The sequence below is a fragment of the Argiope bruennichi genome, chromosome 6 (assembly GCF_947563725.1).
Source record: "Argiope bruennichi chromosome 6, qqArgBrue1.1, whole genome shotgun sequence".
Lineage (NCBI taxonomy): Eukaryota > Metazoa > Arthropoda > Arachnida > Araneae > Araneidae > Argiope > Argiope bruennichi.
The window spans coordinates 108,115,206-108,187,294 of record NC_079156.1 but is presented as its reverse complement, the minus strand read 5'-3'; the positions used below and the strand labels follow the sequence as shown (position 1 = coordinate 108,187,294).

Below are 72,089 nucleotides of genomic sequence, written 5' to 3'. Positions count from 1 at the left end.
TATATTTATGACTTATATTAGCTGATAATAATACTCCCAGATAAGTTAACATATCTATTCAATTAAAAAAAAACTGAAGAAATGCCGAAATCTGTTGAACATTATCTGCGTAGCAGAAGACAATACATACACTTTAGAACGGGAAAAAATTGCTTTTTATTTCTAAATTACTTTTGTTACTTTGTTTACTTTTTGTATGTTAAGTATATCCTCCCCTGCAATCTTAAGTGAAGATTTTTATTTGACTGAAAATTTAGAACTGTAGATTGTTTTATCTAAAAAAAAAAGAAAAAAAAACCTTACTTTTTATAAGATGCTTTATCTTATAAAAATTTATTATTTATTATTACTTTTTATTTATTACTATTTTTTTATTACTTATTATTTTATAATACTTTAGATATCAATTATACTTTCTATTTTGAAGCATTATAGCACTACGTTTTTAAAGTATTTTATACAGTTTATTTCTTAAAATTTCTTACTAATTTTTAAAATTAATATTTAACATCATAACATTTTTATTATTAATCATTAATAATATAAAAATTAAAATTATTTACCATTTACTTATTAAATGTATATTAAATATAAAAAAATTAAAGAAATCTTTACTACCAATTATAGTTTTAAAATTATCAATCTCTCTTGCACTCATTTTTAAATTCAGTTTTCCTTAATTAGAATTTTTAGATAAATAAAAATTTTAATATGATTCTTTCAGTTTCAAAATAAGCTGAATTAGGTGGTTATTATTGATAATCATCTAGAATCTAGGTTATAGAGTCAATCATCTAGAATCTAGGTTATAGAGTTAAACTTCTAGAATCTAGGTTATAGAATTAATCATCTAGATCATCATGTAGGAAGAAGAAAGCTGTAACCCTTTGTTAATACACGATAAAGTATTCTTAAATGTATATTTTTACCTCATTTTATTTGATCTTGAACAGCTTATTAATTTATAAACTAATTAACATGATGCATTTTTGACTTAAATCAAGAAAATTCATTAAATCTTAATCAAGTAATTATAGCATCTAATTTTTAAACTTAATAAGTAATTAATCTTTTACTATTAATTGTTCATTATGATGCATTAATCTTTTCCCTTACTGTTTGACAATGGATTGTAAAACCCTCCGCGCCTTTGCGCATGCGTTAGGATGGGTTTAATTCGACAAAATAGGGGTGAGAGGAAAGATGAAAGGAGGAGATATTTACATTTAACAACGAAGACTCGCTGTTTTATGAGGCGTAAACATTATAGATAATTAGTAATACAGAAGGAAAAAGGCACCAATGCACAGTAAAATATTTCAGAGCAATTTTTATTTAATGTAAGGGGCATAAACATTAAATCTGGAAGAATAAATGAAAAATCTCTGTTCTTAAAATTTGGTAATTACTTTTTTACAAAATAATAATGACTTTTTTTTAATAATAAAATGCTTCTTTTTTATATGTTATTAAATTTTTTCGGCAATAATTTAATTCTCCGTTTTCTGCTTCTTGGTCACAATATTTAATGATATGTAAAATTTTCTTCATACCATTCCTGAAAGCTTTTTTACCACTTTTGGCTACCCATATCAATACGAAATTTTGAGTTAAAATAAAATGCTGTCAGAAGTAACACAGCACTCACATACACGTCAAAAAAAAAAAAAAAGAACTAAAAAGTATCAAATGGGGGAAATCGAAGGTCAAAGGTCATTACCGGAAATGCGCTTATCGTTCCGCTTCTCACCCTTTAATGAGATGGAGTCATCGAAATGTAGTCAATTCTTAATCCGTTGACGAATAGTATTTACATAACCGAGGCCGAAAAATAAATAATGCATCCGACAGGTGTTAATACTGAATGAGTTAAGTTCTATACAGAATTATCACACGATATTAAAATGGTAGTCGTAGGAAAGCCCATAGCACAGCTGATTCAACATTACAGTCGTTTTAAATGAACCCTAGCCAGATGCCCAATGACCAGTAGTGTAGGGTGGACTTTGCATTCCTTCTAAACATAAAATAAATAAAAAGAGTAAGCTCGGGAGAAGGGGAGTAATGCGCCGATAAATTCAAGGTCAAATAAACCCACAGAAGGATTTGGAACAAAGTCGATGGGCCTTTTGTGAAGTCAGATTAAAATGCCGTGCGCAACATTATTTTGGTATTTATTTTGATAGGTTCATAATGTAGTTTGAGTAACCATACCGTTTGTGGGGGGACATGAAGTGGTGCTTGAAAGTTAAGTCAGTAATGGTGGTAAGTTCAAAGTAAAAGGGGTTAAAAAATGTGAAGCGAAATAAAAAAAAATGAAGGATAAGCAATATTATATTTTTATACATTCAGTTATATTGTATTAAAGAGTAGCAGTATTTTAAAATGGATTCACTTTTTAAAAATTTCAATATTGCTTACTTTAATTGTATAAGCATAAGTAATTTCAAAAAGTGTATTTTAGATAGAAATAGTTATGGAAAAATAAGCCGTAACACCACACTTTCAACATCAGAATAAGGGGAAAAAATGCCAAAGATGAAATATTAGCAGCACAATGAACATGATTTGAGTTCCACTTTAACAATGAAATATATCTTTTTGAAATATATTAAAAATGAATATTTTTTAAAACAGGAAAACAGAATTATAAAGCAAAAAATTGTTATTTTTAGAAAGATAATTTCTTAAATTTAAAAAAAAAAAAAAAAAAAAAAAAAAACTACTTTTGTGTTGTAATATTTTCAGAAGTTATTGAGGTAAACCGCCGAAATTTTGTTTAATTTTAATTAATTAAAATTTCTAAAAAATAGTTACGAGGTACACATTCTGGCATTCTAAGGTATTTAAGTACCTAGTTTCAAAGGCAGTTCTAGGTTAACTCTAGGTCAAACGGTCTAGGTCTAGTTTGTAGTGCCAAGACACCACACACACACACACATCTTTTCTTCTTTACTTTATTATGAAGTAATATATAAGAAGGTATCATAGAGTTTAAAAATTTAATGATTAGTTCATCATCTCTAACTTTCATGATACTGTATATTTATTTAATCGCAATATAAACTTCATGAGATATTAAATAGACATCTCTTACTTGGCTTTCAAGAATGGAAGAAAAACACGAAATTAAATATTTGATGAAACTATGAAAATGGTTGGAACTTCAAAGCAGCAATAAAATGTATTGTTGAAAATAAGGCAAAAAGATATTTTTCAAAAAATTGCTAAAAGCCAAGAAAAATCTACATAATTATTGAATTGTTATAGTTAAATTTTTTAAACTTTATTATGATGTAAAGATTGTTTAGTGCTGTGACATTTTTGGGAGTTATCGCGGAAAAACACCAAAATTTCATTTAATTTTTTATTAATAAAAATTCCGAAAATATCGGTCAGAGGTGCATATTCCCAGCCTCCAAAGTATATTTGTGCTAAATTTCGCAGCTATAGGTCAAATAATTTCTCCTGCAGCGTGTGTCGAAAATACATTCCTCGTTGTTATCAGTCGACACAGAAATTTACAGCCTAAATTGTAATGATGATGATGATGACGTCGTGTTCAAGTTACCACGGAAAGGGGCAGCAGTAACTTCTCAGGGTAAAGACCCCTGAGCACCCAAGGGTTGAAGTCTGACTTCTAGCTCATTTGAAGATGACACACACACATTCGCTTGCCCAACCCCTTTTTACAGGGGGGGGGGGCATTCACACACCTCACAGATAGAACGCAGATGAAGAACAACCATGTCCGAACCGGTATTCGAACCCGGGACGCCCAGATCACGGGGAAGATGCGCTACCCCTATGCCAGGACGCCAGCCTTAAATTGTAATGCAATCTCATTTAAAAATTCTAAATATCATTACTTGTTGAAACCAAGCTAAATTATTTAGCATTTTTACAAATACACATCAATTAAACTTCGCCATTATATAAACGAGTAGACTATCTAGTTACTATCTGTGTAATACGAACCTGGTAACTCAACAACAAGAATTCGGAAACTGAAATAAATCAAACTTGTTTAATGCTGATATTTCATATCTAAAGATACTAAAATTTTCTAATTTTTATTATCAATCAGAAAATTTGTTATTTTTAAAGATTTGTTGCCAATATTTAATATTTTCATGTCCTCGGAGAGTACAGGTAACAAAGAAATCTAATTAAATTTTCTCCCCGCAGAACGAAAATGATAAAATATGGAAGAAAACAAACATTCAAAATAATTTCGAAAAATTTAATATTCTTTGATATTTTTTATTGTATCGAGAGAATAGAATAGAATATATCTGTTAAATTTTTTTTATTAGCATATGTCCCTATTCTAGCTCGCATAATTAAGCAGGAAGCCGATCTAAATGTCAAGTTCTAGATTATTATTATTATTATTGAGAAATCCGCTTTAATGAAAGACTGTCTTTGGACTCAATATGCATAAATAAATATTTGAGGCTGATTGAAAATTACAGTTTAGAGAATGGAGAATGTGTATCTGTGAAAAACATTTTTACCCAAATTACATTAATAAAATAGAAGAATGGTTTAAATAGTTGGTGTACATATTTTTATTTTTCTCTTATAAAGTATACACAAAAATCTGAAAGAAAAATCTTCATATATATATCAAAAAAATCAAATAAAAATTAAACAAAAAAATTATAAAAAATATAAAAAAGGATCCGGCCTGAAGACTTTTTCAAGGGTCACCCTCAGGCAGGGATTCAAAGAAAGGGATTTTTTCTGTGAGGAAATGCAGACATTTGTCTAATAATGATTCCCCGTGACCCGAAAATCCCCTGAAATTATGCCCAAGAGATATACCATTTTAACAGAAAGGAAAATACAAAACAAGAAATTAGAAGAAAATAACCACTACAAAGTAAAAATACAATTACAAAAATAACAATAAAAACAAAAAATAGCACTAAAGGAAAAAAACGAAAAGGCCAGAACATACCATCAACAGTCAAGGAAATTTTAAGCTATCTATTGTGATTCCCGCTTTTTAAATTTATTTATTTGTATGTATTTTCCTTTCTGTTAAAATGGTATATCTCTTGGGCATAATTTCAGGGGATTTTCGGGTTACGGGGAATCATTATTAGACAAATGTCTGCATTTCCTCACAGAAAAAATCTCTTTCTTTGAATTCCTGCCTGAGGGTGACTCTTGAAAAAGTCTTCAGGCCGGATTCTTTTTTTATATTTTTTTTATATATATTTTTTATAATTTTTTTGGTTTAATTTTTATTTGATTTTTTTTATTTTCCTATTAACTTGATTCTAATACGTTTGTATCAATTCATTTGTGTTTTAGAAGTAGCTGCAATTGTGCTTTCTAAATACTATGAAGTTCTTTTTTGGTTTTAGTTTGAATAGGTAATAAATTTTAGTTGCGATTTCGAAACTGTTTTGTTTCGTTTTCATTTTAGTTTCGTTTTCAAACTATTTCTTACTTTAGATTGGTTACTTATATATATATATATATATATATATATATATATATATATATATATATATATATATATATATATATATATATATATATATATGATTTTGTGATTGTGATAAATCTCCATATTCGAAATCTCTTTGAATTTCGCCTCATTTTTTGGAACTTTGCTTGTCTGGGAACATTTATAACTCAGAAAAGGAGTAGTTAGACTAATGGCCATTTGCATCAAGATAGTAGATATGAATAAAATGTTGGGCATATTCCACTTAGAACGTGCTAGCAACGTGCTAGATAAATGAATTTTTGATATGGGAATTTTTCTCTCTAGCATTGTAAATCTTAGTTAAATTTTGGACCAAGTTCATGAACGGGTTATCTATTTATTCTTGAGCGTAAGGATGTTATGTCAGAACTATAAACAGTGCACCTTTAGATGGGTTATTATCCTGCTAGAAAGTCAGATGTACTTTGGCAGAAATGCTTGAAAAACGAACAACAAACACAAATGGTAATATGTATTGCACTTCAGATGAAAAAAATATATTCAATGAGCTAAGAAAAATTTTGAGAGCACTCAAATCAAAAGTAATAATTAAAAACTGATTGAAACAACAGATAGTCATTTACAAATTAAAAAAAATGTACTGCCAAATACAAAATAAAAAAGAAACTGCAGAAAGAAAATAATAGTAATAACCCACAGTTGTCTTGTGAAGTGGGAGAATATAATGAATCAGAGTAATAAAAATTGCAGATCACAACTCATTGATCTTTGTTACAATCTAGCATAAAAAATGTAAATAAAACAATGATTTTTACGATTCTAAAAATTTTTTTTCTCATGCTTTGTTTTATTTGCACACAACTAAAATACAAATTTGACTGCGTTGCTAGACGCTAAATTAAAAGTTGGGATTTTGATCAGCGGTGATGTGTTAAAACGCAGCCCAACATTACAGATAGCACTCTGCAATTATATTGTTAGGAACCTGCGATGCTGCTTCCCAGCATAGTTGGTTCCATAGGAGGTCCCGGAGCTTGGCGAAATTTGGCGACTTTGGCACCAAAATAGATTATACCCGAAACATCGAGAATTTTCTTGATCCGTCCAGTAGGAACGGAGATACGCCTTGAGCGTTCTGTTATGCTGTTTTGTATGCTGCTGTGTATGCTGTTGTATGCTGCACGTCTCGGCTGAAGATAATCGTCTTCTGTGCTGTATATAGTTGTCGTCTTTGTGCTGTTCTGTGTGTCTTCGTATAAATAAACGTCGTTGTTTTATTTCCTACTGTCGCCTGGTGATTGAGCGATCTTCAGACCATATAACTTCCACTATCCAAACGAAACCCGGAAATTTCGTAACAATATATATATATATGGATTGTAGATCTATGTCGAGGCTTGGATTTAATCTGCTAGAAGATAAACTGTCTGCTCTTTTTATTGCGTACACGATTGCTAAAAAAAAGGGTCAGGAGCTGGATCAGTGAAATTTTGTATGTGAATTTAACATCAAAAATGTAGATTTCTCTCAAATATTACATACAATCTGTCAACAGATGTAAGCATATGAACACGATAATTCAAAACTGCGACGAGCTAGATTAATGAAATTTTTCTTTGTTTTCTTTAAAATCTGGAATTATGACAAATTTTTTACTAAATCCATTCGTGGAAATATCTAGTTATCGATTCTAGCAAAGCAAAAACTCAACAGTGCAACGAGTTAAAAGGGGGAAATTCATTATGCGGTCTTTATACCAAATGTTGCAGATCTGTATCACAGCTTGATCTAAATCTATCAAAAAGTAGAACGTTTATCTTTTTTTTTATATACAAGCTTTTCCACTTTTTCTATAATACAAGCGCTATGAGTAGGAGATCCAACAAGATTGTTGAATAAAATGTGTTATGGAATTTCTGGTCAAAATAGTAAACATGTATCTAAATCTGGAAATAATCTATTGAGATATTTAAGAGATAATGAATAGTAATTCGAATAAAGCAAGTTTCGCATACATTCAACATATGACATCTTTTTGTGTTTAACCTTTTCCAGTAGAAAAGAGACTCGAGTATAAATTTTTGATTTTCGACGATCGGATCTTTTATTTGATATAGGTCTCCAATTATAGTGTAAAGACCACAAACCAAATTTGATTCATCTAGCTCACCCTGTTTTTGATTAGTCTTATTCATATATGGGAAAGTAGGCAATCAGACTTCTTTTCAATAGTCAAATTACGGTGCAAAAATGCATGTGAAATTTCATCTATCTAGCTTGCTGTGCTTTTGAGTTATCACGCTCACTAACAAGTGATTTGATAAATCAACAAACATTTCCCTGGTGGACAGATTTTGTCCAAAGTAGAATATATATCTAAAACTAAAAGATTTGCCACTTAGACAGGATGTTATTTTGTTAAGAAATCTCAGATATGATTGTCACAGATTAATTAATGAAAATTATAATAGAAAATCTCATGCACATAGTAGAGTGATTAAGAAATAAAAGAAATGCTATTTATAGTACATTTTAGATTTAAATATATAATTACATTACAGGTTTTATTTATTTGTAATGGAATCTTCTTTATCCATAATGTTTATGAATATCCAAATCAAAACTAATCACTGAAATCGGATTGAAAAAGAAATAGAAAAAAAAAATGGTTGACTAAATACAAAATTAAAGCGAATGTGGAAAGAAAATATTGGCAATAACCTTCAGTGAATCAGTATAAATACAAAATTACGAAGATTGCAGACCTCAGCTAATTTACCTTCGCTACAATCCGACATAACAATGTAATTAAAATCTGAAGTTCATGATCCCGTATTTAATTTTTATTCATGTTTATATTTATTAATGTACCAAAAAAGCAGCCAATTTAAACATTAAAAAAAAATAAGAATTGTCTGAGTTCTTTGTTATCAATACAGAAATTGGGATTTGCCTGTCCGATTATAAGGAAAACAAAAGAGGTGCAGATATTTTTAATTCCGTTTTGCCTTACAGATTCCGCTAGATAATTTTATTATGGATTATGATTCTAAAAATCAAACATCAAATTTCATTTATAAAAGTTGTCTTATTTTTGAGCTACTGTGTTTCAGTGTTTCTAACACACCAACATATAAACACAATTCGGATTCATAGAAGTGTCTCATTTCTTTATGATTTAGCTTAATAATTAAATGCCTTTTTTTACAAAAAAGGAAATCATTAAATGCTTCATTTTTATAATTTTTTTCTATTGTGTGTGTATATATATATATGTAATAATTTTAACTTTAATTTCAATTTAAATAATTTCCAAGGTTTTATCTTAATTTAACCCATCGTAACTTCATTCTAAAATATTCTCTTATTTCGTGATCCAATTCCACTTTCTCTACTTAATTAATTCAAGAGAGTTTTGTAAAATTGCTGAATCGGCTAAAAGCCTAACTTTCCCAGACTCCGCGTGAAGAGACAAAATATCGCTAACGAGACAAATTCTTTTTTAAAAGATCCCTGTGTTTCCCTTATTTGTGATTGACATGAGTCAGAAATCCCCATCAGAATATTATTAATATAGTAGCACAATGAAGAAATATTTTCCCTATCAAAATCTCAGGTTATATAAGACTAGTGATCATTTGTTTCGTTCCTTTTCTTACTTCTGCTTTTGTGCCGCGCTGTGGTGGACGTGCCTTGTCCGCGTCTCCGCTTGTAAATAATTATGCTTTCCCGATGGATTAAAATGAATTTAAAAATATAAAATGTCTCATCTATTCTTAAAACCTGCCTTCTGCTTCAAACAAAATAATGCTTACACACACACACACACACACACACACACACACACACACACACACACACACACACACACACACACATATATATATATATATTAAAAATGAATATATCGAAAATATGTATATTCACACAGTTATTAATATAAACTAGAAGGAGTTGTCTCCCCAAAACTTTCTCGCATCCTCTCTAATAAACTTGTCATGGCAGAGAACGATTTGCATGACATTGGTGTATAAAAGTTACGAAATATTAACTTTTGGTGTGAATTTATCATTTTTACCTTGTATATCATCTCATCCTTGGTGAGCGTTTTGGCGATTAACTCCTGGCATACGGTTAATAGTATACAAGAATCGAATTTCTGCATTAGATACGTTTTTCATATCCGATTGAAGACACAAAACTGCAAACTCTCTCATATATATCTTCACTCCCATATTTGATATAATTAAGTCATTGCATTTTTGAATTATCTCATTTACATGCTTCAGAAAATGCTGACCGACAGATGGTCAACCTATTGTTGGTTTTAGCTCAAACTTTGAAATCTGTCTACTCTGTCGATGTTACATCTGTGTACCTAATCTTACCTATCTAGCTCTCTTATATTCGAACAGCCAGACTTTCTCTGATCAGATTTTCATTAACTTTTAATACAAATACAAATTTAGTGTACAGACCGTATATCAAATTTCAGTTGTCTAGCTCAAAGCGGTTTTGAATAATCTTTGTCACAGACCGATAGAGAGACAGACGGATATTTTACAAAAATGTGTTTTTCGAATTCAAGAATTTCTAAAACATGGACATGCCTCAAAATCTCGAGTTTGAATTTTTTGACGATTATTATACTTTCTCTATGCTACATATACGAAAAAGTAAATATCGAACTAAAATAAATCATTAACATATTGATTAAATTAAAACCCTAAGTTTACGATTTAATTGCCCTAAGTGAGCTTGGTTCATTTGATTTGTTCATTGATATTTATCAGCCAAATTAAAAATTTTCTCAGAAATCCAGAAAAAAAAAACTTCCAGCCAATAAATCCGTATTTCCACCTTCTATAAATTTTAGTTTATTGCCTCTTATTTTAATCATAATATTTTCTCTACCTTTCGGAAAATGGCGGCACAAAGCATTCTCTTACTTTTTCCAGAGCATGCGCAAACCGATTGGCTTGAAATACCTTAAAAGCCTTTAAGAGCTTAGAGGTCTGTAGGTCATTCGATGCTTTCCCAGATTGAGCTATAAATAACTTCGAGTTTCTGCGTTGCTATGGTGATGCTCAGTTTCACTTAAAGTTTTCGAATATTTTTATTCAAGGCATTTGATAGTTAATATTCAATGGAATGTTGATAAGATTACTTGCATGGATGAATATTTTAAAGAAATTATTCATATATAAAATTTTTAATGGATGATTTGATTATAAAAATCAATAAAACATTATTATTTGATTAGATACAGTTTGTAACTCTTTTCCTTGTGGATAGAGCTTTTCCTGTATCCGTGACATTTTCTCCTCTGCATGTGAGCGGACAATGCTATCATTCAACTGAGTGGTTTGGATTTTATTTTGTTTAACCCTTTCTAGGGCCGTGGGAAGTATGCTTCCCACCAAATTTATCAATATTTGTATGAAATTATGTAGGTTGGCTTAAGTTCTGACAAATTTTTTTAGAAAGACAGAAACTTAGATGTTTCAGTTCTTTATCTCACACAAAATGATGCGTCTTGGTTTGTCACTTAATTATTAATTAACCAAATTAATTAATTAATCAAATTAAATTTATCTAATAAGCTAAATGAATCCCTTTTCTTATTCTAATTTCAAGCCTAAAACTATTTTAACATAATATGACTAGAAAAAAAATCGCCCCTTAAAGGGTTAAGTAACCAATCTGCATACTCTTTAATCAACCTGTTAATAATTTTATTCTCCTGTCTTATTTTGTAACGTCATGTATAATGGATGGATGCAATGTTATAAAAAGAAGAGGAGAATTTTCAACATTATACAGAATGTGCAATCGAAAAGAAAAAAATATCTGATTGTTCAATAATCTTTGCTCTTGAAAGACTGCAGTTATTTATGATAATATATGGATTGCTTCTAATGCTATATGTATACTATTATTTAGGAAAATATTACTACTGTGAAACTCATCCATTATTCTTGCTAGCTATCTTGTTTTTGCATATTATATAATTTTGTTGTATTGCACTGTTGTATGTTGTTGTATGTAGCACTGTTGTTATATAATTTTGTTGTATTGTTGTTTTTTCTAAGGTTCATTGCCTGTTTTCTTCCTTTTTTTCATTTATTATTATTGTTTAGAATTTCCATATTGTTTTGTTATTAATAAATAACTGTGTTTTTGAAAGTGAAAATCAAATATTAGCTTTAGGATTTTCCTTATCAAGATTGCTTAATTTTGACATATCTAATAACTTTAAAGGAGCAATCCTTGTACATATAGTACATAAATTTATTCCGTGTATCTCGGAAACGGGTCGAACGTTTTGGATCAAATTTTATATTTAGATAAGGTTTTGCGTTTTAAGTTTATCTATATAGGTGACTTTAATAAAAAAAAAACACTTTACTCCCCCCCCTCTCTTTTTATAACTATCTATTAGAGCCTATTTCTATCTGCTCTCATGCTGACATGTCATATAGCGCTATTTCCTAAACTTTTGTGGTATTTGAAGCGTTGCCATGGGATAATAACCTATTGGTACCTCAAAATATTGTAAGATGGCGCTGGTGGATGCGAGGGGAGGTAAGATTGTGAAATATTCATATGTAATCAGTATGTGATTCGTATCTAAATATTAAAAAAAACAAACTATTGAGCGAAGTTTGGTTTCCCACATATTTTCTTTATTATAACTCTAAATGAAATTTATTAAGTCATACGTGGGAATAAACAAGAAATTCGGGGGTAGACCTCCCCCCCTCCCCCTTGTTCTGAGATCGAAAATGAAAGAATGTAGGGAGAAAATTATTAAACTTTAGATTGGCGACACCATGATGTTTCGCTTTCTTCTTTCCTAGAATGAATTCCGAACTGGCATTTCTTTTACTTTACGAGTAATAATTTACAAATGATACCTTTACGCAACTTTCATTAAAATAAACAAACAATAGTAATCCATTAAATGACAATTTAGTTTGTAAGTTTAATTTGAAGTTCTTCTGATTTGACGGTTGCAAATTTTACTTCAATGTTTTGGAACTTGATAATATCACTTCACAATCTTACTTGCTTCTGAAATGAAGCAAACAAAGATAAGTAAAATTATCGTTAAATGAGTGGATTTCAAGATTTCGTAGTATCTCCTTTTACACATCTTTGAGAACGAAAAAAACACTCACTGTTTTCTTTTTAAATATTCGATATAAGTTCCAATTAATGCAAATATTATATTCGATTTTAATTATTACGCCTATTTGTTATATCTGACATCATAAAACGACAAATTAAGAACGCTCGAACTCCTATCCGAGCACATTGTCGTACTTTGATAATGCTTTAGATTTGATAGCAATAAAATCTTAAAAAATTTACATTAATTATTTACAGTCTGGCTTTTTCATAGCATATTGTATACAAGACTAAAAGCATTATTATAAGATTTTATTAAAAAGAATGTATTGAAAAATTTATTAAAACGAATATAAAAACACCTAGATATAACTAAAAAATTATTATTATTATTATTTTCATTTCTAATAGGTTCAAAGATAAATTTAGCTCAGTAATTAAAGAAAATGTTTAGGTTTTATAGAATTCTTAATTAATCTATTAAAATTTTAATAACTTTTTCTTTGTTAGCTTTTACTACTCAAAAGATAACTATGCACTAATTCCTGTAATTTTAGTTCTGGCAGTCTATTCTATGGAATGTTTAAAACTTTTTTTCTTACTTTGTCACAAATGACAAATCCCACAATTTACATATAAACAGTCAACTAATAAACATTATAATTGAAATTTTTTTTGTATAAGTAAAAATTTCTTTTTTTGAATAAGATTTCTAGAAGTATCGTCCAAACGCATTAAATTATAAAATAATTATAACAAATAAAAAAATTAGCGAAAAACTATAGAAGGAAAATATAATTTTGGATAATTTTAATGAAAGAAGTCGAAGACATTAAGTGGAGTCGCTTAGGCACTAAGTTTTGTCAGAAAACGAAACTAAAATGAAAACGAAACAAAAACAGTTTCTAAATCGCAACTAAAATTTATAACCTATTTAAACTAAAACCAAAAAAGAACTTCATAGTATTTAGAGAGCACAATTGCAGCTACTTCTAAAACACAGATGAATTGATACAAAAGTATTAGAATCAAGTTAATAGAAAAAACAAAAAATCAAATAAAAATTAAACCAAAAAAATTATAAAAAATATAAAAAAAGAATCCGGCCTGAAGACTTTTTCAAGGGTCACCCTCAGGCAGGGATTCAAAGTAAGGGATTTTTTCTGTGAGGAAATACAGACATTGTCTAATAATGATTCCTCGTGACCCGAAAATCCCCTGAAATTATGCTCAAGAGATACACCATTTTAACAGAAAGGAAATATAAAACAGCAAATTAGAAGAAATTAACCACAACAAAGTAAAAATACAATAACAAAAATAACAATAAAAACAAAAAATAGCACTAAAATTAAAAAATAAAAACGAAAAGGCCAGTACATACCATCAATAGTCAAGGCAACTTTAAACTATCGATTGTGATTCCCTGTTTTTAAAAAACTAGCGGTAAATTATGTAAACAGATGTGGACTCCCAGCGCCATCTATTGAGTGATCCAATATGCAAGGAAAGTTCTATTTTTATTTAAGCCAAAGGATTAATCCCAAACCATACCTTGTTTAATTAAAAAATTGACATTACAGTAATTTCTAGGAAATTCATTTTTAATTAAATTTTTAAGGAGGTTGTTTGATGCTTCAATATAAGAATTTTTATTATTGCAAACCCTTTTGATCCTGTTAACTTGTGAGAAAATTTGATTTTTGAAAATTTTAGAGTTTAGATTGGAATGGTAGTTACATAGTTTTGTTATTTTAAAGTTGAAATCATCCCTTTTATCATATATACCAACTATTGTTTTATCATTAGCAATTTCGATTTTTAAATCCAGAAAGGTAGCCTCAAGTTGATTTTTATTTGTATCTTTTAGAATTAAATCTTTTGGATAGCAATTAGTAATAATATTAGTATTGTCGAAGTTAATCAAAAGTAGGTCATCAATATATCTCCACCCGTTTATTAAATTATATTTAATTATTTTTTTCTCATAGTAATGCAGGAAAATATTAGCTAAAGCACTTGAGAAAGCTGTTCCCATTGGAATGCCCTTGACTTGTTTATAAAAATTAATACCATTAGACACGTAATTTTCAGTAATATTAAAATTACATAACTGAAGCCAGTTATTTATATATATATATATATATATATATATATATATATATATATATATATATATATATATATATATATATATATATATATATATATATATATATATATATATATATATATATATATATATATATATATATATATATATAAGAAGTTGATTCTTGCATTCTTATTTCTAAAAGGAGAAGGAGAAAAGGTTTAGAGAAAATATTATTAGTAGAAAAATATAGATAAAATTAAAAATATTTAAAGATAAAATATACGCATTAATAATTAATCTTATAAGTCGAAAAGAGTGAATATAAGTAATATTTCATTGAGAAGTTTAGTTTAGTTACATTAACGTCCCGTAAAGCAACACTAGGGCTATTTTGGGACGGACCTCGTAATTTTGGACCGCGGTCAGATGACGAGGACGGCACCTGAGTTGGCACCCCCCTCTCCACACCACGCCACACCAGCGGGAGGACGTTTGGCCAAGACGTTTAACGTGCACCAGACCCGCCTACACGACTGTTCTTCGGTGGAATCGGGTCTCTGGTTCTGAAGCCGAAATCTTAACACCAGGCCACCGCGGCCCATTTCATTGAGAAATTGCATGAATAACATAGAACATAACATTGCATGCATTTCATAGAAATTGCATGAACACACATTACATAAAGAAAAATCGCATGTATAACATGAATCATTGCACAAAGATTATTTTTCATTTGCACATTAAGATATGGAAAGATTATATCTTATTTAGGTGTTAGTCTAATAAGAATCTGCAAATGGAACATTTGGTGATTTGCTGTAACCTTCTGGTTAGGTTTGTTCTAAAATAATTAAAGAATTCTCTCATGCGAGCTTTTTTATATACTAATTATATAAAGAGGAAGAATTGTCAAAAATTAAAAACTCAAAATATTGAAGAATGCTGTATGTTTGACCGCTTTGCAAGGTTAACCTTAGGAAGTGCGAGGCATAAATGCAAACATTTTGGTTAACATTTTCTTATTTTTTTTCTTATACGAAATATATAAAGAGAAAGTATTGTATTTGCCAAATAATTCCACCTCCTTATTTCTTACGAACCTCCATGTTTCAGATCACCCAGAGGCCGAAAAACATATTTTTGGAGTTAAGTCTGTCTGTAAACACAACGCTTTGAGTTAGAAAGAGGAAATTTGGTACATATACTTCAAATCTAATTTGTAGATTTCAGTCAAATTTTGAAAGAAATCCATTCTCAGGAAATTTGGCTGTCCGACTGTCCGGTACAAGTGAATACGATAACAGGAAAACATAAAAAGCTAGATAATAAAAATTTGGTGCACAGGTTTAGCTATATATTAGCTACAATAGAGTTACTTATCATATTTGAAATTAAATCCATCAAGTATTGGAACGTCTTTCTGAACTTTTACATTCATGTAACTGCTATGATTATTTGTGACCTATAGGAGAAGTATTGGGGCTGCTGTCGCGCAGAGAGATCTACATATCTAGATGGATTATGAAAAATTCCTAATGCGTGCATAACAGCAACGCTATGCATATCTTGTAAAAAAAGAAAAAGGGAAAAGCAAAATCTTGTAAAAAGTAAAGAACAAACGATCTATTAACAGTTTGTTCTTCTTTAATGGTGCGTTCTTGACTGTTGATGTGTGCTTAATATGGGCTCTGGCTTACCTCAGCATGCTTTCCAGGTGAAACTGTTCTGCATTAGACAGTGTAATGCCGTGGCTGCTTTTAAGCAAACCTGCAAGGCCGCGGTGGCCTGGTGGTAAGGTCTCGGCTTGTGAGCTACAGGGTTTCAAGTTCGAGACCCGATTCCACCGAAGAACCGTCGTACAAGGGGATCTGTTGCACGTTAAATCCGTCATGCCAAACGTCGTCCCGCTGGTGTGGTGCGGAGAGGGGGTGACAGCTCAGGTGTCGTCCTCGTCATCTGACCACGGTCCAAAAATAGCCGTGGTGTTGCTTTACAACGGGACGTTAATATAACTAAACTAAAAAACTTTAAGCAAACCTGCATGTCTTGAAACAGAATATAAGACGGGCTGTTATGAACATGGAAACTGATAATTAACACGTAGCAGCGGAGAACGTTATACACAGTATACAGGGGACTTTAATATTGATGAATAAAACATTATTTTCAGAGTTTCATGAATTTGTTATAACTGTACTCTCACATCGCTAGTATTTCTCCTGAAAATAACTTTTGGCACTACGATTTTTTCTCTGCAATTCATCTTTTATGCCTAGGTTACAAATTAATTTAAATTAACAAACACAACTTTTCAAGGCATAGTTTAAAAGATGCTTATTTTATTATGATAGTTTTTTAAAAATAAAAATTCCAAAAGCATTGAGGAAATTATATCCAGATTAAACAAATGACATTGATAAACATAATTTAATTTTTTCATATTCAGATATGTCTAAAACCTCAAAATCCATTTAAATCACGAGACCGAATTATTTGACGATGACAATACTTGCCCTGTTACAAGAGAAAGCATAAGATTAAGAAATAATTGTTTATTCATTTTCTGAAGATATTCGAAGCCAAACTAAAATCATTCATTGATAAAAATAAAAGAATGCGACGATAAGGAGATCGCGTGAACTTTTTTGAGTGTCACACCTGTGAAGTATCACAACTTTTTCCACTCATAATGTAACTTTTATCACTTATCAATTCAATGGATAGCACATGGTTTTGCTTGTGATTAGCCGTTGCAGGTGAAAGTGAGACCCAAAACGTCATCAACTGATTGATTATAAATAGTGACTTGCCGCTGAATTGCGCTACAAAAAGTTTATTTTCTTCACATTTGACTTTTGAGTAGTTCAGTTACCTCTGAGAAAAAATGAATTTCTCAAGAATTTCATCGATTCTTCTTCTTGCATTTGCTGTTACGATTGATTGTCTTCCTAGGTATCTAGAGACACCGGAAAATGGAAACTTATGGGCTGTCCTTATTGCTGGATCGGACACTTGGGATAATTACCGTCATCAGGTATGTCTATTTACGAATTATTATTAATAATAATAATCACAAACTAACTATTCCAACCCACCGGAAGGCAAACGAAAAACTTGAATGACCAGACAACCACAACAGCAACACTGGTGGAAACTGTGGTTGAGTCCTAAGGGCCATCACCGGTCACGGTACAATCCTTCCCGAAGGAAGTACGTCCCGTCATCGAAGGGAGGTCGTGTACATTAGTATAGAGAAAGTATAGTAATCGTCAATTCTATACTTTCGTCAATAGAGACAGTTTGGGGAAAGTTAATCCCGCTTGTTATATTGATATGATGATCGGTATTTTACGACAATGAGCGTAACATTTTGCCGTTCAAATGTATTCGGCTCTGCTTTAGCCAAGAATCATTCGGATTTTTGCTAAGAAATTGAAGTTTAGATCTATAAGTGTCAAGCAAATTATTACGTTAATATCTAAATATTAATGAAAAAAATCAATAAAGTATAAATCTGAACCTGGGTATTATGTAGTCTTTGCTAAAATAATTACTCAGTTCATTTAAATAAATTACTTTTTTTAATTAAATTTACGATATGTATTTACAATTAATTTATGCTCAATGTCAAGAGGAAATTAGTTGATCTGATTTAGAAATTAATTTGAATATCGGTGTCAATGTTCTTTTCCTTTATCTGAGTGCATTTACTTTTCGTTCCAGTATTCTGAGGTTACCACTTTTCGACGATTTTATCTCATTAAGAGGGGAGACATGGAACGATGACCGTATTTCTTGAATACTTCGTCATTTTTTGACCTCGATTTCGTCTTATTAGATATTTTTTAGCTCAATTTTTTTCATATGTATGCGAGTGTTGTGTCGTTTCTTACCGTATTATTTTATTTTAATTCAAAATTGCTATATTGATTGCTTATATGGCTAATTCAAGTGGCAAAAATATGCCTTTTAAAACAAAATTTATAAGAAAAAATCATTAATTGTTATATTTTTAAAAAGTATTAAATTATATATATATTTAAAATATAATATTTTAAAGATGTTCTGTATTTTCGGTAATTCCTTAAACGAAAAGAAAATGTTTTAAAATCGAATAAACTCTTAATTATTCACCGTTGTTAATCTCAAAATATTGTCAGAAAATTTAATAACATATAAAACGAAGCCTTTTAACATTAAAAAAAAAAACATTATTATTTTGCAAAAACGTCAGCTGCCAAATTCTAAGAACATAAGTCTTCCATTTATTCGTCGTAGTTTAATGTTTATGTCCCTTGCAATAAATAATAATTGTTTTGAAATATTTTATTGTGAATTAGCATCTTTTTCTGACAGTATTACGATTTCCCTGCAGTGCTTACGTCTCATAAGTCTGAGAATAATCCGAGATTACTTTATTGTTAAATGTAAACATCTCCTTCTTTCATTTTCCCTATCACTCCTATTTTGACGAATTAAATCCATCCTAACGTTTTATGGTTTTAGAATCCATTGACAAAAAATAAATTAGAACTTTTTTGAAAATCTTGGCTTAATTCATTTATATTAACGTTTCTTTTTGAAGCTACAAGAAGTCTATTTCGAGAAGGATTTCGTAATTTTGATTCTTGGTTAGATAAAAATGTGAATCTTTTGAAAATTTAATTGCAAGAGCATTTAATATCTAGTTACAGAAGACATCTTGGAATAAGATTTAGAAGTGAGTTGGAAAAGATTTTATTCATTTTGAAATTGCAGTAAATGACTATAAACAAAAGAATTTGATTCATTTTGAGATTGCAGTAAATAACTTTAAATAAAGGAATTTGATTATTTTTAGATTGCAGTAAATGACTTTAAACAAAAGAATTTAATTCATTGCAGTAAATGACTTTAAATAAGGGAATCAGATTATTTTTAGATTGCAGTAAATGACTTTTAACAAAAGAATTTGATTCATTTTGAAATTGTAGTAAATGATTTTAAACAAAAGAATTTGATTCATTTTGAGATTGCAGTAAATAACTTTAAATAAAGGAATTTGATTCATTGCAGTAAATGACTTTAAATAAAGGAATCAGATTATTTTTAGATTGCAGTAAATGACTTTTAACAAAAGAATTTGATTCATTTTGAAATTGCAGTAAATGACTATAAACAAAAGAATTTGATTCATTTTGAGATTGCAGTAAATAACTTTAAATAAAGGAATTTGATTATTTTTAGATTGCAGTAAATGACTTTAAACAAAAGAATTTAATTCATTGCAGTAAATGACTTTAAATAAGGGAATCAGATTATTTTTAGATTGCAGTAAATGACTTTTAACAAAAGAATTTGATTCATTTTGAAATTGTAGTAAATGATTTTAAACAAAAGAATTTGATTCATTTTGAGATTGCAGTAAATAACTTTAAATAAAGGAATTTGATTCATTGCAGTAAATGACTTTAAATAAAGGAATCAGATTATTTTTAGATTGCAGTAAATGACTTTTAACAAAAGAATTTGATTCATTTTGAAATTGCAGTAAATGATTTTAAACAAAAGAATTTGATTCATTTTGAGATTGCAGTAAATAACTTTAAATAAAGGAATCAGATTATTTTTAGATTGCAGTAAATGACTTTAAACAAAAGAATTTAATTCATTGCAGTAAATGACTTTAAATAAGGGAATCAGATTATTTTTAGATTGCAGTAAATGACTTTTAACAAAAGAATTTGATTCATTTTGAAATTGTAGTAAATGATTTTAAACAAAAGAACTTGATTTATTTTAAGATTGTAGTAAATGACTTTAATAATAAATAAAAAGAATTTGATTATTTTAAGATTGCAGTAAAGGACTTTTAACAGAAGAATTTGATTCATTTTGAGCTTGCAGTAAATGACTTTAAACAAATGAATTTGACTCATACTCTCTCAAGTTAGGATATTTTAAAGGAAAGAAGCCACTTGATTATAGCATATGGGTTTGGATGTTTTACTTTTTTTTTACAAGAAGAATATTTGCCAATTGATGATAGGGTTTCAATGACTCTTGATTTGTTTAAAGAAGTTTCTAGACAGCTTCTAGAAGTAATGTCGTTGTGAACCGCACTCCTATTCGTGCACTATGATGCACTTGTCATGACATGAATAATTTTGAATTAATGGATTAGGCTATCATCTTGTAGTACAAATTCAACTTGGTTGAGCCTTCATAAATAATTATCTAAGCTCTCTTCTGCCTGATTTCTTTTTACTTGATTTCTGTTTAATTTGCCGGTTGAAGATATCATTTTCCAATGGTGCTTCTGTTGGTGTCCCATGAATAAAAATAAATCAGATATTAGCTCAGAAAGCATATGAATTTTTACTTTCATACTTTCTTTTGCTAACATATAACTTTTAAGTATGTGACTACGTTGGGAAGGTATTAAAAAAAACTTCCAAAAATAGTTATATTTTTCAATATTTGCATTAAAAAGATCGAAAAATATCTATGAAACCAAAATGTACCAATAAAGTGGCAAAAGTTTTAAAAAAATGAAAGAAAGGGCTTTTTTTTGCTATAAAGAGATATAAAATAAAAATCTTCTAGTTTAGAGGTTTATCAAATTGCTTCAAATTTTGCAGATACCTTAAGAAATATATTATCTAATTCCTGAACTAAAAAATAAACTGTATTTCTATCCATTCTTTGAGTATTGGTGTTCGGCTGATAAATAACACGAAATTTCCAGTTTTTTTTCTTTGTGAAGTACTAAATCAACTATAAAATATTCTGAAATGAATAGATTATTTATTCTCTAAACGGGTTCTACAGAACATACTAAGAAATTATTATACCAAATTTGAAAAAAATATGTATTAGATTTTAATTTATGTGGTTTTTCGCAAGAAAATTGTATCAGAAACTATAATTTGAGAAAATTGCATCTAAACGTGAAATAGCATTAAAACGAGTTTGAATGCAACTATAAAAATCAGCGTAACTTCCCAGAAATAGACTTAAAAAATTGACTTTTAATTTGACGCAAAATATTGACTTTTTATTGTAGTCATCTACCTTAATATATTGTGACCAAAAAGACAAAACTCTACGAACTAAATTTCAAAACTCAAATACATCAGGAATTCAATGAAAATTGCTGGACAGATTCCATCATAATAAAGAAACGTAGAATCATAACTATCCATCATAACATAGAAATAACAAATAAAATAAAAAAAAGAAGAGTTATAAAAATTCTTTATTTACAAAGAATATATTAACAGAAGCGTTGCCATTAGTGACAATTATTTTATATTTTTTAAAATATTATGTTTATTTTTAGGCTGATGTTTGTCATGCTTACCAGATTTTGAAAAAACACGGAATTCCTGACGAAAGGATAATTGTTTTCATGAAGGATGATATTGCCAATAATGAAGCGTATGTATACATTTATTCATATTCATAATTTATTTCTAAAGAATTCTCTTTATATATTCTACCCATTTTCTTGTTATGCACAAAAATCTCGAGAGAAATAATTTGAAACATTTTATAGGAATCCAACTCCCGGAATTATCATCAACCATCCTGAAGGAAACGATGTGTATAAAGGTGTTCCAAAAGATTACACAGGACTGGTAAGGAACATCAATTTATTTTAAGAAAAGATTTCTCAGATTGTGTAACATTTGCCAATAATGTTACATTACATTATTTTGGGAAAAGCGATTTCTACACAAACAATTTAAATAAATGGCTAAAATAAACAAAGATGTCAAGCATCTTAAAATATCTTTTAATTTTTATTATTTATATGCATATATTTTTTTTTCTGCATTTGGAGCTTTACATAAAATCATTTCTACAGCACCGGCCACTTAAGTTATATGCCAGTTAAGTTATATTACCACTCTAGGTGTATTGTAATTAAAATCTTTTTAAAATGTAATTTCCAGATGCTACATATTATGACATCTTTCTCCTAGGCCTTTTCCCTAACTTACAATTCAACAGTTAATCGCCTTGAACTCTTGATGAGGGATCATATATATTTTTGATGACGATATGATGATGATTCATATATTTTTGATGATGATGTTTCATATATTTTTGATGATGATGATATGATGATGCTTCATATATTTTTGATGATGATGATATGATGATGCTTCATATATTTTTGATGATGATATGATGATGATTCATATATTTTTGATGATGATATGATGATGATTCATATATTTTTGATGATGATATGATGATGATTCATATATTTTTGATGATGATATGATGATGATTCATATATTTTTGATGATGATATGAGGATATTTCACATTTTATGGTGGGAAGTATCATTATGGCCCATTTTGAAGATGGTATTATAATGACACATATATTTTTGATAATGGTACATATATTTTGAATTTAAAGAAACCAGTACTAAGTTTTAAAAGGTACAGAATCTATGTTTTAACACTATATATTGCATCGTGTAGCCGTTTAAACGCATGTTTTTATTTTCGTTTGGAATTTTTACATAACTGTTTTAAAGGGCTTCAATAAGTGGTGTTTGGAAATCCTTTTTAAATGCTTTTTTATAAACATTTGTAGAAAAGACGGATACATAGTAATAGTGGTACTGGAAATAGATTTAAACTGAAAGCTTGGGAAAATATCAAGACAGCTATTGTATAAATAATTCTAACATTAAAAAAAATATCAAAATATTTTTTCCATTATAAAAATATATTGCAAAATAATATTAAAAGGGACTTTTAATTTCAATGCAGAATTGCTATAATGTTTCTTATGTCGCCGCGATATTATTTAATTCATAATATAGCCATTGGCACTCACACAAATTTTATTTTTTAATTTCATGAAAAAAATACTTAAAATTTTTAAAAATAATTTTTCAGTATTATATGCAGCTATTCAAATCACGTTTTTTCCCTTTGCAAAAAGAAAAAAAAAGTCTTGCATTCTAGAGTTAAGACATGCTTATTGCATTGTTCGATATTACGAATCCAGAAACGTAGATTAAACATTTGTTAAACAAATTTAAAATTACATAATTTTTAGTATGTTTATTGAAATTGTATAGAGAAAAGAAAGAAGATTCATCAAAACACAATTATCTGCAGAATTTTTATAACATTTAGTTTTTAATGATTCTTAAACTTCCATTGACATAAAATGTCTACAAATGAAATAAATTTGAAAACAATGAATGAATTAATAATATTTTAATGAAATAATTTTGCGTATTGTGTTTTTTTTTTAGGCTGTGACTCCCAAAAATTTTATGGCTGTCCTCAGAGGTGACAAGAAGGCAGTGGCTAATTTTGGAAGTGGAAAAGTGCTGGAAAGGTTTGTTTTAAATATTCATTGAGAATTTATGTTTATCTTTGATATATTTGGTTTTTGGAATAGAAATGATGAAAAGTTTTTGGAATTTATATTGTTACAAACTTCCAACCTAAGCAATCCACAAATCTACTTGGTTGGAATATCGAGGGGAAAGATCCAATTAGTTCTGACTTTTGTACGAAAGCATCTGTAATTAGGTGTGATTCCGAACAAAATCCTATTAGTTCTGATTCTCATACAAAAGGAGTCTCTTGTTATCATGTACAAACATGATGTTGTTTTGGTTTGAGGTTTTCGAAGCCACAAAGTGCACGGGCCAAAAAATTGGTAATTTATTGCTTTTGAGTCATCATTTTTCTTTTTTACGGTTATTAAAAAACGATAGAGAAAATTGTCACATTTGGCGACTTATCACCAAATTGGCACGAATGTCCGCCACGTACACGATTCTCCTGTCTGCCCTATAAAGGACAGGGTCTTAAGAAGTTATCGCCCGAAGAAGCACAAAGCACAAAGAAGAAAATGAGAATGAACGCCAAACAACGAGAAGAGGTATCTCTCTTTATATATATATATATATATATATATATATATATATATATATATATATATATATATATATATATATATATATATATATATATATATATATATATATATATATATATATATATATATATATATATAATTAGCTGGCAAAAAAAAGTTTCTGGGCTCAAACGTTTTCAAAATGCAAAATGCAAAAAAAAAAAAAAAAAAAAAAAAAAAAGACGACAGTTGACGATTCCGCAATGCAATAATAACGTGATCCCTCCAAATCAGTTTAAACCGGTTTTTCGAATAAATAAATAAATTTTGGTCTTTAGAAAAAGGTTGTAGCTTGAGCGATTTTGAGATGAAAAAATACATTCATTTTCTAAATATCGCATGCGTAATCTACTAGTCACGTGGTTGTTTAAAAAATGTTAACACGTGCCTTGAGAAAAAAAAAAATGTTAGAACTGGATTGGTTTTGAGATGGTTAAGAAATACCCATCACTTTTCTAAATATAATGATTGCAAAATTTGAGTCATGAACACGATGTTTTTCTATCGGATCGATACCACGTGACTTAAAAAATACTATTCAGACATGATAAATTGAAATTCACGATAGCAGATTTCAATTATTTTGTTTTATTCTTTTATTATTAGTTTCTTAGTGGATTAATTTCCTTGAAAGCCACAATAGCATTACTGTGCAGTTCTAGTAAGAAATAATATTCAGTCGATGTTAAAATATCAAGAGCGATAACAAAGCAATCATAATGAATAATTTCGTAAGAAGATGTTTTGATTTTAAATATTCCTTCAAGATTACAAAAGAAATGAATAATTGTTTTTTCAGAGTTGAACCAAAATGTGAGAAACAATGTCAAAAAGATAATTTCAGATAAAGCAATGACAATGTGAAAATTGTCAATGGAGTTTATTACCCCAAAAATTCAAATGGTAAACCGGAAATTGAGTGTTTTCCTTTATATCCTCTATATCCATTAAAAAGCAATAATGAAAAAAATGTCAAATTTGTTTAACTGTTTAATAATTAAAATTCTAATTCGAACTTTTAGAAAAAGAAGAATTGCTTAAAGAATTGTACCTAAAAAAATAAAACTGAACTGATATAAACTAAAATGGTACGTCCAAAATTTATGAAGATATCACCGCTCATTGCTGAATGGCTTTAGATTTTTAACATTTGAGATTCCATTATTTTAAAGCAGAAGTGTTATTTTGGTTCAATTCGGTTAGCCAAATTATAAAAAAATATACTCAAAAATTGAATCACATGCTATATAGTTTAATGATTGAAATCGCCAAATTGGCGAATTTTTTTCTTGGCGCTTTTTGGTCGCCGTTAAAATCTACAAGTACCAGTTATGTTTTTATAAATTTTTTTTTGAAATGAAATATTCTTCATATTAAATGATAAAATAACTAAGTAAAATAATTATTTTTATTTTTTTGATTGCTGAATATAAATTACTTGAGATTACTGTCTTATAGTATTACTAAGTCAAATATTTTCATGGACTGTTACAGTTATTTCACTTATTCCCAAGCGTTTTAATCCAGTACTGTATCTAATCAGTAGTTCATTTAGTAAATTTCTAGATAATTTTACTCCTTTAGTTAATTGTTTCACTACATGCATGATGACTGAGCTTGTTGATAATCAAAATAGGCAATAGCAAATGTGTTCGAAAGAAAGTTAAATTTATCCTTTGAATAGTTGAAAAAAAAAAAGAGTTGCATCTTTGTATCTGTGACGAAATTCCGATAATGAAAGACTACTGAAGAATTCACATATTTCATCATCTAAAGGATTCTATAGCATTTATAATATTTAAGAAATTAAATTTTCTTTCAATATTGCTTTTGCATGTAATATTGAAACTGAAGCATTTTAAAGTTTTGGAGAAATTTTTTTTAGAAAATGGATAAAAATTATTTTGAAATTTCTTACCTTTTTTTAAAAAGAAAATGCGAGAATATTAGCAATAATAAAAAAGAAAAAATATGCTATTATGCTCAAATTTTACCGATGAAATTACGAATATTCAGATTAATATAATATTGCATAAAAATTGAATTTCATACAAAGGATTTTATTTTCTAGTGGTCCAACTGATCATGTGTTCGTATATTTTGCGGATCATGGAGCTCCAGGACTCATAGAATTCCCAGAAGGAGTAAGTGAAAAAGATATTTGCTTATTTTCACAGCCCTCGACTTTACTTAGAAATTTCAGATACGCCAAGATTGCCAAGTTTCATTATATGTAAGATAACAAGAATTCGCCAAACTCCATTATACTTACCAAGATGCCAAGAGGTTGCATTTCCGGGTTTTTTTATGATGTTTAGATGAGCTAAGATCGCCAGTACATTAGATGATAGCTCCCAGATTTCTCTAAGATGGTTGCATTTGGTTTTTTTGTCTCGCAATTTTCAGAAATCACTAAGCTTCATAATACATAAGATGTTAAATTTTTCTCAAAATGATTGGCGATATTTTACATTTATTATCGATTTATTCGTGGAAACCGTAAAAATAAGCATGTGCCAAGAATTATTTTCTTCCCATTAATTACTTCAAATTAATTAATTATATTTTCAATTGAAAATTTATTTATCTTTTACATCTTGTACTTCTAAAAAAACAACATTTTGTGTTTGAAATAAATTGTTAAAACAAATAATTTAAACTTTTCTTTTGATTTTAAGATTTATTTTGGTAAAAAACAATATTTAATTAAAAAAAATTAAAGGGCATTTAAACAACTAATTTCTAACATTCATAAGCTTTTAGGAATATTTCATCCATCTTTATATTGTTTTTAAAATTTAAGAGGAATTTAAAAATTCATGGAAGCTATGTTTTATTTTATTTGCTATGATATCATATTTCTTCATTTATCCAAATGCAAGAGAAAGAAGGTAATACAAAATGAAATTGGCGCAGTGTGTTTTATATTGTATCACTCTTGCACGAATTAAACCGTATAGAGAATATTTCGTCATCTTTTCCTTTTCTTTTTCAGGAACTCTCAGCAAAAGATTTAAATAAGACAATAAATTACATGCACGAGAAGAATATGTATGGCAAAGTAAGAATTCTTTCTTTTACATTTTTATAAAATTTAATGATAATTAATAAACGGAATATTTAACTGGGAATTCATAATCCAATGAACTGCATGACGCTTAGACCAGTAATATATATTTACACAGAAAGTAATTTAGCCAACAATCCTTCTTAGTCAATTAATTAATCCTTTCTTATCTTAAAAGTGCGAATATAATAGAACATCATTTTCAAATTTTATTATTATTATCGTTATTTAATTCTTATTATATAATATTTAAATTAATGTTATGACCAGCAATTTTTAAATGTTTCCAAATCTGATTGCAAAAAAATTTACAAAATCAAGACAAACAGAGTTCTTTTAAACAGTAGCTTTTAAAGTGGAATTTCAGTCAGTTTTCTCCATTAGCATAAAATTAAACGCTGACTTCTTATTTCTCATTATTGACTATCTGACATATAATATTATTATTAAAATTCATTTAAACCATTTATATATCAGTAATAGTTAGGTAATTGTAATTATTACCATAAATCAGGGTTAGCTGGATTCACTTTTTCTAGATTTTCTATGCATTTCCTTTTAAGATTAATAAAGCATATACTGGCCCTGTTATCCGATTTTCCCTTTATCATAACAGTTTTATGGTAGTTGTTACAATATAATCATATTTAATAATTCATAAAAAATAATTATTATTGGATTAAAATAGCCCTTAGATTAGGTTACTTGAATTTCCTAATGCACTATAAATCTTTGTTGGGTTCAAGTAAAACATGAAATGCAGGGAGGCACGTTGCAGGACGTTACTCCAATGAACTCTGGTGATATCTCATAAAACAACGAGAATTGAACCAAAACATGCTACCTTACGGACAAACTAAGAATTACGTTCATTACTTCACCAAACCAGTGCCAGGAACGGATTTAGTCATTTTATCATTTTGGATACAAGTAAGCCAAACGATAAAATTAAATTCTGGGGTTCAAATAATACTATCTTTCGGCATAGTGGATGAATTTAAAATGTATTAAATTTGCTTAAGTTCTTAAAGAATAGTATATGTAGTATTTAAAGCGTTTGGAACTTTTTGTACTATAAAAAATAGAATTTTTAATTTTAATCTCACATAAAAGAGGTATATATACTATGCATAAGATGAAAAAAAGTCGAAATCTCTAGAAATTGAATTTTAAAATTGCAAAGAATAGGAATGCTCATGTGATAAAAATGCACAGTTTTTGTTCACTTTCCTCAAAACTTAAAAAAAAAATTAATTTAAATATATAAAAATAAAATTCTTTAGACGCAAAAAAAATGAAATTATCTACTATAATATTTATAAATAACATAAAACTTACTTTTATTTAAATTAAAATAAATAAAAAAAATGAAAAATAAATAAATAAATTTTTGAGATGATATAATGAAAATTGTAGTGATTTTTTTTTCTGATCTTTCAAAGTTATATAATATTCACTATTTTTTTTTTAAATTTTTATTTCAAATATATTTAATTGCAAATACATTCATTAGAATTTTAAAACATTTCCTGACATATTACGATACTTTTGATTTTATTCTGAATTGTATTTGTTACATGTAAAGATTTATTATTATGGACTTGATCATACTATAACTTATTCTGATTTGTTGCGAAAGAACACATTTTCAAAGAAGTAGCTACTCCTTTATAATGAAACATCACATTTTCCTTTATGCATTATTATTTACATAAGAGAAATTCTTTTTTTTGAAAACAATCTTTTTTATTTACAACTCAAATATCTGCAATTCTCCACAGAAACGACGAAATTGCCGTAAAATCGCCTCGGTGTAATGTGCTTTAAGGCCAACTGTTTATCAGAGCAATTCTATTGATTTCCATTATCCGCTGAAATATGTTCTCTATTTCATTGCAGAAACATTAATGTTTAAACATTAATTACATCTGCGATATTGTTGAACATTAATGCTATTAAAACGTCAAAGTTATTGAAGTACAGTTTATAAACGATTTTACAGCAATTTCAAATTCGAGAGTTTAATCTAACTCTTGAGAAAATAAAATAATGCTGGAAAAATATAAATAATTTCATAATAAATTTACCAAAAAAAATCTTTTTAATTTGCATATAAATCGATAAACTTTTATATATACGGTTGAAATCACCTTTTACTACTTTCAGATGGTAATATACATAGAGGCTTGTGAATCTGGATCAATGTTCGAAGGAATATTATCACCGAATATAAAGGGTATTTAAATTCTATTTTTGATAATCTTATAAAGTGAAATATGTTTTGACTAAAATTAAGCTTAAGTCAGGATTTTTGAAAATATGTCCATATGAAATGCACTATAACACGTTAAAGTTTACTATAAACTATAAGATTTAAGAAAATAAAAGTATAAATTCTGACTTATACAGAAATTAAAATGACCTTTGCCATTTCATACTTCAGTCTGATAGCAAGTACGATTCCTGTTCGTAATGTTAAAAAGAAACCGTCATTTTGTCATTTAATATTTATGTTCATTTTGCTTTCCTTTGATAAAGTTTTTATGGTTCATTCTGCTTCTGTTTGCATGAGAATTATTTATTGGGTGATTATAAAAAAAACTATCCCTATATATGAGACAGTGACTATCATACTGTTCATATGAACTGAATAAAACTTTGGTTCAAAATATTTTGAGATATGCGCTCAAGAATCATATGAAAAACCACAGTTCAATAGTTACAGTTACAGTGATTATATTTTAAAATGGCAACACCAACTTTTTTTATTGTTCTCCATAGCAAAAAACAATAAATAGCGTTGTAATGGTATAGGAACACGAAAATCACGAGCACTTGAGAGACTAAGAAGGAATGAGAAAACAACTAATAACAGATTTGAAGCAACAGAAAATGAAATATTTTAGAGAAAACAACTAATAACAGCAGAGAAGCAACAGAAAATGAAATATTTTATTTTATGAATATTTTAAATGAAAATGAAATATTTTATTTCATTTCACAAATTTTCTGCTTGACCTACTTCAACCACGATGACATTTTTCATGCGGCAGATGGTGCCTAGAACCAAAGCACGTACCATATCGAAAGGAATCTCTTTTCTTCTAAGCCTATCTACGCTGGTGATTTTCGTGCTACATGTACCTTCCTGCGTTATTTATTATTTTTTTCTATAGATAACACATTCCAATAAAAAAAAGTTGATTCTGCCATATGAAAATTTTGAAATTTTTTCACTACAACCGTAATTGTTAGAGTTTAACTTTGTTTTTCATATGATTCTTGAGCGCATATCTCAAAATACTTTGAACCAAAATTTTATTCCGTTACTGTGGAAGCTATGATAGTTACGATCTCATAGATGTGGTCCCATTTTCATAATCACCCAGTATTTCATCTTCATTAGCATTATTAGAAAAAGTCTGATATTTATTTAGAATTTGAAATATACTTAGTTCATTTTTTTAGAATTATTTTTTCGATTATCTTTCAATTTTTTGTTAGTTTTGTAATTTATATATCATTATGTTGATTAATGTTGTTAGTGTAACCATTAAAACAATATGGCAATCAAGCCCACAGAGGAATAGGTGAATACTTTGAAATTTTCATAGTATGTACTTTTAACAATTTAGGATTGTCAGGTTGAACGCCTTCTTTCAACAATATTGCCTACAGCTGAACAACAGCTTAAAGCTGAACTTCAATATTTTTATTAAAAAAAAATTTAACATATTTTAAGTGAACTGCATTATATATAAAGTATTATATATAATTGACTCACACATCCTCATTAATTGCTAATGTATGTCTTGATGACGTATGCTATTACGTTTGTTGTATGACTCTGCCATGCCATTAAAATTCTCTCTCGTTGAAAACCACTAAAACAACAGCAATTTTACTAATATGTTTTTTTGATTTGGTTTCTTTGTGCGTCTATTGGTTTGTCTGTTCGGTATACACTTTGTAATCGATTTTAGACTAACTTCCCGATGAGCTTGAGAATTTAAAGTTTTAAATATAACTCAGAACTGGATAATAATGCAATATTAACTTGCTTTCTTCTTTTATTTTGTCATCGAGTGTCTCAGCTGGAAATTAGCTTAAAATTCATTGCATAATTTTACACAAAGATGACTATAAACCAAAAAATAATTATCTAAATAATCTTTTTAACTGCATCACATTTTTTAAATGGAATAAAAGGCACAAAATAATTTTGGCCTCAAACGGTTTTATAACCCCATAAAGGTTATCCTGAAAATTTGTGACAGTAAATTTTTAAAATGCACAGTTACAAATCTGTCAGCCTCAAATAGATTTATGACGTGAAAGAGTTTATCCTGAAAATTTGTGATTGTAAATTTTTAAAATGCACAATCACAAATCTGTCAGCCTCAAATAGATTTATGACCCGAAAGAGTTTATCCTGAAAATTTGTGATTGTAAATTTTTAAAATGCACAATCACAAATCTGTCAGCCTCAAATAGATTTATGACCTGAAAGAGTTTATCCTGAAAATTTGTGATTGTAAATTTTTAAAATGCACAATCACAAATCTGTCAGCCTCAAATAGATTTATGACCTGAAAGAGTTTATCCTGAAAATTTGTGATTGTAAATTTTTAAAATGCACAATCACAAATCTGTCAGCCTTAAATAGATTTATGACCTGAAAGAGTTTATCCTGAAAATTTGTGACTGTAAAGTTTTAAAATGCCAATCACAAATCTTCAGCTCCATAGTTATCCTGAAAATTTGTGGTTGCAAATTTTTAAAATGTACAATCACACATTTTCAGGACAATTTGTATGGAGCTAGGAGGGATTATTTGATACTTTTAAATCCTTTTTAAAAATGTGGTGTAAATTTTTTTATTTAAAAAAATTGTTTCTGTTATTCTGACTGCTGTTCATATGCAAAATGTCACTTCTAACTGCATTTTGGAATATTCATACATTTTCCCCTAAAATGTGATCAAGTGTGAGCACCGAGATTTAACTTCATAGTTGAGAAAAATCTTATTTTTGCCAAGCATGATTGTTACATTTCGCATATTTCCTGCATACCTTTGCAACAAACCAAAAAATATCCGGAAGTAATCTTAAAATAAACCCTAAAAACTAAATTACAATGAGAATTTTTTTATTTTTTATTGTTTATTAATAGTTGAATATTTGAGAAATTTTTTAATATTTTTATTTATATTGCAAAATAGTTTATGCAACGACTGCTTCCAATCCAACCGAACCTTCCACCGCCTGCTATTACGACGAAAAAAGAGAAACATACCTTGGAGATTCTTACAGTGTACATTGGATGGAGGATTCTGACAAGGTATTCTAATTACAGTTTCTATGCTTTTTATTATTTCTCACATACAGTTGAATATTTTTATACTACTTCCTGTTGTTGTTGTTGTTTCTTATGGCACTTGCCATGGACAAGCCCGCTGTTCGAAGACAGCGATTTTAAGCTGGTGGGGGAAGAGTCTCTTGTTTTAATAGTAGCGCCAACTAGTGCCAAGAGTACGACTTTGCTACTCACGCATCACTCATTCGCTTGCACAGCCCCTTTTTACAGGGGGGCACATTCACACGTCTCACAGATAGCACAACGGAAGAACAACCATGCCCAAACCGGGACTCGAATCCAGGACGCCCAGATCATGGGGAAGACGCGCTACCCCTATGCCAGGACGCCGGCATACTACTTCCTAAAAATAGTAAATCATTATGGAATCCTGCCTTAAATCATGTTTAAAGTCATAGCAAACATCATCATCACCCTCATGATTCTAAATGAAACGTCTTTCCCTTATTCCATCCCTTATTATTTTGCATTATATTGGTCGTCAGAATACTTGCATGTATTGCTGTAGTGTTCTGATTTTCAACCATTTTCGTGTAAAGTTAACTTTTATATCATACTAACTATTAATTAATACTTTTCTGTTCGTTTATGGTGAACTCCTATCAGATGGGTCAAATTAAATGATACACCAACCTGAATGTAAAGCTTGAAGAGAAAAATTTTAGAAACTATTTTAAACAATTGTGACAAGATTAGTGTTTTAAATGATGAATTGCAATTTACATTTTTTTTCTGCTTGCAATAAGAGTTGGATGGTAAATGTTATTACGAATCTGTAATGTTGCTTAACAGCAGAGTTAGTTCCATCGTAGGAAAGATAGTTTTACAGACAGCTCTATTGGATGTTGATAGAATGCCGGATCAATGACCCCCAGGCTTGACGGCAAATCAGAGGATATTAGAATCTTCACGAATTTTGGCAATTGGACTATTAGGAGGTGAATGATGTTTGATTCTTCAGAACCTTCTTTGCCTTGCACCAGAAGTTATAAAAGGCCGTCTGTCCAAGCCGTAGTCAGTTGTAAAATGAGTCATATAGTTAGTCATCGACGAGTAGTTGGATTAGTCCAGTGAAGCGCAAGAGTTGAGTGGAGCTCAAGCGATTAGTGGATTGAGCAGTGCGCCGAGTCTTGGAGACAAATATTGAAGCAGCATTGAGTCTTATGTAGAGTAGGCAGTCGTATAATAGTGAGATGGCAGTTCGGTACATCTAAAGGGAAGAAACATTGGAGAATAGCAGGCGTTAGTGAGCTGAGACTTTAGTGAAAAACTACGCGGATTCCTTCTTCCTGCTGAGTTCTGCCTCGCCGCTTTGTGTGCTGTTATGGTTGCTTACTACCGATTAGCACCTTGGGTTAGGCTGCTACGTATAGCTAGGGCACGTCTTGTCTGTGTATTTGTTGTCGGTGTATTCGTGTCTTTATGTTAATAAAAGTCGTTATTTGTTTATTGAGGTCTGTTGATTTTGTCACCATATACCCACTACTGACTAATACGTTCGAGTTTTAATGGAATTTCTTTCTAGAACAATATTATAACAAATGAAATAGCTTACAAATACAAAATAAAATTGAGATGATTGTTGCTCAATCCTTGATTACAGCTTTAAAGTTAATTTCATTTCAAAAGCGATATATGAAGTTTTATTAAATTACCTAAATTAATTCTGGCAGCTTAAAATTGGCAGCGTGAAATAACGAAATCGGAAAATATAAGCTTGATAGTGAAAGTGACATCCAGCTTCCGACTATATATGTAGATAAGTCATTAATAAACTTTTCCTCGCCTATAATTCGTATTAATACTTCTTTGATATATTCTTTTTTTATAAATAGCAGGGTGCATCATTGGTAAATATGATTCTTTGAGATATTCTTCATACAACAAAATAAATCAAACACGTGTTTTGAAGAATTGTGGATTCATCGAAGAGGGTGGCCCATCTAACTGAACTTATTTATTACTATTTTAATTTTATATTGACTGATAATATTATTAATTTTATTAAAACGTATTCTTAGGGATAGTTTTAATATCTTTAATAAATCAATTTTTTCATGGATATCTAAATTTGCCTTTAAATATAAATTTGTTTATATAAATCAAATTTTTCATGTATTTCTAAATTTACCTGTAAATATAAATTTGTTAATATATAAATTTCTGGGCAGTTTCTCAAGAGTTTGGTACTGGAATTTGCTTCTATAGTATTTTTTTTGTGCACTTTTACTAAAAATACGTTTTTATGTTGTTTTTTAGGAAGTGTTGACAAAAGAAACACTTCAACAGCAGTATGAGATTGTTAAAAGAGAAACACAAGAAAGTAGTGCGCAAGAAGTGAAACAGTATGGAGATCTGGTAAATCATTTTAACATTTTCACTAAAATTTACTAAAATTACACTTACATATAGAAAAAAAATTCATTTTTTAAGTCTGTGTCGGGATGCATATATACTAAATTATAAATTTTTAAACAATGATCAGGATTCAGTTTGGATGTAAACAAAAGAATATAAGGATCATGAAATATTTAAAGACTCATTTTTTAGCCTTTTAACATATCTGTTGAAAATTAACTAAGAAATATAATTAAGGATTACAAATAAGAAAATAATTAGGGAAAATAAACTAAATAAATCTGATAAATATAACAAAAGAAATCGTTATTCTTTTACATACAATCTTTCTTTATCTCAATCCCAATGGAGATAATTTTATTCAAATATTTTGTTTAATACCCTATATGTGATACATTCCTATTAGGAAACACTTAAAGTATAATTATAATTCCAAGAGAAAATTGTTGGAAAATTACAATTTCTGTAACTCGGAAAATCTATAGCTTTGTAGGCTATGTTGCTTTGCAAATTGTCGGGAAATTCCCAGCTCTGTAAGTTGAAAAGCTAGAGTTTTGCAAAATATTTTTTTTAATTGTTGGAAAATTCCAATCTCTGTAACTTGGAAAATCTATAGCTTTCTTTAGGCTATTTTGTCTTGCAAATTGTTGGGAAATTCCAAGCTCTGTAACGCGAAAAGCTATAACTTTGTAGGATATTTGGTTTTGCAGATTGTTAGAATATTCCCAAATCTCTAACTCGGAACGTTATAGCTTTGTGAGATATTTTGCTTTGCGAATTGTTGGAAAATTCAATGTTATACGACTCGAAAAGCTAAATAGCTTTGTAGGATATATTTTTGAGTATAAATTATTATTTACAATAAAATATATGTGCATTTTATAAGAAATTTATCTAAACCTGTGCTCATTCTTTATAGTAAAATGATTACTATTATTTTACTATCAAAATGATATATTTATTTTACTTTTTTGTTTTCGAAATTTGCAAAGACAGAATATTGTGATCGTTCAAATATTCGATCTTTAAACTATGACGAATCTCTATATTTCAGACATTACTGAGCCAGAAAAACACATATTTGGAATTATGTTTCACGAATGCGATAATTCAAAAGTGCATTAAAATCGAGAAGTGAAATTTTTTATCTAATTTCATAGCATATATCAAAATTTTGATGCAATCTGTCTGGCTGTCAGTCCGAATGCATATAATTATGATAACTGAAAAATATAATGAGCTATATAAATGAAACCAATTATTGAAACAGATTTCAGTTGTAAATCTGTATTACATTTCAAATATAAATCATTTTATATATATATTTGTAATGCAGATCTGCCGGATTTTCTTAATACATCTGTGGAAGAGATTGCCATTTGTTGGCCTATGTATTCGCGTGTATGTTATGCCATAATTCCCAAAAGAAAGACCTACATAAATGAATTTTGGTGTGCTGTTCTTGTAGGCAAAGTTGTAGATCTCTGTCCATTTCTGAATCCAATAGTTGAAAGCAAGGTTTAAAAATTTACATTCGATTTTGTTCAATATTGTTACGAAATTTCCGGGTTCGTTTGGATAGTGAAAGTGATATGGTGTGGAGAACGCTCAATCAGCAGGCGGCAGTAGAAAAAAAAATACGACGTTTATTTACACGAAGACAAGATAGCACAAAGACGACGAGTACACAGACGACAACTATGTATAGCTGAGACGAACACAGTAGACGACAGTAGCACACTTCAGTAGATAGACAGAATCCAGCAGGAGAGGGGTTACTGGGAGCTTCGCCCTACCGTCTCTCCAACGGCTGAACTTCTCGCTTTAGCTGCCGACTCGCTACTTCTCATACGACTTTACTTACACCACCTTTTTCGCAGCTTGAGAGTGCCTGTCTTTTATATTTGCCGGGGGCGGGTCTAGAAACTTCCAGAACAATCAGGACGTCTCTGGGTGTATCTCGGTTCCTACTGGATGGATTGTGAAACTTCTCGAACTTTCCAGTATGATCCATTTTGTCGCTAAAGTCGCCAAATTCATCACCAAGTCGACAAATGGTCGCCAAGTTAGTCGCCAAGCTCTGACTTCATTGACGCTCAGCACGCACAGGACAGATCGTACATCCTGTCTTTCTTACGATGACACTTGTCGTACTGGGAAGCAAAATTACAGGTTTGTAACAATATATTACGAAGCATAAACTATGTCATATTGCATCACTATGCATGGAAATCTGTTTAGTTTAGTTTAGTTATATTAACGTCCCGTTGTAAAGCAACACTAGGACTATTTTGGGACGGACCTCGTAATTTTGAACCGCGGTCAGATGACGAGGACGACACCTGAGCTGGCACCCTTCTCTCCACACCACACCATACCAGCGGGAGGACGTTTGGCATGACGGATTTTGCGTGCAACAGACCCCCTTACACGACGGTTCTTCGGGTCTAGAACCTGAAACTTTACGTCTCACAAGCCGAGACCTTACCACCAGGCCACCGCGGCCCTGCATGGAAATCTGAGGGGAGCGTTCGAATTTGAGGACTGATATGACTTCGAGGATTTACCACATCACTTCATACGCTGCCTAAAGTCCTTTATATATTCAGGGGATATAGAGGAGGATAGAATCATAACATAGAAAATAAGGTGCTATATTGTTTAAGTATACTAGGAAGTAGGAAGGAGAAAGCTTCGTCTTGATAAAATTAACAACTGTATATAAAATTAATATGCTTCCATGCATTATATTGATAAAATTACAAAACGTTTATATGAATCATAATGCTTATTTCAATCGAAACAATGTGAAGAATATGAGATACTAAAGATTATCATCTGTTGCAATTCTGGCAATACATTCTGTATTTTCTTGTTACAGACTATTGCTCAGTTTCACGTGAGTGAGTTCCAAGGCAGAAAAGATTCCGAAGCAACCACTTTACCAAAAGTTGAGGTAAGTCTTAAGAAATATATTGAAAACCGTCAACTAAGTATATTTTGGATGTATATAGAGTCACAAATATTGATTATCTATTTCAAAAAAAGTGCTTCCATTCAGAAGTTATTCGCATCATCCGGCCATAGTTCAAAATTATATGGACCAAATAGATTTCGCATTGCTTTAAAATGGGATATAGGCAAAACTGAGATAAAAAAAAACAATTTCAATCAATCAATCAAATTTTACAAGTTTTGCAAAAAATAGCATCTGGGTGTCAGTAATAAAAAAAAACCCAACTTTTCATTTAACTTACTAAACATTTCAATGTTACTTATGTGTTGGGATTGAACTTGAGAATTATCATTAGTCAAATAAATAATCTCATTTAATAAGAGCTAATAAGAATTGAAAGATGCGAGTTTTTATTTGTTTACTGAAAATAATGTTATATTGAGGTTACCTTTAGTCTCGAAATGTTTTATCATTAACTTCTAAATACAAACATTCACCTTAGATTTTCGCATTAGATTTTTGGCAAACCACTGAAACGGTTTTAATCAACTGACGAAAATTTTGAAACTAAAAAGAATGTTATAACGAGTTTTCCTTTGAAATTGCATTTAAATGTTTTAACGCTAACTTCAACGACGGAAACGCTCACAGATTTTCACATGAGATACTTGAAAGCACTCTAACAATATTTTAATCATCTCTCGAATGTTTTAAATTTCTTGCGAAAAATTTCGAAGATTTTTTTCCCATTAATTTAAAAACACTATTCGAAAAATTATCATACGTATAATACGAAAAAAAAAATTCTAAAGTCCCATAAAAGTAGATTAAAACCCAATACAGGTAATATAGTCGACCACTTTCAGTTCATTAGAAATGACATAATATATTGGATTCTCAAAATCAATCATTTAATACGAACAGCATAATAAACAGTTTTTATAAACAAAGTTTATATTTATGTAAATGCTCATACTGACATATGAGTTTTAACAAGTGGCATTTTGTATTTATGCAGATGTTCATGCTGGCATATAAGTTTTAACAATTTGAATTTTTTATTTATGCAAATGTTCATGCTGGCATATAAGTTTTAACAATTGGAATGTTGTATTTATGCAAATGTTCATGCTGGCATATAAGTTTTAACAATTGCAATTTTGTATTTATGTAAATGTTCATGCTGGCATATAAGTTTTAACAATTGGAATTTTGTATTTATGCAAATGTTCATTCTGGTATATAAGTTTTAACAATTGAAATTATGTATTTATTTAAATGTTCATGCTAGCAGATACGTTTTAACAATTGGAATGTTGTATTTATACAAATGTTCATGCTGGCATATAAGTTTTAACAATTGGAATGTTGTATTTATGCAAATGTTCATTCTGGCATAAAAGTTTTAACAATTGGAATGTTGTATTTATGCAAATGTTCATTCTGGTATATAAGTTTTAACAATTGAAATTATGTATTTATTTAAATGTTCATGCTAGCAGATACGTTTTAACAATTGGAATGTTGTATTTATACAAATGTTCATGCTGGCATATAAGTTTTAACAATTGGAATGTTGTATTTATGCAAATGTTCATTCTGGCATAAAAGTTTTAACAATTGGAATGTTGTATTTATGCAAATGTTCATTCTGGCATAAAAGTTTTAAAAATTGGAATTTTGTATTTTTGCAAATGTTCATGATGGCATATAAGTTTTACCAATTGGAATGTTGTATTTATGTAACTGTTTATACTAGCATATGAGTTTAACCAATTTGAATTTTCTTCTATTGTAGAAGGATGCAATTCGAAGTCGGGATGCCCCCATAGAAATACTGAAGAGGAAATATCTCAAGTCGAATTCGGAAGAAGAACAATCAAAATTGAAGAGAAAACTGCAGAAAATGATGGACGTAAGTATGCAACATGTTACATAGAATGGAATATCTCCTTTAGCAAGATCGCAGTTATCAACAGATGTTAATTTTTGTCATGAAAATTAATTTTTCTACTTTGGTGTCTTTTGCATTCAAGTGAACCGAGCTTTTCAAGTACAGCCAACTTTGATTTTCAAAGATGGTGAAGGATTACAAATTTTAGCATTCATTTGGAAAGTCACTTGCCTTCATTTGTTTACATTGCATCACCATTTTACTTGTTACCCGTTAGAGATTTCAAATATGAGGATTTCGAATTCTTTTTATTTAATGAAATATTTTGTACGAACTCAGCGCAGATGGTCATGAATTGTTTGATATTTAAAGCAATTTATTATCCAATAATCGTTTCATAGTTTTATAAATAATTACCCTATTAAATCCAAGAAATTGTAAATGTTAAAACATTTTATTTGCGGAAAATCTTCGACCGAAAAACTCTGATTATTATTCTTTTGGTTTCATTCTTTAAAACAATTCTAACGTTTTGCTTTCAATAAATAAAATCGTCTGCTCTTATAGAAAAAAGTTTTAAATTGCAGAAATAGAGAGAGAAATTATTGTATCAAAAGTTTAAAATGAATACTCCCTTTTGAGAGTTACAGTATTTATAGTTGACCCGATGTATATAGTAAGCCATAACTATATTCAATTCCATAGTTATAACAAGTTATTAATTTGATTTTACAAATTATTGTGAGCATTCTAACTTTACTATTTCTGTTATTAACTAGGTTTATTTATAATGTACTGATATTTGGGAAATAAATCTGTTATTTCTCCTTCTTTAACAAATAAATATAAAACTTAGTAATCTTAAAGAAGTGATGCTTGTTCAAAATCAGATCCTTGTGCGAATTATAAAGACTCAAAGAGAATTTTATGGAGAATTATTATGATTTCTTTTTTTCAGAATCGGTTGTTTATGCAGCAGAGAGTAGCGGAAATTGTTGCAGATATTTTTCACGACCAGAATGAGGTGAAAGATGTCCTAGAGAATCGCTACAGACTCACAAATTTCGATTGCTACGATACAATCAGAGCCCAATTCAACGAAGAGTGTTTCCGCTTATCAAAGGTGCATTATTATATTTTTTTTGAAATATTTATCTATTTGTAAAATAGTTCTTTAGCGTTAATTGGGATATATATATATATATATATATATATATATATATATATATATATATATATATATATATATATATATATAATATAATATAATATAAGTATATTTTGAATGGTATTTTAAAAACTGATTTTCAACTTTTATGTCTTTAATTTAAGATTTATTATAGGAAGTAATTTAAATTCTTAGAATAATTTTTGTGCAAATTCTTAACTAGATGGCGCCACTTGTGCAGAGACAAATTTTAATTTAGCTAATTGTTTCACTTACTGTCGAATTCTAAAATATAAAATTAATATATTCTCATCCTAAATTAATAAGGGTACAACATTTCTAAACTCTAGTCTATTGGAAAGTGATAAAAACGTTCATTACAAAACTCAAATGCTATCAACTACAGCGTATCAAGTTAAATAAGAGAAGAAGAGAATAAGAAATCTCCAAGTCAATTCCTTGATCTTTTGTTAAATTTATTTCCTTGACATTTGGTGAATGCTCTTGGCATTGTTAGATTTAGTAATTTATATCGATAGTGTCTATCGTAAATTCCAAAAGTTTTGTCTTATATTGATAAAATGAACTCTCTTGCAAGGTTTAAATTTCTTTGTTAGATCTACCGTTAGAAATTTTTTCTTCATTGTATAATAAATAGATGATTTCAAAATGATAAATTCCTTAAAGCGGCTAAATTACTAAAATCTTAATATTCTTTGCAATCTATTGGTTTCCTCATTTCTGTTTTCTTAATGGCACCCATGTGTAGGAATATGCGATGATGTTTAATTGTTATGAAATTAATATCTATATTCTGCCTAGTAGAAATGCATTATAAGACTTTAGTTCTATCTCTTGATAATTCGTGAAAGATTCAGTACTTTTTATGCAACTTGTCAAATCATCGAATAGTCTAATCTAATCTTGATGTTTTCTTTAAAGTTGAACAATATCACCTCAATTTCAAATATTTGTAACCGTTTTTTTTTTCAAAAATTTCTTCGATTACACCTGTTTAAATCTTTTAATAGAAATTATCTATACCTACGATTAGAAATTATCAATACTGAAAAGAATGATACAAAACTGAAAGAGTTCATTTAAATAGCGTAATCGTATTATTTTTTGCAATAATATTAAAAATTGGTGAAAATATTTCAGAAATTAATATTAGAAACTGAACACAGTAATTTTTTTGATTTTTTTCTATTGATTTCTAAATTTTAAAAATACCCGGATAATCTAAGATATTTTATTCAATACCAAGCAAATTTGGAAGTTACTTTTATAATCGGGAGAAGAAATCGAAAACCTGGACTTTTCTTTGTTAATCGGAGATTTTTTATCACTTTATGAGCTCGGAATGTTGAATTTAGTTCACTATGGTCCGCTCAGATTATTAGCTCATTATGTTTAGCTCAGAATGTCAGTATAATATGGTTACCTCAGAATATCAATTTACTATAATCAGTTCAGAATATCAGTCCCTTAAGATTAGTTCAAATTTTCAGCCCACTACGGAGAGATCAGAATATAGGTCACTATGGTCAAGTCATGACAGTGAACTCAGAATAGTGAACTATGGTTAATTCAGAATATTTGCTCATTTTAGTTAGCTTAGAATGTTAGCTCACTATCGTTAGCTCAGAATGTACGAGTTCACTAAAGTTAGCCCAAGTTATCAGCTAATTGTGGTTAGCTATAAATATCAGCTCATTATGGTCAACTTTGAATATAAGATTATTATGCTTAGCTCAGAGTATAAGATCACTATGGTTAGATCAGAACATAGCTCAACATGACCAACTTTGAATATAAGATTATTATGCTTAGCTCAGAGTATAAGATCACTATGGTTAGATCAGAACATAGCTCATCATGACCAACTTTGAATATAAGATTATTATGCTTAGCTCAGAGTATAAGATCACTATGGTTAGATCAGAACATAGCTCATCATGACCAACTTTGAATATAAGATTATTATGCTTAGCTCAGAGTATAAGATCACTATGGTTAGATCAGAACATAGCTCATCATGACCAACTTTGAATATAAGATTATTATGCTTAGCTCAGAGTATAAGATCACTATGGTTAGATCAGAACATAGCTCATCATGACCAACTTTGAATATAAGATTATTATGCTTAGCTCAGAGTATAAGATCACTATGGTTAGATCAGAACATAGCTCATCATGACCAACTTTGAATATAAGATTATTATGCTTAGCTCAGAGTATAAGATCACTATGGTTAGATCAGAACATAGCTCATCATGACCAACTTTGAATATAAGATTATTATGCTTAGCTCAGAGTATAAGATCACTATGGTTAGATCAGAACATAGCTCATCATGACCAACTTTGAATATAAGATTATTATGCTTAGCTCAGAGTATAAGATCACTATGGTTAGATCAGAACATAGCTCATCATGACCAACTTTGAATATAAGATTATTATGCTTAGCTCAGAGTATAAGATCACTATGGTTAGATCAGAACATAGCTCATCATGACCAACTTTGAATATAAGATTATTATGCTTAGCTCAGAGTATAAGATCACTATGGTTAGATCAGAACATAGCTCATCATGACCAACTTTGAATATAAGATTATTATGCTTAGCTCAGAGTATAAGATCACTATGGTTAGATCAGAACATAGCTCATCATGACCAACTTTGAATATAAGATTATTATGCTTAGCTCAGAGTATAAGATCACTATGGTTAGATCAGAACATAGCTCATCATGACCAACTTTGAATATAAGATTATTATGCTTAGCTCAGAGTATAAGATCACTATGGTTAGATCAGAACATCAGCTCATTATGGTCAGCTCAAAATATCAGCTCACTATGGCAGCTGAGAATATTGAAATATCGAAAATGTTTAAAAGCCATGATATAATATTTAGAAAAATATTAAGATATTTATATTGCATTACGATTGTATACATGCATATTTTGTTCAGTAACAATGAAATCTGATAATGAAATATCTTATTTTACAGAATGCATTTGCTCTGGACTTCATGTATGTTCTCGTTAATCTGTGTGAAAAGGGAGTGTCGCCTCACAGCGCGATCGCAGCGATGGAGAAAGTGTGCGTTCACCCTCCCATTTATGGCATTCACTAAATATGTGTTCGTCATGCATCATTAGAGCTACGAAGAAGATAGAAACCAAGTTAGAATACTCGCCAAACCATGTTGACTTAACATTTTCATGTTAACTTATATTAAGATCACACATACTCCGGTGATTTTTTTATGTGTTATTTATTTATTTTATGTTTTGTATTTTTATGTACGTTTTTCAATAAAATTTTTTTAAAAAAATTAGTTTATGAAATATTTTTATTATTGGTGATTTTATAAATTACGACTAAAAGTAATATACTTCGCGAATGATGAAAATGAATTCGCCAAAAACATAAATACTAAGTACCGCTTTACACGTTAATTTCAATTGCTAAGAGAGTATTAGCACTTTTTACATTTACCATCTTTTAAAACATTTCTCCTTTGACATTTTGGAATGAAAAACTTTGATTGGATTAATTTTTTATTTATATCACTTACAACATTTGGTCTTTAATTATTAATGCATGAAACTTATTTTGCAAATTTAACCCCTTGATTATTGATATTAAGTGCATATTCCGAGATACTCTTACCATGTGATAGGGCTTGAAGATCACAGATTCGAATCCCAATTCAATCAGAGAACCTATGTGTATACGAATTTAATACATATTAAATAACTCGGGATTAACTTATCTCTATCCAACATGGCATTCAAACTTTCAGAGGAAATATCAGATGCTCCCCTCGTTATCTGAACAATATTTAATAACATTAGATCCATCCCAAACTAAATGAACGTTGGTATGGTGCACAAGCTTGGAGAGAGGGATGCCCGCTCAGGAGTTGTCCCGGCCATCTGACTGGAGTTCAAAATTACGAGATACGACCTCAAAAAAATCCATCGTATTTCTTTCAAAAGGGATATAAATACAACTTAACAATATTTGTCCTCTAGGCTAAAGGATTCTCGGTTCGGAACCCGATTTCACTCAAAATCTGCCGTATTTATGATTGGCTTGTACATTAAACATGATGTATAGGATCATATATTTTACGAGGGGTTTAAACGATTGAAAAATAAGATAACTACTCATGTGTAGTCCCTTATGCTGAAAGTTACATGGTCCTATCAAAATAGCTCTCTGACTGCTTTACAATGGGATGTTGATATAAGTTAGTTAAATGACATTACATTCTCGGTCAGGATAGCCTGGTTGGTAGGACATTGGATTCGCAACCCCTGGGTTCTTAGTTCGAACCCTGCCAGCCGAAAACCTTTCGTGTATATGGTAGCTGATGCACGTATAAATCTGTCTTAGGCATTAAGTCCTCCAAGTCGAGACAATACCAATCGGGTACTGGATCAGAGGTGGTCGTTCTCTGATTCAGTTCTAAATTACGGTCCTTGGATGAGTGCATGAATGAAGTTCGCCCGGTAAAAAGGGCTGTGACGCATGAGTAGCTAAAACGTACTCTTGGCCTAGATGGCGCAACTGAAACAACAGACGCTAAATCTCGGCTTAAAATCGCTGGCTTCGACTGTGGGCTTGTCTACGACAAGTGTCATAAGCAACAACATGATGTATTATGTTTAATTCCTGCTACTTTAAATGCAGCAGCAAAACAATTAACTAACATATTTTTTCAAAGAACAATGTTTTTATGAAATTTAAAATAAATATTTGTGTTCGTGTATAAAGGTTTAAAATAAGATTTGGAACACAGAGGCGGAGAGATACAAGTGAAGTCACAATTACATGACATCACAGTTAGAAATGAGCATGCTTGTCATTCAGTATTTAAATGTACATATTCTTTTATTAAAAAGGAACGCCATTAATTAAAAAAAAATAAAACACTAGTAAGGGAAATTATATTTATAAATCTTTTACAAATAACTGAAATCATGTTGAAATAAAAGTGAACATTTTTAATAAAATATCGATTAATATACAATTTTTAGTTTAAAATACTGGATAAGAACAAATATTAAAGGAAACTTAAATAATATGCATAAAAATTTACATTTACAAATCAATTATACAGTGAAGCATGCTCGAAGCTTCTCTGTATAATTGATGTATCGACATGCAAGAAGTAGATCATTAATTATACGGAAAATAATTTGAAACTTTGAAGTTCCCGACGGGATACTATTTGGAAACATTATTTTTATCATGATAATATTATATTGTTTGGCAATATTTGAGATTTTAATAACAATTTGGAAGATATAAAAAAATTAAACAATAATTTTGTCAAACAATTCTGTGCATAAAATAAAAAAATAGAAAAGAGAATAAATATAACTTACCAAAATGCAAAACAGATACATATGCAAATACATAGACGAGTTTCAATTTTCTAAGCATACATTTTGGATTCTGCATTATCTTATATAGTTGTCTATAATAAGCTTCTGAAGTGAAATAATCTTATGCTGCCATCCAACAATTGAGGGACGAACTTTATAAAAGTGGACTTCAGGTCCCAAAACGTTTAAATTAAAACTGTACAGTGAAAGTCCCACCAGTAAATAAAGGTTTAAACATAACAAGACGGAGCTATATAGTGTTCATTAAGGGATAATTTTAAAAATTTCATTCTTTACAAAATGCTAAAGATGTAATATATTTATTACAATAAGAGACAATAAAATTTAACATACTTTGACATTTAAAATGTAGTTAGTGATATTACAGCGTCTTTTTAAAATTTCATAACACCATTACAAAAGAAACAACATTTGCATTCAAAGCTTAATAAGATTAATTAGTTAAAACGCATATCACAGTAATAATCTTTTAAAATATTCTATTTTCTGAGAGGATAAAAATTTAAAAATGAATTCTTCTCTCTAGAAAGTTGTGTACAATTTTCAAAATGACAACTCCATTCACAACTGAAAATAAAAGCCGTTTATCATCAAGTTAAACCATTTCGCAGACGATTTTTATTTTCTTCACCATTTGTGACTGAGGTGAAATGAAAAGAAAATAAGAAAAACGATGACGGAAAGGTTTGATAAATTATTCAAGAGACTTAAAGCGAAGAGAAAAGAATGAGTAATGCAGACGATTTTTACTTTTCTCGTTTGAGTGAACGAATTTCTTCTGATGTGCAAAGCTTTCAAATTATCTTCAAAGCGAACATCGCCTGTACATTTAAATTGTTTTCGTCCTTATTTGTTTAGAGAAATGGTGAAAGGATTATATTTAATTTTTGAGATGAGAATTTCTTTTATCATTTTAAAGATGATTCGAAATGTAACTTACTGCTAGTTGTATTTTGAGCAATTCTTAAATAATTCGTTGTTGTAGGCTGTTCTGATATCGGATTTAAATTCTAAATACTGTTTTATATTGTCTCAAGTCTCAAAATTAATATAGATTGCATGCTAAAGTGGTCAAGCATATGAAGTAAAATTGTTAGAATACTGAAAGTTGAAGTCAGTTTCGGAAATGATAAAAATAATAATACTGAAAATTCCTAAGTGTTCTGCATTGAAATTGCCATTATTCGACAATTATACAAACTTCCGGTCATAGGCTAGACGAAATCGCTAAGAAAACAATCAAGGCTTAAAATTTTCACACTTCTATTTTCTATAATTTAGTTAATAATTATATACATAGGTTGTTTATCTTATTGTTTAAAATGCCTTTATGCCTATAAAACACAGTATTTTCTAGGTCTATAAAATTTTAATTGCATTTTCAAAAATTATATTTTTAGTGATTTCTTTGTGTTAAATTGAATTCAGGATTTATTTTTTGTGCAACTCTGTTTTTTTTTCTTTTACATAGAAGAATTGAAACGATAAATATAAAACATATTTATGCATTATTATTTAATTTGATTTGTTCCATGCTTATTAATACGAGATTTGGTAAGTTATTAGAATTCTGGAACTTTTTACTTTTGTGTATTTTTTATAACAATGAACTATTTTATTGTTTTTAAAACATAATTATCATTCAATCGATTAACTTAATCAAATTTTGATTTCATATCCTTGAGGCTGCTTGGTGATAAATTTAAAGAAATCGTTTTCTAGATTCTAAAATCAATTTAATTAATTTAAATTAATAGTTGAAAATAATTATTTTTTCTGTTTCATTTGAGATAAAATAAGTGAAATATGTTTACAGGATAAATATTTTGGATTTAAAAACTCGAAAAAATATGTTTTTAATAAATTATTGCTTAACATGAAACATAACGAATCTGAATATTCGAAACTTTACTAGTGGAAGAAAAAAAATAACTGAATTGTTTCAATCAATAATAAACTTTTCTGATTTTTTTTCATGCTTTTCACGCAGGAACATGAAATTTCATGTTCATATCAGGTATGGAAAAAATGTTAAAAAAATCATTATTGGTGGGAAAAACAATATTGTTATTTTGGACAAGTGGTTGAGAATGGACGACTAGTCCTAATTGTTTTGACTACATAGATAATTTAAATATGTAGATTTAACTACATAAATATATAGATTTAATTACATAGATAATTTAAATATACAAACTTAACAACATTGATGATTTAAATAAATATAATTAAATATATAGAATTTTCTAATTGTTATAAATATATAGATGACGAATTTGAATTATGATTAGGAAATATTCTTTCATTTTTTTTGTATACTTCCTAGTAAAAGTATCAATAACAATGTTTGGTCAAGAATGCTTAGGCTTAAGTCTTATTAAACAACGTTCTTGAAATAATTTTCTTTGTTATTTATTTTTAAAAACTTATTGTTTATAACGTAATTCAAATAGAAAATATTGGAATAGTTAAAAATTTAATTCGAGATTTTGAAGAATTGACGCATTAATGCGTTATTTTTTAGTACTTATTATGCGATTTGGAATACGAATTCCTTTTTTTTTCTGATTTGAGAGTCGAAACGCTGTTTCAATTTGAGCAGATATTCTACTGGATGGAATAAATTGATGACATTAAAGACAGAATTCGCGAAATAGAGCACACAGTTTTAAATACTTCACAAAATCATTTTACAATGCATGGATTGATGTGAAAATGTTATGACAGTGCATGATTGGCAAAAAGAAGAAAGTAATTTTACTTTCTAATAAAAGTAATTGGAAAGTAATAAGAAAGTAATTAAAAAGTAATTTAATGAAATATTGTATGATGATGAAATCATGTTTTACTAGGACTGAGCAAAATGAAACTAATTCTCACACAAGAAAAAACACACACATCATAATGGCATTGAGTGTGATTGTTCTGCGTTTACACATATAGAAATTCCTTTTGATTATTTATAAACAGCAACAAAACAATAAATATGTGAAAACCCAATAGAAGAAAAGCTGTTGAAAAGACAAAGCAGACGAGTTTACTTTCTTATTTTGAGTATTAATAAATTTAGGTAGCTCTAATTTTTTAAATACTCTACTAACTATTTTGTTTCATATACCATAAGGATTTATACGGGATTTCCCTTTCATTCTGAAATTGAGACTTTATGAATATTGTTGCGAACTTTCAGGGGTTCGTTTGGATAGTGGGAGTTATATGGTGTGGAGAACACTCAATCAGCAGGCGGCAGTAGAAAATGAAACAATGACGTTTATTTACACGAAGACACACAGGACAGCACAAAGATGACAACTATGTACAGCACAGAAGACGATTATCTTCAGCCGAGACGTGCAGCATACAACAGCAGCATACAACAAGAATCTACTGCAGACAGTAGCGCACAGCTTAGTTCAGCACTAGCTTGACTCCGTCGCTGCTCCGCTTATCTCTGGAAGGCCACTCTTCCCCGTTGATCCCGACTACTCTTCTCTGTCGCTTCCGACTACTCTCCGATCTGGTTCACGACTACTCGGCAGCGTCAGGACTGCTTCCTTTTATAGGTCTCAGGAGGCGGGACTAGAAGCGTCTCAACCAATCAGGAACGTTCGAGGCGTATCTCCGTTCCTTGTCGACGCATCGGGAAAATTCTCGATGTTTCGGGTATAATCTATTTTGGCGCCAAAGTCGCCAAGTCGCCAATTGGTCGCCAAGTTTGTCGCCAAGCTCTGGGACCTCCTATGGAACCCACTATGCTGAAAAGCCGCATCACAGATTCGTAACAATATTTTAATAATATTCATTGTGATTATTGTGTCATTAACTATTGTTTTCAGTGGCCCAAGTAGCACACCATGTTTTACAATATTGCACAATATTATATAATATCAGACTGTAATGTAAAATGTCTGATGAAATTTCGAATATCCCTCAGTATCACAAAATATTGCACAATAATTTTGTGCTACAGAAGATTTCAAGCTTTTATGATTTTGTCATGACTCTTTAGTTTTAATATTATTTTTTAACATTTTAATGCAAGTTAAAAGACATGTGCTTTTACCCATTTTTTTGTTATTTTAATCTTTTATCACAATAATTTTGTGCTACAGAAGATTTCAAGCTTTTATGATTTTGTCATGACTCTTTAGTTTTAATATTATTTTTTAACATTTTAATGCAAGTTAAAAGACATGTGCTTTTACCCATTTTTTTGTTATTTTAATCTTTTATATACATATATAATAATTCATATATGAATTTTATATTTTATATATAAGAATAATTATCAATGTATGTAATATATATTATTATGAGATATAAATTTATTATAATTTTTCAATAAATTTAATATTTATAAATTTTGAAAATTGTATTATAATTAATTAATTAATTATGCAGCATAGGCTTATATATTTTATGTGTATTATACATACATACATACATAAAGATAAGAATTTTATTTTATATATAAGAGTTATTCATATATATTTTACACATTATCAATATTTATTCCGTATCAGAAATATTAGAATTTTAACATTCTTTCTTGAGTTCACAAATAGATGGCGCCTGTTACAAGAAATCAAAATTTTATTGACATTAATCGACTGAGAATAAAGTTATTAGATTTTTTTAAAAACTCTATGAAATTTCGGAACATCTGGAAGTGAGGAAGGAGTATAAATAAAATCTGACTCCTAATATATCTTAAATTGATTTGTCTATGAATAATCGATAGGTAATGAGAAATTCTATTCGACAAATGTATGGTGTTAAATACAACATGCTCAATAAAGGATAACGAGGGTTTACTCGACACAAAAACTCAAAAATCCGATAATAAAACACAGATTAGACTTACACAAAATAGCACTTATAGCTTGTATAGCACTTATACAAGCAGAAAATAGTAATTAAACAACTGCAACAGTATTAAAGTGCTCAGAGAGAACTCGCTGGATATCAACGCTCCAAAGAAAGAATTTATTACTTTCTTGAGACTGTCTTAACTGATTCATTCGTACGCCTCTACTTTTTATAGATCCCATTATAGAGCTTCAAATGCTATGGGACAGGAGGCTCTGGGAGGAACTTGAATCTAATGAGGATAGTACCAAGATTCTTGAATATTCTAGATCTTTCATTTTCACGCAAATTTCTTCTCTAAGAGAGGGATTCATTAATGTAGTATTTATTCAGTGTCTATTAGAGTTATCTGCAAATTATTAGAGTTACTACTATTAGAGTTATCTTTCTTTCTTTCTATGAGACTAGCTATATATTACAGATTCGTAACGATTTAAATGAAACCTATAAAGATTTTATACTTGAACTGTGTCATTTCTTCTATATTTAATCTATAGAAACTGTATTATATATATATATATATATATATATATATTCAGAATTTTATTATATTTAAATTTTTTCACTATTATTACTTTTTTGCCTGAAATAAAAAGGAGTTCGTAAACTCCTTTTTATTTCATAATATATTAAGTTTAATGTTATGTTTTTTTTATCTAAATAATATTATTTCACTAATGATTATCGTATGTATTATTCAATTTATTACGCCAAAATTATTTTTAGTTTAAGATATCCGATTTGGTTCAGGGGATTTAAAAAAAAATATTTTAACGTTTATATGATTTTTTTTATTATTATAAGAATAAAATGAAATTATTTAAATATATATGTAGCTTTTGAAGAAAAAGCATGCTTTGATGTAAATTTTTGAATTTATTTACAAAAACTAGGAATATTCAAGAGAAAAAAAGTGGTACCATTTTTCATTTCTTTTTGTAACATTACATGAGAGTATCTTATATGAGATATCTTAGAATGAAACTAACTTTTATCTAAGAATTATATTCAAAAGTAAAATTTTTGTAATAACATATATGAAATTATCCATTAAGCAATCATAAATCCACTTCTAGAGCGTTCAACATCAACTCCATAGTTCACTACATTCTGCCTAACTTAACGAACACTAATTATAAATTTCATTGAGATATCTTGATTATTGTTTGAGATATGACGATACTCGTACAGTAGAATTATAAAAGAACCCCCCCCCGCGTTTTTCAGAAACACACACACACACACACACACACACACACACACACACACACACACACACACACACACACACACACACACACACACACACACACACACACACACACACACACACACACACATTTAAAGTTCTAAAATACTTGTAAATAAGCATCACTTTCATGTTTATTTTTCTATAACTTGGTTCCTAATTGTCATTGCATATCATATATATATATATATATATATCTGTGTGTGTGTGTGATATTATTTTAACACATTGAACCAAAATTTTCTTACATTCAATAAACTGTTGAAGCAATCACTTGCTTCAACAGCTAAAAAGGCCGTTTTCCTTTGAACAGATCGATATTTTAACATCAACGTTTTTGGACAACAAAGATAGATTGTTACATTTCTTTTATGAAATTTCTTTAAGGTAAATAGTCACGTTAAGTTGTTATTGCAGGTTTTCTATTGCGTTTCAAAATACTCCACACAATCAGAATATCAAATTTTATTTTGATAGAAAAACGAAATTGAATCTTTAAAAGAACATTGTTGAAATATTATTTAGAGAAATATTTTTGATACATCAGAATTCAAAGCATCCCATATTCATCCTAAAAATATTAATATTTATACAATGTTTTCCTTGAAATAAATATTACAAATTTTCTTTTCTAGGAAAAAAACATCTTTAATTCGCGAGTAGGAAAAACTTGGAATAGTTGAAATATTTAAAATTTTTCTGAATATTCACATTTCAAACTTTTTATGAATCCGGAAAACTATTTCTGCGTTCTACTATATAAAATATTGAAAGAGAAAATATAGTGATCAATAAATAATTCAACCTCCAGATATCGAAGAAAATCCACCTTAAATCAGCAAAATACATTTTTGATATTCCGTTTTTCTATCAGTTTGGAAACAAAAATAACTGAAAAATACAGAGAGCATAGTGTTTGAAACTTATTTGGCAGCATTTAACAGAAAGTGTAAATTTCAAACGAATTTTCAGATATACTCATCCATGAGAAGTTCTCTGTCCGTCCGTCTATGTGACCGTATAATTCAAAAACATTGAAACCTAAAAGAATGAAATGAAGCATAATATTTTATCATAAAAATTATAAATTTGCTTCAAACTTTAGATCCTATGATAGACCTTCTGTTGATGGTTATACTTGTGACTATGTAGACGTGGTATTTAAAGAATATAAAACTTAGAAAAATGAAATTTTTGATGTTTTCACATCCTTAACATTGTTTATATCTATGGAGTCTTAAAACTAATCGATACCAAGAAATAATCCAAATTCAATACTGAGTTTTCTGAGCTAAATTATAAATATTGCATAAAAGGGCACAAAAGATACCATATAGCACAATATAGCATAAATATACTAAATTGTGTCAGCATATGATAAAATAGAGCGAAGAACTCTCTTCGCCTTTAATTATAGCTATTATCTGATTATGAACACGTGAGCTTAAAAACGTAACTAAATAGGCAAATGAATTTTGTTATGCAGTCTTTGTATCGAAACAATTAGTTAAAAATTTTGGATGGCTACCAGAATTTTGCACCTGTTTATCCCAGTGTATAATTATACAGTATCTAAGAAATAAACAAGCTACATGGTTAAATTTTAACATTAAGACTCTGGGCACTTATATATTATTACTGAAAATACAATATCCAGTGGGTAGGCGTATGCTGAATAAATCCAGCAGGCATAGCTCAATCTCCAGGGATTTTATAATCTTTGTAACAGGGTATCGAAAGTTCTAGAATTAATATCGGAAATCGAGTCCAAATATATAGCCAAGATTCTCGAATATTCGGGATCCTTCATTTTCGTCTCCAAAGTTGTCAAAGGATTGCCAAGGTCGAAGATCATTGACTCTCGACATCCCTTCAACAACAATAACTATATAATTAAAATGATCTTCCCTATCAGGATACATATTGTAGGGAAGCAATATTACAAATTCATAACAATATAATTTTAGAGAAAGCCCTTTAAAAAAGTGACAACTAATTAGACTATCTATTTCTGCTTATATGTGCTTATTAGTTCATTAAGAAAGTTATAGAAATAAAATTTATTAAGTTTCACACTGAATTTGATGATGTTTGAAATAATGCACTTACTTTTTAAAAAATTAGAAAATGTGTGATTGATTTTTTTTTCACTATCTAACGAAGCGAATCACAAAATGCGTCATATGCGTAAGTATGTAATTAGTAAAATAATTTTCAGTGGCGATTTTAACTGCATAACAAGTGAAACACAAAATAATGAAATCATCTTTTACATAAGACTTTTGACTTAACTGTCCAATGATTCCAAGAAAATAAGTTTTATTTTTCTTGACAGCTCTATATTATATGAATTGTTTTATATTGTATTATTCAGGCTGATTTTGATCAATAGACCTTCATCTGATAAGCCTGAAAATAACTTGGAAATAACAATCCGAAAATAAAATAACTAAGTAATCTACATTAGAAAAAAATAATATTTTGTTTGCGCATTTTAGCCACTATTCCATATCACACAGACAACACCCAGTGTAAGTTCAGTTTACTATATATCCACTATCTTCAGTTCGCTAGCTGAAAATACATTAGCAAGCAAAGGAACTGTTGAAATAAAGTATGGTATAATAAGCCCCAACAAAGTTTACTTACTTTTATGCAGTATTTTACATTTGATCATCAAGCATTCTTTCGTATTGTTATGAATCTGTAATGTTGTTTCCCAGCACAGTTAGTTCCATTACTGAAAAGACAGTTTTACAGATAACTCTATTGGATGCTGACAAGATGCCAGATCCATGCCCCCCCCCTTCCCTCTACCTAGAAATTGGCGCCAAATTTGAAACCATTAAGGAATTTGGTGACAAAATGAATGATATTAGAATTCAGGAATTTTGGCAATAGGATCAACAGGAGGCGTAATATACTTCGAAATATTGAGGGCTATTGATTGTTATACAATGCACTCACGACAAACGGGTTCGCTTCTAGTGGGTGTAAGTTTAGCTGAATTAATTTTCCGTAACAATATCTCATTTTCATAAACTTTTAAATGATCTTAATTCTTGCATAAGGTCATTAAGTTTATTGAGTTCTGTTTTTACAGAACAACAGAAAAAAATGTAAATGAAAAATGCTTATTTAGTTTTTAGGAAATTCCTAAGCAGTTATTGATTTATCTTAAATTTCAAAACTTATTTATTTTATAAACGTCTAAAAGAAAAATGAAGATTTTTTTATTTGTCTCGCTAAGAGGCATTAAAATTTATTGCCGTGCAAAAGATTTCAACAAGAAAAACGAAAAGAATAACGAAAAAAAAAAATTAATTAAATAAACGAAATGAAAGATGAAAGAACGAAGCTGCTGAAGAAACTGAAAAACTGTTTCATTTTATTTAAAAAAAAACTTAATTAATTTTCCATTTTCCTAAAACTTTTAAAAATATTTATTTCAAAAATCTCCAAAGAAAGGAAAAAAACTTATTTCCCCCTCAATAATGAGAAAACGTTACTAAGTAAACATATTGAAAAGAAACATTTTCAAACCTGTGATTTGATAGAATTCAACGAATTGAGGGACCAGCGAATGAAAATGCCGAATAAACTAAACAGCGAAGTTCTGATGACAGATAAAGGGTAAATGCAAGATGAATGATCGGAATTGCCGAAGAAATTGAATAGGGACGACTGATGGCAAATTATGGCCAATTGTAAGACGAAATAATGAAACTTTTGAAGAAATGAGCAATCGTCAAATCTTTTACGAACTCTAAATTCGAAAACTGTTGAAAATAAGGAAAAGACTAATCGCATTCCACTTACAAATTGTAATCGAATATTGCTTGAAATATTTGATGAACTCGGTAAAATTCAGAAACATGGTAGAGAGTTTTCACCAGTCTAGACCAGATTATGCCAAATTATTGAAAACTCGCCAAATATCAACTACGGAATACAGTGAGATAATCATACTTAGCAATTTATTGAACTTAAAATTTTAGTTTGTAGTTTATTCTCTAATTTAACCACAAATCCTTCAGAGTAAGAGAAAGACACAATTTCTTGAAGGCAAATAACTAATTAAAATAAAATTGTAACTATCAGGCCAATAAAATTCATTATAATCGGCAAATAATTAGTTTGTAGAGGGACGAGACTCTATATCACTTCATTATGATGTAGATAAAAATAATAGATGAGTTTCAAGAACAATTATTTAATTATTTTCTAAGTTCCGACTAAGTTTCACAAGACAAAACAAACACGAAAATTACAATATAATAATAATCTAATTATAAACTAATCTAATAACGATCTTATTAGAATCAATCTAATAATGATATCCAAGAAGGATCATGGGAAATATATCATCATGTTAATAAGCTAACGCCATCTGTTGTATCAAAAGAGAAGGTAATAAAGTTGTGTAATCGCTACAACTACAATATTTTATATTGTTACGAACCTGTGATGCTGCTTCCCAGCGTAGTTGGTTCCATGGGAGGTCCCAGAGCTTGGCGACAAACTTGGTGACCATTTGGCGAATTTGGCGCCAAAATAGATTATACCCGAAACATCGAGAATTTTCCCCATCCGTCCAGTAGGAACCGAGTTACGCCTCGAACGTTCCTGATTGGTAGAGAGGCTTCTAGCCCCGTCTCCTGAGACCTATAAAAGGAAGCAGCCGCCCGCAGCTGCCGGGCAGTCGTGAACCAGTGGAGAGCGAGAATAGTCGGAAGCGACAGAGAAGAGAGTAGTCGGAATCGACGTTAAAGAACTGGCCTTCCAGAGATAAGCGGAGCAGTGGCGGAGTGAAGCTAGTGCTAAACTAAGCAATGCGCTACTGTCTGCAGTAGAGTTTTGTATGCTACACGTCTCGGCTGAAGATAATCGTCTTCTGTGCTGTGTATAGTTGTCGTTTTTGTGCTGTCCTGTGTGTCTTCGTGTAAATAAACGTCGTTGTTTCATTTTCTACTGCCGCCTGCTGATTGAGCATTCTCCACACCATATAACTCCCACTATCCAAACGAACCTCGGAAATTTCGTAACAATATAATCCTTATCATCATCTAATTCTCTCCTTTTACTTCACTGAAAACCACATGCTATTATTTACAGATATTAGAGTGGATTCAAACACTTCTAGAATAAATTTTAAGGGCTAAATTTAAATTAATGTAGGCTACCAAAGGATTATTTTAGGGCGATTTCTCTCCGAATGTAATTGTGACATTTTTTTTATTACAACCTTAAAAGCTATTTTTTTACTATTTCTGGTTGATTTCTGACGAATTCTTTTGACAAAAGTTTGGAATATCGGCACGTTTTTGAGGTGATTGGTGAGAGAAAGTGCTTAGTCATAATAATTTTAAATGACAATAAAAAAATGAGGAATATGAACGCTTTCTTTTATTCGTTTACAAACATGCACTCTATGAGATTATAATAAAATTACATTTAGAGACTTTGAAGATGTTGATATTGCATTCATGCTTTTTGATTTCTAAATTCTTTAACTTCCAATTTTCTGATAAGAGGTTTATGAATTTAATAATATATTATTTTTATATGAGAACCATTGTTTTTAAATAGACGTCAGCAAAATTCTAACTACACTTCATTTTACATCACGAAAAAGAATTGAAGAATTTCCTCTTCTGTCATCGAGTACATTAAAGTGAAAAAAAAAAAAATGAAATCTACGATTGCCAATTTCATGTTATCATGTGAGAACATTATTATTTTTTAAGTCATTGTTTGTCTTAATTAATTTGAGTCCTTAACCAGTTTAAACCGGTTTGAAACAATCATCTGACTATTAGATTCTGCATGCATCGATATTTAGAAAAGCGGTTTCTCTCCCACTCCATCTCAAAATCGTTCGAGTTTCAAAACTTTATCTCAAGCCCATTTTTTTATTGCGAAAATCCCGTTTAAACTGGTTCGGTATGATCACGTGACTAATGTATTACGCAATCATCAACATTAAGAAAATCAATGCTTTTTTTTCATCTCAAAATTGTTTGAGTTCCATTATATTGGTGTTTTGTGTTGATTCCCATTTTCTTCTCAGCGCTTCTTCTGGCAATAGCTTCTTACGACCCTGCCCTTTATTGGCCAGATAGGAGAATTGGTTACATGGCGGACATTCGCACTAACTTTTCGTAGGTGACGATAAGTGATAAAATAGTTTTTATTATCAATTTCCCATAACGCTAAACGCGAAAAATTGATGCCTCAAAAGCGATAAATCATCAATTTCAATTTTCTGCCGGTTCATTTTATGGCTTCAAAAACCCCAAGCTAAAATAACATCATGCTCTTCACATGATTAAAAAAAAGATAATTTGATAACTCTACGGAAAAATGATTTAATATAAAATTACTCTAAAATGAATCGCTCTGAAGTATGAATTCTAAGAATTTGTGTGATATTGATATCATGATTTTTATGATGTATAATTTTATTAAAGCTTTTTATTTCCTCTTATAAGAGCAGCTAGTTGAGTTGTACGCCTACTCCTATAAATCGTCTGTCATATATTAGAAACGAACTGTAAATAAATTCACCCCAAAATACCTCTCTTTTAAGTTCCATTCCTTTTTTTTTTTAATTTTTTTTATCTAACTTTCTTTCAAATTCTTTGTTCAAAATAATTATTCGCAGCAGACGACTCGTTTCCATCAAAGCATAATTAATTTTTCATTTAACTTATCATACGTTTTTATTTCATCGTTTGCAAACGATTCAGATTGCAGGTCTTAAATTTATCTTCTTCTCAAATGACTCATTTAAAACTATCTTTCTTTCAACAGAAATAAAAAAAAAAGAATGGAACGCAGAGGAATTTTCTTATCAATTCTTTTTGCTTTTCATCTTTCCGGGTCCCATTTAATCCTTTGTGTCAGCCCCTCTTTTCATCAGTCAGTTAATCTGTAAACTCAGCTCTTTTGATTGCATTCGGATCTATTTTAGTCCAAGAAAAGGTGTCAGAGACGTCGTTCGATTTCTCATTAAATAAAGCTGAAAGCGGCGCAGAATCAATTTGCTTTCAATTAAATATCGAATTACTTCTGAAGGTTTCCAATTTCGAATTCTTTTCAGGATTGGGCTATTTTAAGAAGGATCAAATGAGAAAATGCATTCTGAAATTGTGATGAAGTCGTCGGAAAGAACTTTGGAGAGGTTTAAAATAATTTTGTATTGAATTAAAAAAAATTCTAACAGTCGTTTCTTATTTGTTATCAAATTTAAAGAATGCTTTAAATCTAAGAGTTTCTTCTCAGATAAAATACCTTGCAAATAGAGGAGGTTTTTTTTTAAATGAATGTAAAATTTGGAACTTTGGAATATTTTATAATGAATTTAAATTTTCAAATTCGTTTGCCATACATGACATAAATGTTATTTGACCTTATATTGTTGAATTTGACCTTATAGTGCATAATATTGTTGCATTTCATTTGCCGATAAATTTAACAACGTTAATAAAGCAGGGAAGAGAAACTGAATATTTATGATGTCTTAAAGAAATGCTGGAATACCGAGCAAGAAAATAAAATTATTTGCTCTTATATGCATATACAAGCTGTGCCAAAAAAGTAAAACAAACTTCCATAAGTATTGCACCTAGACATATACTTCCACGCATTTAGCTGGTTGCGGTTGTCTGGTGGTTAAGGTCTCAATTTCGCGTCCCGAGGTCTCCAGTTTCGAGATTGGATGCCGTCGAAGAACCCCAATGTAAGTTGTTCTGATGTATGTTAAATCCATTGGGCTAGACGTCCTCCCGTTGCTGTGGAGGTTAAGAGATCGAGTGCTCTTTCATGTGTCGTCCATGTCATCTGACGGAGGTTCAAATTTACGAGGACTGTCCAAAAGTAGTTTTAGTTTTGCTTTCAAACGGGACGTTAATATAACTAAAGGAAACCAATTGGTCGTTTCAATAAATATGATTTAAAATTGCTTGTTATAGGTGCTTCATAGTGTAGAAGTATCAATTAGAAAAATGTTTCTCTTATATTTAATTAATCTCTTAAGTTTCAAATCCTTTCTACAAAATTCGCAGAAATATTCTTATTTGTATGTTTAAAGGAACTAATCGCAAATTTAGATCAAAACATTTATTTCAGAAATGCACTTATTCAATACAAATAAAAAATTGAACGTATATAAATATTTATGTAGTATTGCATCATCCCATCATCATGACTTCAAAAAAAATTTGCTAATCATGCATAATATTGTTGAATTTCAATAGCCGATAAACGCAACGACATTAACCCTTAACTGGGGAGGTAAAAGTTTGGGACTTAACTGGGAAGGTGCGGTCTACGAGACCGCATTTCATTTGCATTAAAATTAAATTTTCTAATAATTGTATTAGTATGAAAAACTGCCAATATATTTTTCAGATATTTTTCTTGATATATAGATATATTTTAGAAATTTTTCAAAATATATTATCATTGAAAAAAGTAAATGCGTTGGAACATACATTTTCTTCGCAAATTACATGTTACAATAAATAATATTCTTGAAAAAGCATATTACTTTTTACTTTTTATATCATATTTATTTTTACAGTATATGAAGGTATATAGAAGACAGTATAATGTAAAATTCAACAATTATATGAAAAATAAAAAAAATGACAATGGGTAAAATTGTCCCTTTTTTTATCGGTTTGTGTGACTTTCATAGCACGGTTTTTTAGGGCATTTTAAATATACCGGTTAAGAACTAGTATAAAAATCAACCTATAAATTCTGTATATATATATCTTGGTATATTAATATATTTTATAAATTTTTCAAAATATATTATCACTAGAAAAATTAATTATGTTTGAACATACATATCAGAATAAGTTGAATGCGAACTTTCATCGAAAAACTCTTCTGTACAAATATTCTTACCACTAAAATCACTTTCTGCTTCATTTAAAAGTGTCTGGAGCATTGCTTCATAATAGGATTAGTAAACTGGATGATATTTCGGGGCCCAAATTTTAGCGCCATCTGCTAAGCCTTGTTTATCACTGGGACACTAACAGGGAGATGCGCTCTTAGAGACCGCGCTCGAAGAAATAGCTGAATTATTTTAAAAAGCATCTGATGAAATCTGTTGAAAAAGTGCACGTGTATTCAAGGTCATGAAACAAGAAGCTACAGGGTCAATCCATTCAATTGAGCTAAAAATAGAATAGGATTGATAGAAAATCCATCGCTAGCGGTCTCACAGACCGCACGTCCCCAGTTAAGGGTTAATAAAGAAGGGAAGAGAAGCTGAACATTTATGATATCTTAAAGAAGTGCTGAAATACTGAGCAAGAAAATAAAATTATTTGCTCTTTTTACATAATTTCTAAAAGAATGATATAAATCAGTCTGTTCGGATATTCGAATGTCAGTTCAAAAATAACTGCAAAACAGAAAACAGCTAGATGAATAAAATTCGGTAGATAGATTTAAAATCTCTCGTATCAAATCGTATCGTATCAAATCTATCAAATCTTGAGCCATATAAAACGAGGGATTTATTGATCTGTACTTTTAGAAACATGTAAACACGATATCTCTAAAATGCAGTAACTTAAACATAACAAATTTGATATGGGATTTTGCGACTTTAAGTGTGGTTTTCTATCGAATTTTTGTTTCAGTCAATTAGGAAAAACTCATTGAAAACACACATTTTATTTATTAATAGCATGCCACGGATTAGGCGTTAAAAACTCGCTGAAGGTGCACGACATATTCAGTTAAAATGATAAACTCCTTCCAAAAGTTAATATTCAGTAACAATTGTACGCAGTGCCATGTAAGGTGTTCCCAGTGATATTATTTTTATTAGAGAGTGTGCGAGAAATTTTTAAGGAGACCACTACAGGTCTTTCGACTAAGCTGATAAGTGAATGGAAGTATTATTCTATTTCATATTTTTTTAGCGCATGAAAGTATTCTTCTATTTGTCTACATGCTCCCTTCCCCCTCCAAATTGTAACTGAGCAATAATTGTGGCTGTTACGGCATGTTTCAGTCCATCTATGATTGCTATCGATTATTTCAAAATGAAAATTGAATTAATAAAGCTAAATTCAATTTATGCTTTTATTTAGATGGACACATGCAATGAATTGTATTGACCAGGTCATTTGAAATTATAATTGCCCTACTTGTCATTATTTAGGTTTTATTGCTTAACTTCGATACATTTCGTGATTTTCTATTCCGAAACTGCAAAAGCTCCCATCCAGAGCCCCTGCGATTTGACGTTCAGAGACACTGTGGACAATTTCAAGCTTTGTTCTCCAAATATAATTACCGGGTGTTTCAAAAGTGACCGGTATATTTCAAAAATCAATAAAAACTAAACGAGTAGCGATAAAAATACATCGTTTGTTGAAATATGCTTGGGAGAACAGTAAATTTTCAGGCAGACAAACTTGCGAAATTAGTTACAATTTACAACAACAGATGGCGCTGCAAGCGATTTGAAAGATATAGAAGAAAACGATAGTCTGAGTTCGCCATTCTGTAAGTCGCCTTTCTGCTTTAAGCGTGTGCTGTTCACAGATTGCAAGTTTGTTGTGAAAAAATGGTTTATTCCTTAGGACAAAGGATTTTTCTGATGTTGGAATTCCACCACGTAGAACACAGTGTTGTTGCAACAAGACGAAGTTTTCAACGAAAGTTTAATGTTACCAAAGAGCCGAAAAGCGATACAATAAAGGATCTGTTTGAAAATTTTTGAAATCGCTAGATATGAACCCCTGCGACTTCTTTCTGTGGGAACACTTAAAAGATCTGGTGAACCGCCACAATCCAGAAACAATTGAACAACTGAAGCAATACGTCTGTTCTGCATGTGAAGCCATCCCGCCTGAGATGTTTACACGGGTTTATGCTCATTTCATTCTGAGACTACGCCATGTTATTGTTACGCCTTGGTGGATATTAGGAAAATATCGTAGTTTAGATTTTTTCCAGATTGCAGCACCATCTGTTGTTGAAAATTGTAACTAATTTCGCAAGTTTGTGTGCCTGAAAATTTACTGTTCTCCCAAGCATATTTCAAGAAACGGTGTATTTTATCGCTGCCCGTTTAGTTTGTATTGATTTTTGAAATATACCGGTCATTTTTGAAACACCCAGTATGAACTGAAGTCAATATTTCGAGTTCGAGTTTTTATACTTCGTATATGGTACATTAAGAAAATGGTTTAACTGAAAATTGCAATAATAATAATGCTAGGAAACAATCGGATAGAAAGGATTTATTACAAATATATGACAATTGTCTAGAGTGAATATGTTTTGATTAAATGATAGTTAATTGCTCAAATAATAAAAATTCCTATCCTCAAGGAAAAAAATATGAATATTTGTATTGCCATATTATCTTTTAAAATGAAATATCTCATATTCTAGAAATATTGAATAAATGCTAATGATGAACCATAACTTTATTATTATTCATATTTTTGCCCGTTCTTAAAGTCATATTTATTTATGTAATGCTGTTCATAATCAAAGGGTATAATAACTCATGAATTAAATTACAAATGGTTCCTAATTATTCTTAATGTATTAATAGTTTGATAAGTAATCAAGACAAGGAGCTTTTCTTCTAATAAATCGTCTTGTTTATTTCTTGGCTTCTAACTAGAAAGTTTTAATGTAATTGATTCAGAAGCATTTGTTTAAATTAAGTTCTGAAAACATTAATATTAATTTTCAAAATTCGTTTATCTTTACACTGTCTAATGCAACAGAAATGAGTATAGAATGCGTTGTTCTGTTCTACTGCTCTATTTTAACTTTAGACACAATTCTTCTGCAAAATTCAAATCGTCTAATTAACTTTGGCGCAGTATGAAGTTTTAAAGATTAGTTTAAGAAATTCAGAGCAAAAAAATATTTCTTATATAATCTTCTAAACGTTCATTTACTGATTTAAATGCTATACAAGTCTTTGATATTGGGATAAACTAAAAATTATCCAAAAACTGTATATTATTACAAAAAATCGTTTAATAAGTGTTCGGTAAAGGAAGTTCAATAAATTGGATGATGGGAAACGGCATTTTAATTCGCAAATATTCCGAAAAACTCGTAGCATAGGTAAAAAAAAGCAAAGATATATAGAAAAAACACCAGTTGTAGAAAATGGTAACACAAGCAGACAACAGCTTACTTAAAAATACTGTCACCGTATTGGCAAGAACATTCAACGATAACTTATCCTCTCACTTTTTGAATAGAATCCCAAAGAAATACCTTTAAGCTCCTACAATAGCTTATACACATTTCCGAAAGGGCGTGATGTCAAATGGAACTTTCAAGAAGAATTTACAGATCTCTGTTTCAAATAAAGATAGGATCATAATTCTTGAATTTATCAGAACCTTCCTTTTTGCAGCCAAAGTCACAGAGATTGAAAGTGATTGACTTTAAACACATTAGGAATTTTTAAAAAATTCTCTTTCCTACCATAATACTAAAATTGCATGGATATGGTTATAACATATTCGAATAATGTTTAATATTCTTCAAAAATAAGAGTCAATTTATGCTCACTTTTTAAGGAGCAGGAGTTAGGAGTGTATACTCCTGGTAGGATCATCCAATGTGTTTAGACCATTCCATTTTTCCCAGGAAAAGCGAGCAGGCACTTGGGGCACAATTAACCATCTTCCTTTGGTGCTTCAGGACTGCAGTCAATTGAATCTGATCCTTCCTTTTCCACTACTATGAATCACTCTTTTCCATTTTTGGAACTTTTTGTATCCATTCTAGAAGCTGGTCCATCTGTGATTAGTAACAAAAACATGACTCTAGTCACTTACTTGCGACGTCACCTGTATCAACTCCATTAAATGAATAGTCAAAATTATTGAAGACTAGCCGCCTTTGGCGACCAGCCGGTTCGCCAATCTTAATGTTCGTTAAAATTTTATGAATTAAATATTTTATGCAATTTCTACTTTAATAGCTTCTTCATCAAAATATATTAAAACTTCAAATTTTGATTGTCATATAATTCATTCATAATATTATAAAGGCCTTCAGTCATAACGTAATATGTATCTCTCTAATTTTCTGTTAGCACCAGTAGAATTTATGCTTTAAATTAAAGTGGAAAGAATTAATCTTCAATTAATATAATAATATTTTTTACTGAAACAAAGCATTTTTTTTTATAATCTGATTACTGAAAATAGTCACACAGCGTTTAAACTTTATGGGCACTAAAGAATATCTTTTTTAATTTATGTAATATCTCAAGAGTTTGTCAACAAAATTTTCTTAGATTCATTATGAGCAGATCGATTCATTAACAATGTTTAAATTTAAATGCATCAAACACTAAGAAAATAAAACGAATCGTTTAAAATAAACGGTTGAAAACAGGTTTAAAAAAAAACTACTTAAAAAACGATGTACTTAAAACTATAAGCATATACAAAAAATATATAACTAACATAAGTACAATTTACTTACAAAAGCATGCAACTAACCCAAAAATAATTTAAATCATCCATTAATAACGGTTGTCATGGCAACAATCAGAACAGAATGCGCATGCGTGAATTTTCTTCGCCAGTTACGTAACGCAAATACGTGATTTTTTCTACGCCAGTTGGGGTAACGCTATGTGGTAGTGAAATTTTTAATTTCCTTTATTCTGTTTTATTTTAATTCAAAAGTACTTCAGAATGAATCTGAAAGATCGATTCATTAACTCTTTAACATCCAAGCACTTTTCAAGTGGCACTCCCTTTAACATCCAGACTTTCTCAGCGTGTCTCTGAAAGACATGGACTCGTCCTAGCTGAGGGGCAGTTACCCCCCGCACTCTGAAGTAATAAAACTGTCGACGCTCTACCTTGAATAATTGCCTTGCGGTTTTCGACAACGAGATTCATTTTCCATCCGTTTAAGAGTTTTAATCTAATGTATTTATATTTTTTAGTGTGAAGTGTTTCGCTCATCATCTTTGCGGGGCATTTTTCTTTTTACAAAAAATTTGAAATTTATTCTATAATTTAAAAAATAGTTTTTTTTTTTTTTCCCGTAAGTTTCATGTTAGGCTTCCAAACCATTTAAATAAAAACTGGCTTTACTAGCAATTTCAAAAACATCTTTATGTTCCATTTAATTCTCAATAGGCTTTTACATTTTTTTGTTGCCAAAATTAAATAATATGTCATATATTACCATGTAAAAAATTTTTACATAGTAATGTAAAACATACATTATACATATATCAATGCAATTACTACATTTTTTTTTTTTACATAGTATAGATGTCAATGCTTTTCAGTGATAAACAAGATAATGTTTTAAATCTTCATTTAATACCGAAATAAAAACAATCGTTGGATAAAAAAAAAATGTTATTACTCTTTTTGAAAGATGTTTCGAAAATAATATGTTCTTTCAACACTCAGCGAAGATTTTTTTTTTCTTTTTATTGTCTTTAGCATTTTTTTTTAGTATAAACGATTATCTTTATTGAATTTTTAAATATAAAATATTATTTTGCATTTTCGATAGTGATACTAAGAGAAAATTTTTAGAACTTTAATTAAATTTTTAAAGAAGTTTTCACATTTTTTTTTCCTCAAAACCTTACGCATTCTTGCTTTTACATTAAATAATCGAAAAAGAATGTAGAGTAAGTATAAATTCCAAAAATATCTGTATTTTGCTACTCATTTTTACTAATCTTTTAAAATATAACTATTAAAATTTTTTTCTAACCAAGGGAATATATTACGTCAAACGTTATATATCTCATCTATCGAATTGTTTCGATAGATGAGATAACATATTTTTAAAACTTCATTTAATACTGAAACACAAAAATTTATGAAATAAAATTCGGGGGGGGGGGGAAATTACTCAGCGAAATATATTTCAAAAATACATTCCTTCAGTTTTCAGCCTGAACATTTTACTAAAACATTACATTCTTCATAAACTAAATATGAAGATTTAACACATTTAAAATTGCATTAATCATAAATATTACTTTTTTAGTATGAACTGTCATATTGAATTTTTCAACCTGAATTTCTGATTTTAAAATGTTACGTGAAGTTTTCTATAATATTGTTAAAACAAGATAAATTTTTGAACAAAAGCTTCATATTAAATTTCCACACGAGGGAATCATTTGCAAATTTTTGATAATATGTATATTATATAACATTTTTTGACTCCTCATCTCTATCTCTCTCGTTCACCTGACCCTCGTTAGTTTCATCTCCTGCTTATTTGCTTAGAATAAACGAGAGATCAGCTAAAGTATCATTTTTTGGCCAACCATCATCTTCGCTGATAGATCACTGTCACTTTCATCAGAATCAAGTAAAATTGCTTTAATTTCTTCTTCAGTGTGTTCACGATTTCTTTTACTCATAATGAAGAAATAATAAGCGTTTCAATAGAAAAATTACTCTGATAATCCAAACACCCGATTCACAGTACATAAAATAAAGAGTAGAAATTCACAACTGAAGAGAAATTTTCAGAATGGCATTCTAAAAAGGAACTCAGTATTTATATAAATTATCTCATTCTTTAAAGAGGGCGATAAAAAATACTCCAAATCTTCTTTTTTTTTTTTTTTTTTGTCTTTAATTCTATTTTAAAAGCGGTAGTTTGTACACAGCCTCAGAATTTCTGACAGTCCTTTGATGAAAGAATAAGATGCAGTGTAAAACGACTTCCTTCAATAGTAACAAGTATCGCTTCCCATTTTGTGAGAAAACTGCGATGTGAATAGGCCGCATTGACAATGCAATGGTTTGTCTTTATATCATTACAATAGTCTTACTACTGGAAAGGTCTTCTGATGCTTGTCCGAAAAATAAACAACGTGTCGGTATCCTTATATATCATTCATCGTTACCAGAGAACTTCAGTGGAAAATTTCTTTTATAAATGGCCATAAAATCTTTCCAATTTTGAGCTAACAACACGTGAAAATAGAAACTAAAACCCTTTTAAAATACAAAATAAACGCCAATAACCTATTTAGTGAATTCCTCCTCAACCCCTACCGCCCGAAGGCACAGGGGAAACTACTGTGAAAAAGCCGCGATTGTCGAAGATAACGAGGACCTCCTGGAGTGTTCAGTAGAATAGCCACTTTTAATACCCATCTCCCCTAAAACGGCTAGCAGCCGCCCCAAACCGCCCCACGTGGATGTTATAGGGTAAATTCTCAAACCGCCCCAAACCGCCCCGCTGGAATCGAGAGGGTTAACAATGTTTAATTTTAAATGCATCAAACATTAAGAAAATAAACAGAATCGATTGAAATAATCCGCCGAAAAATGTTAACCCTAGCCTCATTACTGTTGGAAGAAAAAAAACTGAAGCCTTTCTCATTTGGCGGTGGGAAAAATGGAAGATATTTTTGGCGGAAAAGTTGGTGGTGGGGAAAATGGAAGAATTTTTTGGCGGGAAAGTTAGTTTTTAATTAATAATTAAAATTCTAATTAAAAATTCGAAAAAAGGAACCCCAGGTGCACATTCCCGACCTCCAAGGTATACATGTACCAAATTTGGTAGCTGTAGGTCAAACGGTCTGGCCTGTAGAGCGCCAACACACACACACACACACATTGAGCTTTATTATAAGTATAGATAAATGGTTTGAATGAATTAATAATTTTAGGGGCTATACGCAATGCAAATTTCGAGGTCTCCTTTCCCTCCACAACTTTTGATGCCGTACATTTTTCACTGATTTTAATTTGATTTCAATTCAATTTATTTTTTTCATAACAGATGTTGCTACTAGTTGCAATAAAAACACTTAACTGGGAATCAACTTCAAGAAATTTGCCATTATTTTTTCGTGTATTAAAAAAATAAAATTGAAAAATAATTATAAGTATGGTTTTACAAAATTATAATTTTTTAACGCAATCTAAATATATTTAAAAACAATGTTTGATTACGTCAATCATCTAATTGCTAAATATATCAAACGAAAGTAATATGCCTAGTTATTTGAAAATAAGAAAAAAAAAATTGCACGAATACAAGAGGTCACTTGATTTCAATTTGAATATGTTTAGTACAGAACAGAAGGTCGTCTCATACCCCCGTATCCGTGACCATTCTGGTCACTGAACGGTTTGGTGGGCATGTTACGGGAATTTTATTTAGTTAACAAAATATTTACAGTAGAAAGAAAAACCCAAAAATAAATATTTACAGAATTTATAAGCATATAAGAAATGATATTAAGATGAAACCGTTTACATAATTTTTCAACTTAGAAATATAATTTGTAGTAATAAACTTAGAAATATAATGCTGAGAGATAAAATGTGTAAAAATATACATATAATCTGTGTTCACTTATTTTTTATGTTATAGTATATCAGGATGCAGTTAAAAAAAATCAGATGGAAAATAATTTGAGAAATGGAAATGAAGAGAATCTCTGTTTGATTGAAATGTGTGACAGGCGACCGCTGTGCTTGTTTTTTCCCTTAGTCTTTTTTGGTGTGAGACTTGATGTTGAGAGTTATGGAGGAAGAATAGGTCTCTATTTTCACTTATAAATTTGATTATACTGTGGATTTTTTACCTGGAAAGGAAGTTGTTGGTGACTATTTTCTGTCATTCCTGTTCATGGCTTAGTGATGGTTTTTTCATATGCCAGGAGATTGTAAGGATGCATTCCGTAGCATAATGAAGTGCCTTGTCAATCCCACCACAAATGCACAGGTCACTCTCAGACAGATTGAACCTTTTGAGGTAGTATATTTAGTACACGTATTGTAAATCAAATAAAAGTACAAAATTAAATTATCCCTAATGAAAAAAAAAAAAAAAAAAAAAAAAGAATCTCATCCCCAAAGATGAGGGATTCTTAAACTTAATATCTACTTGCTTGTTTAATAATTCGATCTTGATAATTCGTTCCTACGTTATATGGCGGATAGAAGAACAAATGATAAATTAAACTTCTATATGGCCACAAAAATTCCATCACTTATTTCAGAAATGAATTGTATTTAATAGAATATCTAAAATTCACCAATTTAGTGAATTCTCATTCGTTATTGAATCTTTTATGTATCGTTAATTTTTTTCTAAATGTTTGGAAATAACTTTATCTTTTCCTAAATGAAGTTCAAAAATAGTTATATTGTAACCTATTACTATAAGATAATCTACAATACTGACACGATATCTTCACAATATGAGGAAGCATTTAAATTCAGAATATCGAACAATATTAGGGAAGTATCGTTGTGCAAATAGGACTGAACTTAAAATATTCGACACTAAATATTAACACTAAAATATTGGGTATTTAAGTATTCGATTTTGAGATTTTAATAACCCTGCATATTTTAAACTTTCCAAAATTTGACAATCATATTAATTATTTCAAAATGTGTTAAATGCCCTTCACGCAGGATAACTTTTTGTACACACAGAAAAACTTGTGAAATACTTTAAAATGGTTTGCTTTTCTATGGCTTCTCTTTCATTGTTTCCATTATCTTATTGGTTGTTTTCACCTTCTTTCTTAGTATCTGCTTGTATCGTTTTTCGTTCTACAAATACCGTTCTTGGTTGTTCAGAACGGAGCCATAGAAATTTTAACAGTTTTGATGCTGTAACCGTAATTCTATGAGAAGCACTGCTTTTTTTAAAATTAATTTTTGAGCATTTGTCTTAAGAATGCTTCTATAATTTAATTCTATTTCCATGAATGGAATGGTTATCAGGCGTTCACATACTGACAAGCTCAAATTTATTTGTTTTATAAAATTTTGAATATACAGCATGGTAATAACCACACCTTAACAATAACCTTATATTAATATAAAGGAGCTTGTATTTTACCAGTTTTAATTTAGAATTTCTAAACTTAAGCTAAAATATCTTCTTCTTTTTGCAGGAAATGAATCGACATACTTTTTTCATTACATCAGTAAATAAGTAAAAAATAGAAGTCAGTGAGAGTGGTCCCTAAAATTTCTTCCACACTTCCCAATAAAACTGTTATTCTCTCCCAAATTAAAAATTCTGGATAAAGAACAAAGTCATCAA

The 72,089-nt window shown here is 29.7% G+C and overlaps 1 protein-coding gene across 1 annotated transcript; it reads left to right on the top strand.

The window, feature by feature from the left end:
• Positions 1–17,501: 17,501 nt before the first annotated feature.
• LOC129972186 (legumain-like) lies at positions 17,502–44,768 on the top strand. Its single transcript, XM_056086216.1, has 13 exons — positions 17,502–17,724; positions 22,012–22,109; positions 22,228–22,309; positions 23,956–24,041; positions 26,701–26,773; positions 27,625–27,690; positions 29,863–29,932; positions 32,918–33,036; positions 35,332–35,430; positions 38,312–38,386; positions 40,185–40,301; positions 41,239–41,403; positions 44,470–44,768. The coding sequence occupies exons 1-13, from the start codon at positions 17,575–17,577 to the stop codon at positions 44,593–44,595; spliced, it is 1,326 nt and encodes a 441-aa protein (XP_055942191.1). The 5' UTR covers positions 17,502–17,574; the 3' UTR covers positions 44,596–44,768.
• The last annotated feature ends 27,321 nt before the right edge of the window (positions 44,769–72,089 follow it).

Coding starts and splice junctions, on each gene's coding strand:
- LOC129972186 (XM_056086216.1), top strand. CDS start 17,575: ATGAATTTCTCAAGAATTTCATCGATTCTTCTTCTTGCATTTGCTGTT. Junction 35,431..38,311: donor TGAAACAGTATGGAGATCTG/GTAAATCATTTT, acceptor TTCTTGTTACAG/ACTATTGCTCAGTTTCACGT. Junction 38,387..40,184: donor CCACTTTACCAAAAGTTGAG/GTAAGTCTTAAG, acceptor CTTCTATTGTAG/AAGGATGCAATTCGAAGTCG.